Source organism: Papaver somniferum, chromosome 7 (assembly GCF_003573695.1).
Source record: "Papaver somniferum cultivar HN1 chromosome 7, ASM357369v1, whole genome shotgun sequence".
Classification (NCBI taxonomy): Eukaryota; Viridiplantae; Streptophyta; class Magnoliopsida; order Ranunculales; family Papaveraceae; genus Papaver; species Papaver somniferum.
The window spans coordinates 197751834-197823922 of NC_039364.1; the positions used below are offsets into that span (position 1 = coordinate 197751834).

The 72089-nt window shown below is 39.2% G+C and overlaps 4 protein-coding genes across 5 annotated transcripts; 2 read left to right on the plus strand and 2 right to left on the minus strand.

Moving 5' to 3' along the window:
• Window positions 1-9744: 9744 nt before the first annotated feature.
• Window positions 9745-11075, plus strand: LOC113295780. Its single transcript, XM_026544103.1, has 3 exons — window positions 9745-10357; window positions 10457-10509; window positions 10551-11075. Exons 1-3 carry the CDS (start codon window positions 9745-9747, stop codon window positions 11073-11075), a joined length of 1191 nt encoding a protein of 396 aa, XP_026399888.1.
• Window positions 11076-40131: 29056 nt separating this feature from the next.
• On the plus strand, window positions 40132-46401 carry LOC113299345 (hsp70-Hsp90 organizing protein 1-like). Its single transcript, XM_026548363.1, has 8 exons — window positions 40132-40222; window positions 41305-41444; window positions 42328-42453; window positions 42958-43113; window positions 44104-44205; window positions 45130-45300; window positions 45385-45464; window positions 46046-46401. The coding sequence occupies exons 4-8, from the start codon at window positions 42964-42966 to the stop codon at window positions 46089-46091; spliced, it is 549 nt and encodes a 182-aa protein (XP_026404148.1). The 5' UTR covers window positions 40132-40222; window positions 41305-41444; window positions 42328-42453; window positions 42958-42963; the 3' UTR covers window positions 46092-46401.
• A 75-nt stretch (window positions 46402-46476) lies between these two features.
• LOC113299344 (universal stress protein A-like protein) lies at window positions 46477-47724 on the minus strand. Of its 2 annotated transcripts, XM_026548362.1 has the most exons (4): window positions 47424-47690; window positions 47230-47336; window positions 47009-47127; window positions 46477-46907 (listed from the first exon to the last, which is right to left on the minus strand). In XM_026548362.1, exons 1-4 carry the CDS (start codon window positions 47641-47643, stop codon window positions 46823-46825), a joined length of 531 nt encoding a protein of 176 aa, XP_026404147.1. In that variant the 5' UTR covers window positions 47644-47690; the 3' UTR covers window positions 46477-46822. The 2 variants fall into 2 exon arrangements, with proteins under 2 accessions (XP_026404147.1, XP_026404146.1); XM_026548361.1 differs by having other exon boundaries at window positions 47230-47724.
• A 423-nt stretch (window positions 47725-48147) lies between these two features.
• Window positions 48148-56996, minus strand: LOC113299346 (AUGMIN subunit 3-like). The gene is made up of 18 exons (XM_026548364.1): window positions 56653-56996; window positions 55951-55987; window positions 55576-55679; window positions 54733-54928; window positions 53752-53818; window positions 52882-52985; window positions 52681-52765; window positions 52113-52167; window positions 51539-51670; window positions 51200-51269; window positions 50669-50726; window positions 50527-50582; window positions 50076-50228; window positions 49722-49833; window positions 49489-49630; window positions 48924-48999; window positions 48680-48775; window positions 48148-48575 (listed from the first exon to the last, which is right to left on the minus strand). Exons 1-18 carry the CDS (start codon window positions 56829-56831, stop codon window positions 48447-48449), a joined length of 1851 nt encoding a protein of 616 aa, XP_026404149.1. The 5' UTR covers window positions 56832-56996; the 3' UTR covers window positions 48148-48446.
• Window positions 56997-72089: the final 15093 nt, after the last annotated feature.

The window sequence follows — 72089 nt, forward strand, 5'->3', positions numbered from 1 at the left end:
ACGAAAGTCATATTGTTTCAATCACTTTGAAAATCACTTGGACGAGAAATAGTGTAACAACTATATAACGTCCTCTAAGAATGTTTCAATGGTTGGAATGAGAGTTTAGGTCTATATAACCAATGATGGATATATGCATTGTGTGGAAACACATATGTGTATAAGTCTTATTCCTTAATTTGAAGTTTGCGAACTTTGTTGATTGAGAGAAACCGGAGGAATTGGCTTTGCCAAGTCCACGAACTCAGTTTGCGAACTCAGTCCGCGAACTGACGGAAGTTCTCTTGCCGAGAATTTCTGCTGGGATTTTCCAAAAACTCGTTTGCGTGTTTAGTCCGCGAACCTAGTCCGCAAACTGACGGAAGTCTCCTTGCCGAGATTTTCTGCTGAGTTTGGAAAACTCTGTCGGTTGTCTTAAGTCCGCGAACTTGTTTGCGTACTTGAGTGGGTTATGGTATAAAGGTGTGCTCTGAATATGAAACTTAAATTACTAAGGAATGCAGTATGCAAACCGTGGCTATAAAGTTCATGAGACGATTCAATCGAATCGAATCATCTTTGTTTCAATTGTGTCTTGTGTAGGTACATAAGATCTCGTAGCAATTGAACAACTCTCTAACTAGTTCATTTGAGTCAATTGAACTAGTTATGGTGAAGAAGAACAAGGTTAATATGAAATGCTCATATGGTTGACCTTTTGGGTTACTATGTTGAACCAACATACACGTACACGTTTGGGCACGGTTTTCACAAACCCAGTAAACGTATATCTCAAGTGTGTGTGACAAGCTAAGTTTTCGATCTAACAGTTGAGAAATATTAGCTTGAATCTAAATCAGGTTTTCATATAATGGTGAATATTGATTGCTTTGTAACTAAGGCAAAACCCTGATTTGAAGACTATATATAGGAGACATCTAACATTGGGCAAAACTAATCCTCACACGTCTTTGTGATAGTATTGCGCTCGCTAGAGTAGATTCTCCTCTAACCTTTGGTTTTCTTCTCTGAAACCAGGTTAACGACTTAAAGACTTCATTGGGATTGTGAAGCCAGACCGATACTACTTTTATTGTAGTTATGTGATCTGATCTTGCATCTTCTATCGTACGAGTACAATCTTTGATTGGCTTGAGATCGTGAGAGTTCTCCGATAGGCAAGATAAAGAAGTCACAAACATCTTCGTCTCACTGTTTGTGATTCCTCGACGTCCTCTTGTGTATTCAAGTAAGACTGTTGAGAGGTGATTGATTAATCTAGGCTATTCTTCGGGAATATAAGACCGGATTGTCAATTCGTTCCTGTTCACCTTTATTTCATATCTTAAGACAGAACAAAAACCTAGGGTTTTTCTGTGGGAGACAAGTTTATCCTTTGATAGACTTTTCTGTGTGAGACAGATTTGTTTATTATCAAGTCTGCGATTTTGGGTTGCAGCAACTCTTGGTTGTGGGTGAGATCATCTAAGGGAATCAAGTGCGCAGTATCCTGCTGGGATCAGAGGCGTAGGAGTACAACTGTACCTTGAATTTGTGGGAGACTGATTGGGGTTCAACTATAGTCCAGTCCGAAGTTAGCTTGGAGTAGGCTAGTGTCTGTAGCGGCTTAATACAGTGTGTATTCAATCTGGACTAGGTCCCGGGGTTTTTCTGCATTTGCGGTTTCCTTGTTAACAAAATTTATGGTGTCTGTGTTATTTCATTTTCTGCATTATATTGTTTATCTGTATAATTGAAATAATACAGGTTGTGCGTTAAAGTTTAATCGATTAGAGATCCTACCTTGTGGTTGTTGATTTCATTGATTAACACTTGGACATTGGTCTTTGCTACCGTCCAAGTTATTCCTTGTATTTGATAAAGACTCGCTATTGTTTTTAGCTTGAGTAAAAATCAAAGTTAGCTTGGAGTAGGCTAGTGTCTGTAGCGGCTTAATACAGTGTGTATTCAATCTGGACTAGGTCCCGGGGTTTTTCTGCATTTGCGGTTTCCTCGTTAACAAAATTTCTGGTGTCTGTGTTATTTCATTTTCTGCATTATATTGTTTATCTGTATAATTGAAATAATACAGGTTGTGCGTTAAAGTTTAATCGATTAGAGATCCTACCTTGTGGTTGTTGATTTCATTGATTAACACTTGGACATTGGTCTTTGCTACCATCCAAGTTATTCCTTGTATTTGATAAAGACTCGCTATTATTTTTAGCTTGAGTAAAAATCAAATCAAGAGAGAGATATTAACTCCTTAAAATACTTTTATCTAGATTGAGTCTGACTGTCTAGTTGATTCTCTAGCAAAGTATTTCGGAGTTAGTCCATACAGATTGCTAAGCGAAATATTGGGTGGTGTTGTTAGACCCCCGCTTTTTCAGCTCTAACAGCTAGTAAGATGAAACAAACAAATAGAAAGCGCAATGAATTTAACCCTGGATTTGCAAATTTAGTTCAAAGGAAAGCGAACAAAAAAATCGTCGAAGAAGAAGAGATCAACGCCGCTGAAACCGAAGAAATGACGCGATTAAGAAAGTAAGGGCCTACTTAAACCCACTCAAGTACTTAAATTTCATGTTTGCATGTCAAATTAGGTCAGAAAAATTGAATCTTTGAATTTGCAGTTATTTAGCCGGCAAGGTGTTTGTTTCACGACCTTGTCGACTTTTCATAGGTAGGTTTAGTCGGAAAGCTCTTAGGTTGAAGAACTTGTCGGCTGTTTAGTATCTGTAACTGCTACTTTCAGGGTCGGCAAGGTATTCAACCTATTACACTGTCGGCGTCGGGTTTTTTTAGCCGGGTCGGTTATAAAATTTTACCTTGGCGGCTGTGTTTCAATTTTTTTTGTGTCTCATGATGCCTTGAATTTTGAAGTCGGAATGGTATTTGGATAAAACCATGCCGGTTTTTTGTTAGCCGACAATGTATGGGTAATGGATCTTTCCGACTGATTATGTGGAAAATCCTTGTATCTATTGTGTTCATATTTGTTATAAGCCGGCAGGTTATGTGAATAATACCCCGTTGGCTAATGTTTAGCCGACATACATTTTTTAGTCGACCCTTCCAACTGTTGGTCCGCCGGATTTGTTACATATGTCGACCCTGCCGACTGTTGATTTTTTTTTTTAATTTTTTCTTGTTTAGATCGCTTAAGGGAAAGAAGAAAAATGTTACTCCTCCTTTAAGACCTCCTCGCGTAGGCTCCAAACTCTTGACTTTAACACATCGAGGGGCATTCGATGAGCCAGAAACGTTCAAGATCCGTGGACGAAATGATTCTCAACCACCACCGGAACCAAGTGATTCGGATGAAACTCCAGATGAAGACCAATCAATTCCATCTGGTAGAAGAGGTGATGATGATGATGCTGATGAAAGCACTCCGGATGCTAGAGGAGGTAACAATGATGATGATGATGGTGATCAGGACATGCTACCTGTTGGAGGAGGTATTAATGATGATGGTAATGGAGATAAATATAAGCATATCGAAGATGAAATTGTTGAAGAGGCAGTGGAAGAAGAAGAAGAAGAAGGATATGGAGATGGAGAACAAACTCAAGCTATTGTTCAAAAAACCGAAGCTTCAACTTCAACTGAAACCGAAAAGAAGAAGAGGGTTATCACTAAAACAGATGATTCCCACATGCCTCACCGTCACTTGATGGTTAGACTGAAAGCAGGTGAGCCTCCAAAGGGGACCCCAAAAGATGGTGGAAATATTCTTTTTGGATACAAAGACTCATGGGCATGTACGATCCATAATACTATCGTAAGTAATCCCAATCCGTCTTTGTTTTTTATTTAAGTGTGTATCTATCTTAAATTTGCATCAAGTGTTTGTATTTCTTTTCATTTTGTTTTTTTGGTATTTAGGATCACAAGCATGCCATCTGTCTCATGAGGCCCCAATCTTCATGTTCAGTGACTAAGAATTGGGATCTTGAGGATGAATGTGAGGAGGTGAAAGTGATTGTCAAGAACTCCGTGTTATGGCCTGCGGTGGAGAGTTCGAATATTGAGCATGATAGAGTTATCGTATCTGTATTCTGTGAGAGGTTCTACAGAGAGACCGATACAATGTTATTCTCATTCGGTGAGATGGCGATAACTCCCGATGATGCTCATCAAATTCTAGGCCTCGAGGTTGAGGGGAAAACAATCAATGATGGCTTCGATAGTAAGATTTCTTGGGAGACGATTTACAAATTGAGCAAGAAATTGTTCGGTTGGGATCAGACTGAGACGGAGTCTATGCTTGTGAAAAAGGATGGTCGTCTAAGCAAGAAGTTTAATCTGAAGCACTTGAGGGACACATTATGTGACACCAAGAAAATCTTTGGTAAGGAAGGAAGGGTGAACTCGGTGCGAATCAATGCTACCGCGTCATCTTATTTGTTATACGTCCTGGGCAAATGTATCTTCCCCGACAGTTCCGGAAGCTTGGTCGACGCCATTATATGCAACTATTGGATCCCTTAGATAAGATGCATGAGTATTCTTGGGGTACTGCGGTGGTCGCCTTCTTGAACAATGTGTTGACAAAGGGTTCTAGGGCACTCACTGCGCAAGTAGACGGAAATATATGTCTCTTCCAGGTAATTTTATTGTCTAAATCATTTATATTTGCAAAATTCTCGTAAGATAAGATTCTTACTAAATTTTGTGTTTACATAGGTTTGGATATATGAGAACTTCCCTACTTTGGTGAAAGCCAACTCCTACATCAAAGTGGATGACAATGTTGCGCTTGATAATCTAATAGGGCAAAGATATAGTTTTAAGGGTGGTCAGGATAAGGAAATGCCGCAACAGCTTATCAAAATCCAAATCGCCATCGACAAATTGACTGCGGATCAGGTAATATTTGATCCGTATCGAGATGCTAGAAATCAAGGTTTAATCCAAAGGAGAGATGATGTTGCATTGTACTACGGTCCCTCGTTGTGCACCCATGGATATTCAATGTACGATCCACATCGGGTAATGCGACAATTGAGTTACGTCCAAGAAGAACCTCATTTCGATGCTGAGATGTTCTTTAATGTGTTAAGGGATGACTGCACCACGTCCCAAAAAACTATTAACGTCGCTTACGCTCCACCGCCAGTTAAAGATCATTGGAACGATAGACGTGTCCGTAAAGTCGATACGAGTCTTTTGGACGAGGTGACCGAAGGTCGTGAAGCTAATAAGAAATACATGACGTGGTACTCGGGTTGGGCTCGTCCTACTGTGATTAGGGAAATGACTGCTGAAGAATTGGCTAATAAGAGGAAGACGGCATCGAAAGACCCAACAACAAGTCTTAAGTTCTTTGTAAGTATTTTAGAGTTGCTCTTACTGTTTTAAGATTACATTATCAAATCATTCTATTAATTGTTTGTTGTTTAATTGAAAATAGAAGGAGCATTTGAAGAGCCTTGTGAGGGTGATGTGTTGCGCGAGATAAAGAGGAGAGCCTTTGTCGATTGAAGAGCAAAGCAAGCACATTGACTATGCTAGCAATGTTGACAATGAGGATTCCTATGAATTGTTCAAGCAAGCTGATGTTGAAGTAAAGAGTGAAGAAAAAGCCAGAAGGGAAGCACAAGCCAAGATGAATGCTGACAAAAACAGGGCTCGTAGTGGTCATGGTGGTGAAGGTAGTAGTAGTGGTAGTGCTCCTAAACGGGGTCGTGGTCGTGGTGGTGAATGAATGCATTCCTAGTTTATTTCTTTATGTTGTGGTAGACAAATGTTAAGGTTAACTGTTGGACAAATGTTTTTTTAAGGTTTATGGGACATGTTTTCGTATTTTGGACAAAAAGTGTTGGATTTCTAGTTGTTGAATGAATGGTTCGTTTAGCTACATAAAGTTTCAATTCTTATGCCGGCATGCTTTTTTTAAGTTACAATGCAGATTACACTAGGGCCGACAAGGTTTTGAACTGTGAGACTGCCGGCCCTGACAGCATAAATTATTTGCATACCAGGGTCGGTTAGGTAATCAGATCAATACCTAGCCGGCTGTTATACAACCGGCAGGGTATTATGTTATCGACCCTGCCGGCTATGTGTTGCAGAAAATACCTTCTCCTGATGCCTAAAATCATCAGAAGGTCGGCAAGATTATAAATTAAGATCTTGCCGACAATATCATAGCCGGCACGCTGGTGACGAAATACCATTCCGATGGTTAAACAGAAGAAAATCAACTCCTGATGCCTAAAATAATCATAAGGTCGGCATGGTTGTAAAATATGACCTTGACGACTATATCATAGCCGGCATGCTAATGACCAAATATCTATCCAGCGGTTACACAGAAGAAAATGAATTCCTGATGCCTAAAATCAGCATAAGGTCGGCATGGTAACAAAATTTCGACCCTGCCGGCCAGACTTAGTCAGCATACTGGGGAAACAAAAACCTGGCCGGCGAATTCAAAATTCAAATTTTTGCGAGTACAATTGCTTTGATTGACTTGTACTTATGCACTATAACGGCCAAATTTGGGCACCATTCTATAAATACACTACTTCTCTCTACAAAACAACACACAACTATTTGCATATACTCTCAAAAGCTCATATCATTATACACTCCATCTAACTCACCCAATAGCTCTCTACATACAACAATGGATTCATTTGATTCAAATGAATCTTTGGCAATCACCAAAGCGTGATACGCGGAAACTCGAGTTAGACATCAGTCCTTCGTAAGGGTGGATGTCGTAACCTTTTGGGCTAGGGTACACAACAAATTTATGCAAGAGTTTGGGAATCCTAATGGAAGAAGTGTTCAACAAGTGCATGATAGGCACTTAGTCATTGAAAATGCGACACTCGCTTTTTTAGCTCTCCAACCCCGGATTTTCAACGCTACCAACTTCAACTTGTCTATTGAACAATTTGTAAGTGTTTTTGTGGTTTATTTTACGTGATCCATGTTGTTTGATCTTCCTACTAAACACCACTAACAAAGTAAGTTTGTGTTTTGTTTTTGTAGCATGAAGTTGTCAAAGCGCGCTACTTGGAGGAAAAGGGGGAAGCATTCACATTCATGCAAGCTATCAATTCATGGTCTCCAAAATCCCGGAGTACGCCCCAGACTTCATGCAGGCCGGAGATGAATGGGATTCCTCCAACGAAGATTTATGGTTTTAGTGTAGGTTTTGTGGGTAGATCTCTATGTAAACCCTCACGAGACTATAACTCGTCCACTAGGGTCGCCTAGGGGTTCAAAGGCTTGATGCACATGCTAAGTGCATTCATTTTTCCGTTGACAAGGAGTTAGGTTTTATGTTTCAATCGGTGTAGTAACCAAAATTGCATGAATAAAGTGAATTACATCTTCTCATATTCTGTTTTCTGTTGGGTATAACTACAGGCCGGCAATGTTAGAAATCATTAGCATGCCGACTATAGGTCAGCCGACAGTGTTTTAAATTATGTGCATGCTGACTATATGATAGCCGGCATGGTAGGAAATATTTACATGCTGACCGTAAGATTGCTGGCCCAAGATAGTCGGCATATTCTTCATTCAAAAACCCTTCCGGCCTAACAATGGTCGGCGTGTTATTCATCCGCGGACCATGCCGGCTAGACTTAGTCGGCATCCTATTCAAACGTGGACCAAGCCGGCGGATCTTAGTCGGCACCTTATTCAAACTTGGACCTTGCCGACCTTTCATATTTTCAAAACTAAATATTTTGATCGAAATCGAACTCATAAGACATATAAAAGGTTTAATCTACTGAATTCTCATTTTCAAAATTTTAATCTAAACCCAATTAATTAATCTAATCATAATTTTTAGTGTTAATTAAACAAGGGCATATTAGCCATTTAGAAAATACAAGGTTAAGGGGTGGCTTCTTTTCCTTCAAAATGTCTTGGGTTTTGTCTCATTAGGTATACGCCAATTAATTTGGTTATACCCCAATCAATCCAGGTATAAAAACTCCAGCAATTCATGTTAATGGAGAACGAGAAAAAAGAAAAGAAATATTATAAACTCTAGAAAAAAAGTAACATAGGATATAAAAATAGACCCCCTTTTATGTGAACAAGGGTTTCCTTTTTATAGCCATTTTCCTTCTCCAACTTCAAAAACTAGGTTAAGTCTTATCAAAGTTCATCTCCAAGTGGTCCACCAAGCTCATGTGTGAAAAAAACCACTGGATAATATGCCTAAAATCGGTCGACGGAGTTAGCTGGAAAGTCGCCGGCAAAGTAAAGACAAAACACCTCAGGTGACCGGAAAAGTCCACTACCAGTTTACGTCAGAGTTAACGTTACTATTAGTCAAGGAGTCAAAGTCAAAGTAGGAAAGAGGTGAGTCAGTACTGAGTTGGTCAAGTCCCAAGCCATTTTGAAATGCCAAACCTTATGTTGTACCATGATGGCGCTACACAGTCTCAGGTTGCACCATCATGGTGCTTCTTGCTTCTTTGTAATTTGCAATCACAATCATTCAACCCTAACAGGGGCGTATCTTTTTGAAGGCACACTTAGACACGTGCCCATACAAGATTTACCTAAAAAAATCTTTACCTATTCATGTTTTGTCAGATTTTTTTTAGATTTTTTTTTTTATTGTAATAAATTCATTTAGATTTTCTTCAAGGAAAATATGTAACAAAATAGATAGAGAACATCTTCTAGCTAACAAGATATTCGTAATCAACGCATATATGATATTTTTAGCTATAAAATAGGTAAAAACTAAGACTTTCCTAGGTTGCGGTTTGCAAGTTTATGTATTTTAGGCTTTTACTCTTTTCGACACCAAGCAATCAACTTATCATCAAATAACAATCGAAAGGTATTTCAAAAGAATTAAAAGAAGTGAGACGCCGTCAACACCAAGCAATCCAATGACAACAAGTGAGACATCATGAAATGAAAACATATCAAGAGATAAAGAATTCTCACAATCTCCCATTCCTATTCCTAATACATTTGATGTTGTAAGTGAAAACATCCTATATTTATTTATATGTTTGAATTTTCGATTAGTAAATTTGAAGCAACAATTTTATTTTGAAATTATACTTTTTTCCTTATGAGATAGTTAGATCGCAATTTTTTTAAAATTTTTTGTTGGGATGAACTCCAAGCGATTTTGATCTGAATTTAAAACATAATAAGCATATTGATTTGGAAAATTTACCAGCAGACCCGGGGCTTGGAATTGCGATGTCTGATTATAACACTAATGACCATGATGAGATTCGAAGAGCTTTTCTACTACGAGGTCCGTGCCAGCCTCGAGGTCATAATTTCCCTCAACATTATATTAAGCCAAAGTTAAGAAGGTTTAAGTCATCATGGTGTGATGAACATCCCAATTGGTTGGAGTATAGTATCGAAAAAGACGCAGCTTTTTGTTTATGTTGCTACTTATTCAGGCCAAAAAATGAGAGTCCTTTTGTTGGCGAAGGCTTTAGATATTGGAAGAATAAAAAAGCATTACATGATCATGTTGGTGGCATTAATAGTCCCCATAACAAAGCTAGACAGAGTTGTGAAGATCTCTTCGATCTAAATCAGCCCATTACAATAATTTTTCATAAATACAAAGATCAGACAAAGAATCAGTACCAAAAGCGGTTGGAGGCATATATTAATTGTGCTAGATTTCTTTTACGGCAAGGGCTTTCGTTTCGTGGACATGATGAATCTGAGGAATCTAAAAATCGAGGAAATTTTATCGAACTTTTGAAATAGTTAGGGGACAACAATAAGGAAATAAAAGCGATGATATTGGATAATGCTCCTGAGAATGAGAAAATGATAGCGCATGACATTCAAAAGGATATAGCAAGTGCAATTTCTTTTGGAATTATTTCCTCAATTACAAAAGAAATTGGTGATGGATTATTTTCCCTTCTCGTAGATGAATCACGCGACATATCTTCGAAAGAGCAAATGGCCATCGTATTGCGCTACGTAAAAGATGGTTGTGTAATTGAGCGTTTTGTGGGTATCAAGCATGTATCATATACAACAGGTCTTTCACTAAATCTACAATCGATGATTTTTTTTTCCAGACATGGATTAAGCATTTCCAAGGTGCGAGGTCAAGGTTACGATGGGGAAAGCAATATGCAGGGTGAGTACAATGGTTTGAAAACACTTGTCTTGAATGAAAACAGTAGTGCATACTCTGTTTATTGTTTTTCTCATCAACTTCAGCTAGCAGTTAGGGCCGTGTCAAAGAAACATACTTATGTTGAGGACTTATTTCTACTAGTCACTAATATAGTGACTGTCGTTGAAGGGTCAACGAAACGTCAAGATTTGATTCTGGAAAAACAAGCCACTTTAGTTTATGAGGCAATTGATAGAGGTGAACTCTCTACATGGCAAGGTTTAAATCAATAAACCAACCTTAAACGAGACGGCGACACTTGTTGGAGTTCCCACCAGAATACTCTAATCAGTATGACTAATATGTTTTCGGTTGTAGTTGATGTCCTGGATACATTGGCACATCATTCAGACAAAAAATTTGAAGCAAGAGTTCTCCGAGATTCAATTCACACATACAATTTTGTTTTTAGCTTACACTTGATGAAAAATATAATGGGTATCACGGCAGATTTGTCGCAAGCTTTGTAGAGGAAAGATCAAGATATTGTGAATGCCATGAAACTGTTTACCATATGCAAGCAACGATTGCAAAAGATGGATGGGAATCTTTATTACCACAAGTTTCTTCTTTTTGCGAGAAACACGAAATTGAAGTTCTTAACATGGAAGACATGTTTTGTTTTCCAAGAAAATCAAAACGCTTAGCTCCACATATCACTAATTTGCATCATTATCGTGTCGAGTTCTTCTATGAAGTAATAAACATGCAACTCCTGGAGTTAAATTACCGTTTTTCAGAAACGACTACCGAGTTATTTCTTTGTGTGGCATCCTTGAGCCCTATCGACTCATTTTCTGCTTTCGATAAGCAAAAGCTTGTCTGCCTTGCTCAATTATATCCGAGTGACTTCTCTGCTGTTGAACTGGGGATTCTTGAAGATCAACTTGAAACCTATATAGTGGTCATGAGATCAAGTGGTGATTTTTGGGGTTGAAAAGTATTGATGATCTTGCTAAAAGAATGGTTGAGAAAAAATAAAGATCAAGTGTACCCATTGGTTTATTTGCTTTTGACGTTAGCGTTGCTCTTACCAGTTGCTACAACTACCATAAAAAGAGTATTTTTCCGGTATGAAAATTATGAAGACTCGGCTACGCAATCGAATGGCAGATGAGTGGATGAATGATAATTTGCTTTGTTATATTGAAAAAAATGTTTTTGATGCTATTGATAACAAGGTTATCATACGACGGTTCCATAAAATGAAAAATCGTCGTGGACAGTTACCAAATGTGTTAATTTAATAAAGATATTATTAATAAAAGAAAAATAAAATGCATTTCAGCTCACAACACCTTCCTCCAACCGTAACTAGCAACTAAAGATTCAAACCAACATCTCCTCTCTTCACTTCTAACCTGAACAACAACAACCCAAACATTCACAAATCCATTCCATAACTCAACTATCCATCTGCAACCGCATCTTCTAACTTCTCGACATGGTAACCTCCATCAGCTCATTACTTTCTTCTACCAACAACAAAAACTTGCAGAAACCCCTCAAATCATATCATTCTCCAGAACCAACACCACCATTTATATCTCCGCTTGTAACTACAATTCCCAGAACTGTTGACTGCACTCATTCGGTCCCTTTCTCTTGACAGCATCATCAGCACAGACAACTTCAAGCCTCAGTTCAATCTTCATCTCCACAACATAGGTCACCAATTTCTCATTTCAGAACCCACATCACAATAATCACAACCATCAAGACCTTGTTCTTCATTTGAATCAACCAACGACTTCATCCATTGCCAATTCAATCTCAAGAACATCACTAATTTTCATACCACATGTACTAGGAAAAAATTCAAGTTCCATACACGACCCATCAATTAACTGAACTCAAAACTTTTGTTACAGCGAAAAAGGATTTAAACTACCGATGGATTCAGATACAAAGCCTAATTCATTCTCAGTTGAATCCATTAACACCTAATGAGTGCATATGCCTCTCTTTATGTATTTATATGTCTATATCTATGTGCTTCGCCTGGCTGAGCTCAGAAAATGTACATATATGAACAATTGTATATATATGTGTGTGTGTGTGTGTGTTTGTACTATTTATAAAATACACGGGAGGCCGCAAATCAATACAAGGAGGCATGCAGCGCAGATTAATGCCAGGAGGCATGCAGGGAAGTTTCATGCAAACTTAATACCTGGAGGCATGCAAGGGAAGTAAATACCATTTATGTTTACCTCATAATGAGGGTAAAAACCTAATTCTCAAAGGTATAAATAGAGGGAAATGTAATCCGTGAGGAATGGGAAAAAATGAAAACCCTAGAGGGGAAGCAATTGTAATAGAATCAATAAAATAACTTTCTTTAGGGAGATTCATCCGTAGATGTAGGCACAATGCCGAACCACGTAAAATCCTTTGTCTTTGTTTGTTTCTCTAATTCGTTCTCAACCAAATTTTACCCTAATCTTCAATAATCATCATCATATCATCGTGGTTGTGCCTAAAAGTAATTTTAGGCACAAACAATATGTATATATATAATTATCAGAACAATGTTGGTGCATCCTACAATACTCCCAGATATTCAATAATTTTATAATGAAATCTCAAACTCCTAGATGAATTAATCACTAGTATAAAGCCGGATAAGTATTTGTTTAATGCTATGTTCCTCAGTTGAACTCCTAATATTGACCTGACATCCATGTTCATTCTCAGCTGAATAACATGGATTCACTGAAGTGTCTAATTAAGTTATGCACGAGGGTACCTGATCAAGAACATCGCAGCTATGTTAACAAGACTAGGTGGTTCCCATGCTAGACACAATAATAACAAAATTCAACGATTGTGTGTTAACACATAAAATTTGCTTATTTTATTCAATTTTGTGTAAACACACAAAATTTGCTTATTTCATCCAATTTTTGCGGTGCCCATGACTACAACGACACATGTAAGCCTACCTACACCTCTATATCGAAAACATATATAGTTTATATATGGTCCTAAATCTATAAAAGATTTAGACTAAGAACTTAACTAATAACTATAAGTATTCTAAGGCAATACCATAACCTCTCTATAAAACATATGCATCTATATAAGTACTAGAGCTTTCCCCGTCCGAACTCTGAATATACTATGTATATGCAATACAAATACTGTATATCTCAGTATCTATGTATGTATACAATTATCAGAATAATGTTGGTGCATGCTGCAAGACTCCCATATATATTTTATAATTTTACACAATAAATCTCAAAGCTCTTGATCAATGGATTGCGCACTAATACAGAGCGACTTTTTCCTCAAAATGACATTGATGCTCGGTACGACTCCTCCCAGATGTCCTCTGGTTTTACGAAATATTAAGAACATACTCTTGTGCCACCTGCTTCCTTGACCTTGTTCTTGAATAACAACGCTCCTTGATAGATGTCCACTAGTATAGAGCAATATTGAACCTTTTCTAAGATGCAATTATTCCACGATAGAATTCCCTAGACTCGTTCATATATCAATATTTAGACTCGGAAATCTTGAACTTGCTTCAAGTCGCGGAAATTCTACGGCTGAATTCCTTGAACCTGTTATGTATATCAACGCCCAAATTCTAATCATCCTAGTTTTAATGGTATATTGCCTTAACTCTCATCTAGGTATTTTCACGACAGACGAATCACTGCCTCAACACTTTATTTCAGTGCTTTCAACACTTTTTTTTTGTTGGGAAAAAGAACACTTATCAACTGTAGTTCATCTTTTGGAAATGAACTATTTTTCGTGACATTTCATTTTCTAGCTAGAATGTACTATTAGTGCAATTTATTTTCTGTAGTGAACCCTCCTTAATCACAATTCATTTTATAGGATATACTCTTTTCTAGGGTGTTTAATGCGGGTGGTTGGGTCGTCTGCACGCGCCAGCTAATTGCCTGCCACCCCTGTCATATCCGCGTCAGTTGGACCAACCCTTGTCGTTGATCTTGGATCCCTCTCGAGATGGAATAAAGTGAACTGTTGGGTGTTATTCAGTGCTTCGTAGTAACCCTTTCCTTCAATACTCCTCGATTCTCAGCCCTCAGATCCATCAGATGATGGTCTTATACTGATGAAACGTGTTGCTTGGATATCCACGCATGGCATCATATCTCGATGCTCCAGGTTGTGTGTCCTCCACGTGTGCCTATGCAGACACGTGGCGAGTGATGAATTATGTGCATACAATTCGCCCCTTTTCTTCTGACTAAGGCGTCAGTTGAAGTTAGAGGAAAATCGTCCTCACATATTCTTCATCTCTGTATAATAACTTCCCCTAGATTTTAGGGCACGTTTCCCACTCCTGGTAATAACTTCTCCTTGGATTATGGGCACGTTTCTCACTCCTGGTAATAACTTCTTCTTGGATAGGGACGTTTTTTACCTTCTTTAATGTTATAAATAGGAGACAGAATGCTAAAAATTTGAAATAAATTTCATTCCTTCATTCTCTTGTCAGTTCATAATTCTTTTTCCTCTGAACCTTCTCATTCTTCTCTTCTTGATTTCTAGTCATTAACTTCTGCTGGTGATATTGTGAGTAAGATCTTCCTAGGATTCTTCGAAGTTTGACAGTTGTTGTTGTTCATTGTCTTCCTATCGCACGCTTCAGCTCATAAGGCTTTTGATACATGTATGAGATTATTTTTTCTTAGATCGCGATTGTTTGTTCATCTTCTGCTACTGTGTTCTTAGTTTTGTGATGAAGAACAAATATACAAAGTATATATACTTGCCCCTGTTCTTTATCAAAAAACTTAAGGATTCGTACTCGAAGATTTAAGCTTGTCCACGATGTTCCCAATTAAGTTAGGGTTTTTCGTTTTTGATGAATTTAGGATTTTCAGTTGATATTTTTGACGGTAGAAGTTTTGACAAATTTCACGTTTTATGATCTTCATTTGCTTCTCTGCTTGTATCTTTATCTTGTTTTTATGCTTCTTCGTAGATATGGCTGATCGTCAGCAGGATCCCTATCAAACACCGCCACCGAGCCCTTATAGGTCTGCCCCACATAGAAGTCCTGATATATCTCCGCCGAAGGGTGCTTCGTCTAGGCCTTCACAGTTAGACCCTCGTGCTCAGAGGACCTCATCTACTGCTGGTCCAAGAGCTTCATCTGTCAAGAAAGGGGATCAGACGAAGGGTCCTCAGGGTTATAGGTGTGCCGTTAATCGCCCTGCTGCTTCTCAACGTGTTGTGCCAGCAAATACGCAGACCCCTTCGCCTCATCGTACTGATCCGCTGAACGCCCATCCTCTTCGTTCTATTGCTCCACCTACGATGCCCCTACAGAAACCTACAGCTCCACCTTCTACCATTCCTGTAAGAAGAAAATCTACTAAGGGTCCCGCACTGAAGGTTGATCTATCAAAGAATCATCCTACCAAAAGGAAAGCTTCAGATATGAGTCCCCCGAAGAGACCTTCGTCGGATCCTGCTGACGATTCGGACACTGCCCCACTTATACGAAGCGTCACAATTGGTAAAAAGAAGGTTACTTTCAAGCACGTAGATCTTGCAGCGTTCAAGGCGAAACATGAACTCGAAGCTTTTAATGTTAGGTTTTACGCTCTCAATGATGATCTCACTTATGATCTAATTTCGAATTATCAATACGATGAGTTCCATCTGTTAACAACGGTGGGAGCCTTCGAAGCTGGCCTCATGTTGCCTTTATCCAAGTCGGGAGATTCTTTCTACTTTGACGTCTTGGCTCATCGTGAGGGCTCCACCCCTCACACCCATTGACGCTCGGTGGTGCAGCTGACTGGAAACTATCTTCGTGCACTTAAGGAGTGTTATCTTCGGCGCAAAGGAGAAATGATGATGACCTGCTACACTCCTGATCCTGCTGAGAGAGACTGGTATACTCCTGAGAATTTCAATAATTCCTTCGGGGATTATGTTAATGGTAGGAACCGTAAACCATGGAGCGTTGTCCTTCGAACCATTGCTGCTCCTCGTGGTGAGATTCGGCTCTTGAGTGAAGTAAGTGATTCAAAGCTGAAGTATGTTCCTGGTACCGAAGGGAATCCCCACATGAAGATTTTTCGTGATCGTGCGGGGATAAAGCGTGATCATGACTATGAGTGGCATGCCACCGTTATCGAGATTGTTGGTCCTTGGGCTTATGGCTGGGTGCCCGGTCCGCATGGATGGCGTCCCACTACTGACAGTCAAGCTCGTGAGAGTGCCCCGGCTCGTTATGGTAATTTCTGCCCTTGGCAGTTGAATTTTGAAGGCATGAATTTTGACTATGCCTACGATGCCGCTGATATGGATGAAGAAGAAAGTTCTGATGCCACTCTTCCTTCAAAGAGTAACGCTGCTGCCAAGGTATGGCTTCTTGTTACACCGTATACTTACCCTTTTTCTTCTTTGTTTGGATTTTTGATCAAAATAAGGAGGAAATAGCCGTCGTAATGATTCCATGTTATCTTTCTAAGTGACCAAGAAAAAGAAAATTGGGCCTCTTCAATCTTCCACTGCTGCGACTGATGAAACAGAGGTTCCTGAGGAGGTTAACAACCCCGTGAACGAAGAGTTCATCGTGGAAGACGAAGATCTGACTGATGACGAGGAACGTATTGATACTTCTCCTCCTAATCACGAGGATGGCCGGAATATTGATGATGATGTTGCTGAGGAGAATATTGCCCTTGGTGATGGTGAAAATGTGGAAAAAGAGCCTGCCCCTGGAGGTAGTGGAGTTGTAGAGACAGAAGCTTCCCCTGGTGGAGGCGTCGGATTGACTTCTTCTACGGAACCAATGGACGAAAACGTTGTTCCTCCCCTATCTATTCCTGTCGCATGTCAAGAGTTCTCCTTTGGCAAGATCTATTCCGTGGGTGAGCCGATTGATATGGACGCTGCTTTGGGGCTTGCTTTAGAGTTTTCTATACTTTTCCCAAACGATGATTGGGATGTTCTTGGTGAGACCGTTGGTAAAAAAAATGTTGAGGTGGAAGAGAGTGTTGATGGCGAGGATGCATATGCCCTTGCTAACAAGAAAACAGAGGCTGGGAGAAATCCCGAAGCTAAGAAGGACTCTGATGCTGGGAAGAATGTCGTTGCTACTGAGACTTCCGTTGGGGTTACTTCCGAGGATTTTCCATAATCCTTAATGCATGATGGTGATGATGCCATCCTTGACTGGTTGAAGAAAAAGAACCTGATGTTCGTGCCCAATCCTGCTCCAATAATCCCTGGTGAGAATAATTCCGATGCTTTTACTCGCCAGATGATGCAACGATCTTCTGAAGGGAGAGTTGCGGAAGTGTGGGACAAGGACTTGAGGGCCACTTCCGCTAGCCTTCTAGTTGATCCCCCGTCTGCCGTTGCTGATATGATGGCCATAGCTGATGGATATCAGTATGGTTTTACTCAGCAGCGAATGCTTGAGGTAAGCCATCGTAATTCCTCATAGATTGCATGTTGTTCTGTCGTGATCACTTATAATCATCATATACTTATTTGGAACGTAGGTGATGAGAAGTGAACATTGTAACCATACTCTGTATCAGTTTTTCAAGGCGAAATCCCTCAAGTTGGATGCCAAGCTTCGTCATAAGGAGGAAGAATTGTCCGCCGCCGAGGCTGTTATCTCTGCTAGAGATAAAGAGATACTTGAAGTAAAGAACCAGTTGAATGGGAAAAAACAGCTTGGAGTCGAAGAGGAAAAGCTTCGTGTTGAACTTGCCATGGGTCGTAGTGAGTTGGAGAAGGCCCGTAACGATGCTTCGTCCTCTAAGTGTTTGTATTCTTATTCAACTTTCCCCTTCATGTCCCTTTCGTCTTCTTAGCACGCTGTCTGAGTCTCCCCGCTCTATCTTCAGCGGGTGATGTCAGAGAGTTAAAATGGCTTCAAAGTGAGAGGGCTCGCCAAGCCTCTCGAATTCGGGAACTAGTGACGAAGATTAAGGGTGAAGCTGAGAAGTGGGATGCCCGAGCTGATGAACATAACGAGCTGGTTGCACGACATCGAGAAAGGCGGGAACATATGGTTGATATGCAGAATAATTATAACTCTGACCGCCGTTTATTTAATGGTGCTTTGTTGTGGACTCGGGAAAGTCTTCGTGAGGCCCATGAGAAAATTTCTCGCTTGGAAGCTAAGGCAGCCGTCTTGGAAGAAGAGTTGCATCAAGCTCGATCCTCCCACGATCCTGAAGTCCGGGACTATATACAACGACTTTTTCGTGAGAGGGATGATGCCAGAGCTGAGGATTTTGCCCTTAGAAATGCTTTGGCCGCTTCCCGGGCCGATGTTGCTCGTTTAGTCGAGTCTGAAAGAAGTCTGGAAATGAATATGTACAAGCTTAGTAAAGGGATAGAAGAGATAAACAGTGAAGTCAACCACCTTCGTCACTTGGACTCCATGAAGCAGGTAGAGTTAGATGAGTGTCAATTTGCTCTCACGACCCTTCGATTGGATTATAAGAAGATATCAGATGAGTATGATTTCTTTGACGAAGCCCGAGACGCTGTAGTTAACGAATATGAAATAGCTTCGGCCAATGTCGAAGGTATACATTTATTTGGTCGTGTGTGGTTCTGTAGTTCCAGCCTTATAACCTTTGGTGTTATCTTTTTTCTCTACAGAGATCGAGGGACAACTTCTCGCTGCAAATGAAAAACTTGAAAAAGCTCAATCTTCCTTAGTGCAGCAGGAGAGCCAGACTACGTATTACAAGGGTCTAGCAGGGTCTCGGGATGCAGCGGCTAAGGAGGCCGCTAAAGAAGTCAACCGACTGTCATCTCTATTGTCGCAGGCTAAGCTGAAGAACACCGTTACTGGTTATAAGGCTCGCTTTCAGCTGACCGAAGAGATTAACAAGACTATTGCACGGATTGAGCATGACCTCCGGACAGAACATGACATCGTCAAGAATTACCCTCGTTGTCGTATGCCTGAGCCATTAACTCACTCTTCGGGTCCTTCTTTGGGTGGAAGCGTACCTTGGTCGCAGAAACAAAACCCCGTAGGTCATGTTGAAATATCAAAAGGAAAATAGATTCCCTTATTTGTCACAGAAAGTTGATCTTTGTTGATTACTCGGCTTCGGGCCATTTTTTTATATGTCTTGTATTTCTTGTGTACATTTCCCGATCTTGTAATCAACTTTTATGGAATAGATCATCGTTTGCTTGAGTATGTACAGTTTAAATTTTACCTGCATTGTTAGTTCAGTTTGTTCTTTTCAGATAGAGGTAACTATAATAAGAAGTGAACTAATCAAATGACAAAAAGTGTTTGATAACGATGTCGAAGGTATGTACCTTCGTGATCGTCTTTGGATCTGTCACCCCGCTGGCTAATCCTTGGCCAGAGGATTTCCATACGGTGGGGGTCGGGGCAGCGTCCTCGGATATGTGGTGCATTATAGGAATATTTACATGCACCCATTTCGCTGAACCACTGCCTTGTAAGTGGTTGGGTATCTCTTTCTGTTGGATGCCTTCCCCATGGTCCTACACTTATAGACACTGATAGGGGAGTCCGAAGAGATTATATATGACTACTTTCCCCAATAGTTTTTGCAAAAGTTCGTTCGTTTGATTGATAGGTTGAGGTCTGCTACGCCTCGTTCAGAGATAGAAACACGTCGAGCGGATACGATGTCTTCTTCTTCTTATAGTACTCTTCACGCAGGTGCAGAACTGCGCTGCCTTACGGATAGTATGGCTTGAGGTATTTAGCATTCCATGAGTGTTTGAGGACTTCTCCTTTTAGATTACGCAAGTAGTAGGATCCATTCCAGGCAATGTTGTGTATTATAAATGGTACTCCCCGTGATGGTGCTAACTTGCCCCACTTTTTCTCTCGCTGGTATTGTGGTATGGTTCTCAGCACATACTGTCCTTCTAAAAAGTTCCTAAGCCTAACCTTCTTGTTGTATTCTCTGGCTAACCTTCGTTGGTAGTTTTTCATCCTTTGAAGTGTTGTCTTTCTTCTTTCTTCTAGATCATCGAACCTTTCCAGTATCATATTTGTGGTGAGTTTCTTCTCCCAGGCTTCGGTTTTCGTAGTTGGCATGATTATTTCTGTCGGGATGACCGCTTCGGCTCTGTACGTAAGGAGGAAAGGTGATTCACCTGTGGCAGATCTTCGTGTTGTTCGGTATGCCCATAGAACGTTGTGTAATTGTTCGCACCATCGTCCTTTATGTTCGTCCAATTGCTTTTTGAGAATAAGACCAAGGGTCTTGTTTGTAGCCTCGGCCTGGCCGTTACTCTGGGGGTAGATGGGGGTTGATTTGTTCTTCCTGATTTTGAAAGTGTCAAAGAGCATATCTATGTTTTTCCCCTGTAATTGCTTGCCATTGTCCGAGACAATTTCTGCGGGAATGTCGAACCTGCAAATGATGTTCTGAAAGATGAATGTGAACACATCCACGTCTCGGATTCTAGATAAGTCTTTGGTCTCTACCCACTTGCTGAAGTAGTATGTGGCTACGATCAAGAATCGCCTTTTCCCTGATCCTTTGATAAAGGGGCCAACGATGTCTACACCCCACTTTGAAAATGGCCAGGGACTATCCACCGAATTCAACTTTGTGGCAGGAGCGTGAATTTTCTTAGCAAACCGCTGGCATTCTTCGCATCTCCTGGACATCCTGGCTGCGTCTCGGATCATCTGGGGCCAATAGTATCCCTGCATTTTTGCTTTATTCGCCAGTGATCTCATTCCGCTGTGGTTACTTGCGTCCCCGTAGTGGATGTCCTTCAAAATACGATGCCCCTTCTCTCTGGATAGACATCGTAGCAGTGGTCCAAGAAAGAACTTCTTGTACAATATCCCATCACGAAGATCGTATCTCCCTTCCTTTGATTGTATTTTCCTAGCTTGCTTCAATTCTGTTGGCAACGTTCCTTCTTCAAGATAACGGTGAATCTCGGCTCTCCAGTATTCTTCATTGTTGAAGTCCTCGTCTTCGTTTACCCTTGTCATGATGTTGTCTTCGATGAAGTCTTCAGCAATGTCTTCCCCCACATCATCGTCACCAATGTCCTCCCCTACATCGTCTTCACGATTCGTAGCAAAGGACTGTTGTGGGGTGATCGAAGGTTCATACACCCATGATATTTTTATGGCTTTAACACTCCCATCTTTCAGCATGGATGATATGTATGCCAAGGCGTCGGCGTGCCTAAGATCTTTTCTGCATAGGTGTCGGAATTTGATGCTTAGTATCTGTGAGGCTAAGGTTTGGACCAAAGCCATGTATGCAGACAGGGTGTTATCGTAGACATTGTACTTTAGACCTATCTGTCGTATGACTAGTTGCGAATCACTTTTCAGTCGCACATCGGTTATTTCCATTTCTATTATTAAACGCAGAGCATGCACTACAACTTCATATTCTACGATGTTGTTGGTGTGCCCCTTAAATTCCAACCTCAGCGCATGCACAATCCTCTCCCTATGGGGGTAGTGATTATGATGTCGATACCTGCTCCTTTTCTATTCCTTGATCCGTCTACGAAGACCTCCCATCGCCTTTGGCTTGAGGGTTCAAGGATGTCGATTGGGTCTTTGCCTTCGTCTGCTTCTGGCATGCCCCTTACTTCCTCGTCGTTATCCAAGGGTAAATCTGTAAGGAAATCTGCCAGGACTTGTGACTTTTGGAGTGTTGGATTTCATGGATAATGTTGAACTGGTCCAGGTGAGTGTTCCACTTGGCTATCCTTCCCACTTTCCCAACGCTCTTGAGAACAACTTCCAACGGTGCTTTGCACAGAACGCGAATATAGTGAGTCAAAAAATAAGTCCTCAACTTTGGGTGGCCCATACTAGCGCCAATATGAGCTGCTCGATCTTCGTATAATTTCTTTCTGCCGTATTGAGTGTCTTGCCGACATAGTAGATTGGTTGTTCTATCTTCGTGTTAGTTTTGACCAACACTGCGCTGACCGCATCCTCTGTGGTTGCTATGTAAAGGGCCAAGACCTCATCGGGACCGGGTTTTTGTAGGATTGGAATTGTTGCGAGATATTCTAAGATCTTTTGGAAAACTTCTTTGCATTTTGTGGTCCATTCAAACTTGCTTCCCTTTTTGAGGATGTTGAAGAAATGCTTGCATTTGTCAGATGACCTGGCGATGAACCTGCCCAAAGCTGCTAGGGATCCGTTAACCTTTTGAACTTCTTTCAGGTTCTTCGGAGATGGCATCTCCAGGATAGCTTGTATCTTGGCTGGATCGACTTCGATGCCCCTCTTCGTTACTAAATATCCGAGGAACTTGCCTGATGTAACGCCGAATGTACATTTTTCCGGGTTTACTTTCATGTTGTGTTTCCTCATCGCTTCGAAAATGTCCCTCAAGTCCTTATGGTGGTTTTTGCGCAGCTTACTTTTGACAAGCATGTCATCGACATAAACTTCTAAGGTGTTCCCGATCCAAGGCTTGAAGATAGCATCAACCATCCTCTGGTATGTTGCCCCTGCATTTCTAAGTCCGAAGGGCATCCTTGTGTAACAATAGAGGCCGTGCGGGGTGTAGAATGTCGTGTGTTGTTGATCTTCTTCAGCAAGGGCTACTTGGTTGTAGCCAGAATATCCATCCATGAATGATAGTTCTTCGTATCCTTCGACAGCTTCCACCAATTGATCGCTGCTTGGGAGCGGGTAGTTATCCTTCGGACATGCTTTATTGAGGTTGGTGAAGTCGATACATATCCTTACTCCCCCATTCTTCTTTGGTAATATGACCATGTTCGATATCCATGTAGGGTATTTGACCTCCTTGATGAATCCTGCCTCTAACAATTTGCGGAGCTCTTTCTCAATTGCTTGGTGATACTCCGGTGCTACCTTTCGTACTTTCTGTCTGAAGGGGGCGTGCCTGGATTTATACGAATCTCGTGCTGAATTATCTTCGGATCAATCCCTGGCATATCCCCTACTTCCATACGAATACATCCGCGTATTCCATGAGTAGTTTGATTAGAGCAGTCTCTCTTTCTTCATCAATTAGAGTCCCTATCTTGATCATCTTCGGTTTTTCTTCAGTCCCTATGCTGATCTCTTTCATGGGTTCTACAGGTGTGAATATAGGCTTTGGTTCCCCTAGGAGAGGGACATTCTTTAATTGCTATTTGGTAGGCTCTTCACCTTCCTTAGATGTCGAAGTACTTGCCTCAGTGTTTAGAACGATACTCTCCTTCGTCAGGCTCCTTCCAGAAATTTCTTCGAGATAAAGATCAATTGCCTTCTCTTTCACGGCCTCTTTGTTTCGGGACTTCGAGATTTCCGCTTCTCATCTTGTTCGTTGTTGAGCTGGTTTTGCATAGCTTGGCATTCCCGAGCGGTGACCTGATATCCCTTTATTTCCATTACCCCTTCGGATGTTGGAAATCTAAGATACTGATGATAGGTCACTGCTACTCCTTTGAGCTTGTGCACCCATCTTCGGCCAATGATGGCGTTATAAGGGGAAGGAGCGTCTACTACACTGAATAGAGTATCTACTTTCATTGGTCCTGCATCCACTTGCAAAAAATGTCCCCCAACGGCTTTGTAGGTGCCCCATTGAATCCGTAGATGGTATAATACGAAGACATCAGTTGTTCATCGTTAAGCTCCATTCGCTTGAATATATCGTAGAATAAAACGTTAACTGAACTGCCTCCATCAATGAGGATCTTTTTGATATTGCACCCTGCTACTGGTAAGGTAAGGACCAAAGGGTCGTTGTGATCTTCCATATCTTCATCGACGTCTTCTACGTCGAAGGTGATAGGCGCGTTCATCCATTGCTCGTGTTCGTCCACTTCTACCCCATCGATTTTATATTATTCACAGTAGTCTTCGAATTGTTTCCTAAATCTTTTGCCTATCTGTGATGTTAGCGAGGGTCCCGTAGCTTCGGAACATGAGATGGTGTTGAGTGTTCGGTTACCCTCTGGCAATTGAACTTGCTTGCTTCGCTTAGTCCTATCTTCGTTATCTGCCTTCTGTATGTACTGCTTGAGGTCACCTTCGTCAATCAACTTTTGGATCATTATCTTGAGATTCTTGCACTTCTCGGTCTGGTGGTCGTTGAAACGGTGATATTCACATTAATCTCTTGATTTTTCGGACCTAGGGGTTGTTTTCCTTTAGACCATAGCCACTCAAGGTTTTCTCTGCCTTTGATATCCCTCAGAATGCGTGTGTAGCTTGTGTTTAGCTTCGTGAAGACTTGATCTTCGAATTTCCGATCGTCACGTCGACGGTCATCGCTTCGTCCTCTTTTATCATCATTAGGACGGTCAGCCGAACCGCCTCTCTTTGATATGCTGGTTTGTTCTACAGAATTAGTTCGATGAGATCTTTGAGCTTGGGCCCTAGGATTTTCCCGTTGGATCTCCTCCAGCCTGGCATGCTTTTCAATGATTACTTGAAGGTCTTTTTCTGTCTTGGGGACACTTCCGTGGATCTCTATAAATAACGGGCTTATTCTATCCAGTCCCCACTTGTAACAGTTGATGTTGACCACTGGATCTACATTTCCTATGGCTTAGCAAATCCTATGCCATCTGTCGGTATACTCCCTGATTGTCTCTTTGTAAGCGGTTGCTAGCGAGAAGAGCTTGTCTATTCCTGCGTTGACAGCCTTGTTGTACATGTAAGTCTCTAAGAATTTCTCAGTGAGCTGGCCATAAGAGTTGATGGAGTTGGGCGGTAGGTTGTCGAACCAAGATAGTGCTGATCCCTTTATACTTGAAGGAAAATACCTGCAGAGGACTGCATCGTCCTGCTCCCATCGGGCTAAGATATGATTGTAATAACGAAGATGCGTTGTCGGATCGCTGGATCCGTCGTAACATTCGAATGCTGGAACATGGCATTTTTGGGGGATCATCGCTTTGGCCAGTCGTGGGGTCAGTGGTGTGGTGTTTGCTTCCCTCATCACCTCTTATAGTCTTCCCCCTCCTTGCCTAGTCTTTAGTTGCTTGATCTCTGCCATCATTTCAGCACGAAGGTTCTCCATGGCACGATGGTGATCATTCGCTGTCGAAATAGTCCGAGTCTTCTGGGACATAATTTGGATCACTGGATCTGTTTCCTCTAGTTGGTTTTTGGTTTAATGGTTCGGTATTTGCTGCATTTGTCACGACCATTCTTCGGTCATGATTCGGCTCAGGTGCTTTAGAGTTGGCTTCGTGCAAGGCTTCGTTGTGTTGGTGAGTTTCTCCCAAGCTTTGGGAGATCTTATCCCTGAGTTCTTGGTTTTCTCGGGCCAGCAATGCCACTGCTTCTGCGTACACCCTTTGGTTCTTCTTTATCTCCTCAAGCTCTGCCATCAACAGAGGGGAATGGTTTGATCCTTGGTTTGGGGTGCCAAGTCGTCCCTGCCCCCCAAGGGCCATGGTATGATCTTCATCAACCGTTTAGATTAGGGGGATGGGAGGTTTGGTGTTCACTATCTGTAACTCCACTTGCGGGGGTAAGGGTCGGTTTCTTGTCAGCAATGGCTGGGTTGTTGGCAGAGTTTGATTCTGCTCATTTGTTGGCGGCATCCCGAAGGGTGGCTGTGGTATTGATGATTCTGCAACTCCTTCCCGTTGCTCAAGGACGCGGGCAGCTGCTGCGGATTTTACTGCCTCGGATTTAGCTGCATCTGCTCTTACTACCGCTGCTCTTGCTGCATCAGATTTTGCTGTTTCAGCTCTTGCTGCATCGGCTTTTGCTGCTGCTGCTTTGAGAGCCGTTGCTGCTACATCATTGGTATTTGACGAGGAGGTGATTTTCATAGTGTCTGGATTTTGGTTTGTCGTTTTCGCTTTTTCACCCTTTTGCTTGTTGCGTGTCATGACTGGTGTTGTCCTGGGTGTTTCTTTGGACGATGCCTTAGCCTTTCCTGCATCCTTCGTGCTTTCCATTTTTGCTTTCCTTGCCTGCACAGGTAAAACATCATCGAAAATCCGATAACCATGTGGATCCTGTTAGTACAGCTAGTCAAGCGTGTAGGCCCAAAAGCGTAACTTGATTGAAAATTTCCAAGAGATAGAGAACTAAAAATTGAGATCTGGAGAGATCCAAACACTTTGAAAACACGGATCAACTCATGGATCCGAGACACCGAAGGTAAAAAGAGAGAATCCAGTTATTATTCCCCTCTTCAGAGGTATTGGACTTCTTAAATGGTTTTACATGCGATCATTCGACGGTTTTATTTAATTGATCAAAGTTAAAGGGACTATGAAAACTTATAAATCCGATGAAAGCACAGATCCGTAGCGGGATCCTCTTGGAGGAAAATCTTTTCAAATCAAACGGGTTAAATATAAAGAAAGCACTTATGAATGAGCCCGAAGGAAATCCCTTCAAACGCTTTAAGGTTTCAAAGAGAATCTTTTCAAAATGAAGGTTAGAACCGAAGATCATAAATCCGAAACTAACAGATCTAAAGCGTAGTTTGAAAAGTACTTAGCATAAAATTTAAAAGAATAGATCCTGGCGGTTTGGTTTAAAATGGTTCAAAATCTAAGTCAGATCTGAGGGAAAATCAGATCTGATGGCCTTTTGTTATAGGAAATAATGTTTTTGAGAAGAAATATAACTAAGCGATGGAGACATATTTAAGACACTATTTCACATGGAATAGCGCTGAGAGTCCAAGAGGGTAAAATCACAGGAAAGATAAATCTTTTACCGGGACAGAGTCCCTGTTTCTAGCGCCATATTGTGAACACATAAATTACGAAGGCATCCACGTGTTCACAAACAATATTCGCGTGAGCCGATAAAACAATACGTAGAATAATATAAATATAAAATGACACGGATCACGTTGACTCATCGACTCATAGCCTTTGGACTCGTCTTTGTCTAGTCGTGAGGGATCGATTCAATTATTCTACACAGTTCCGAAGCATATATCACAAGACATAATAATGATAACAAAAAGTAAGTGCTGAAATGTAAATGAGACAATGATTTACGTGGTTCAACACTAAGGCCTACGTCCATGGGGTTGAGGGTTTCACTATGTATGGAGATATTACAAAGATAGTCGAATGACTTTTAGGTGAATAACGATGCCATGGGGAATAGAAACCATACTTACTCTTCCTATTTCTCTTTCCTAAATTCTTCTCTAGTTTTTCTCTCAATTGGTCGACCCCTTCTCTCTTGATGGAGAGGGGTATTTATAATAGTGGTACATGGGATCCACCGTCAGAGGCCGTTGGAATCTTATCTTCTTATTCTTTGTGCAGATCCCGCTGGTATCCTCGTTCTAAACCGATGCCCCCAACGGTTTATACTTGGTGACGATGAGTCGCCTCTTCCCCCTCCATAGGTTGGTTGACACGTTGTTTATGGGTGAAAACCGTTTCTGCTGATTTTGGTAATTTCGGGGAGTGGGTGAGAAACAAATCTAAACCCTAAACAAATGTAATGCACGGGATTACTTTAGATTCAAGAGATCAATCTATACAAATCTGTCCTAAACCAAGAAATGGTCATTCCGGATTTGCTTCGGTCACAAAGAGGAGGAGAAGGGCTGGTTTAGGGAGGGAAGTGAAGAGAGTTTTGAGACCAAAGCAGTTCTGGAAGAGTAGTACTTGACTTGTATCAGAAGATGAAAGCTTTGAGGAAGCTAGCAAGAGTTGCTTTTCTGAGTGTTGTATTTCTCCCTGACCAAAAACTTGTGTCTTGGTGGAAAAAGGTAAAACCTATTTATACAAGCCTAAGTGAAACGTACTCTGGCCCCGTGATGAGTGCCAAATATTGTATATATTTGTACCTTTTTATTGGCATTTAACTCATCATTTGTGCACTAACGCTCCATTTTATCCCATATTCTGTGTTTTCGTTGTTTTCAAGAATAAATATTTTTCTTAATTAATTTTGCATTTTTAGGTACTAAATAAAGCCTGGTTAACTCACGGAGTGAAAAGAGCAAAGAAACAGCGAAGACTCCCGCTGAAAGGCAGCGAAGAATGATGTTTGCAAGAGCCGGATCAACTAGAAGTGGGCTTGAAGAGGAAGAATTGTCCTTAAAGAAGATATGGGCTTGGCATACCCAAGGCCCAAAACCCTTACCCAAATCCATTTCCAATATCCATACCCATTTCCATGAGAGCCGTCAGATTGGATCCATCACATCATCCAACGTTCGCCTCATCACCGATCATCAAATCTTGAAGCTCCTGTCAAACATCATAGTACCTAACTCCAATCTAAGCCGTCATAATTGTTGTATCACGCATCCAATGGTCGCTGCAAGATTGTTCCATCTTAGCCGTAAGATTCAATCCAGATGTGATCATCCAACGTATCATCTTCGCTGGACATCGAATTTGCTACAACCGCTCAACACTACAACACCTAACACCTATACCCGCAAAACAAACGCACCCTTCTCCAATTCTATCGACTCCATCTTCTCCCTCACTGTCTGCAGAGAAAACTCTGCCATCACCTGCAACTCCTTCACCACCATATCCTGCCACCACCAGACCCCGATGTTCACTGCCACCATCTCTCATCCCTCGAGTTCCACCACCACAACCACCCGACAAAAACCCATCTCCCTAGTTTCCCTCTCTCTCATTCCTAGCATCATTCCTGGATGCTATGAATTAGGCAGTGAGAAGCTAGGGTTAACTAGGAGCGCAGAGAAGACCAAGAAGGCATGGGTTCGTAGCAGAAGAGGAAAGGAAGGACGAGCAAGAGAGCAGAGGAGACAAATTCAGAGAATCAGTGAGTGAATTCTCGATTTTCAAAATTAGGGTTCTTTCAAAATTAGGGTTTAGAAATTAGGGATTTCATGTAAAACTATAAATAGAAGATGACGTAGACTGTTATGAGTGTGCTTGGGTTAGCCGAGTTACCACCAATTAGTGGTTCTATGTAGTTTAATTTCTGTTTGAACTTCAATTTCAATGCCATTTTAATTCTCTGTTTGATTTTCAATTTCTGTTTTAATGTTCTAATTCCTCTTGCTAGGGTTGAGATGAAGTCCTAATTTGCTATTTGTTGTTCATGTTTTTGACAATAACCTTGTTATGCTTAATTGTTTAGGATAAAATTTAGTTTTAGGACTTCAACACTTAACTTTCAAAGTGTATGTAATGCATCCATTGTAGTTAAAATTATTCTGTGTTGTAGAACTGCAACTCATGTTTAACAGCATATATGAACCTTTTGATTAGTTGTGCCTTGAAAATACAGTTAATACTTAGAAGAATTACCTTAGTTGTGATTGAATCATCCATCTCAAATTGACCTTAGATATGCAGAGGATTGAAATCCCTCTTATTATCAGTTATAAGGACAAGGTTAGTGTTAGGAGCAGAACAAGTAGTGTAAGTTAGTGGTGGAATCAAAGGCCCTAGTACTCTTCTTATCATTTACTCAATCTCCATGTTTACATTTGTTGTTGTTTCCATTTTATCTCATTATTTCCCCCTTGCTACTGCTCACTCCTCACCGATCAGTGGTGTTCATAACACCACAAAATCATCTTTTATCACTGTTTCATCATCACTGCCCCTTAGGAAGACCAGTTAACAAGCAAGCTTAGAAAAAATTAGCAAATATCCCTCCAAGTCCCTGTGGAACTGACATGTGCTTGCCCTGTGTTGCTTTAGACACTGTGCACTTGCAGTTAGATAAATATAGTGTTGTTTCCAGCCCTATCAAGTTTTTGGCGCCGCTGCCGGGGACTCGGTAGCGGCATATTTGCTATTTTTTGGGCTTGTCATAGCTGTTCACTGAGCTACTGTCTTACCTTCTATTTGCCCTGTGGTGCAGCTGCTGTTGCTGAAGCTGTTGCCCCTGCTGTTGTTGTTGTTGCCTTGCTGGAGCTGCTGGGCTGCTGTTGCTGAAGTTGTTCCTGTTTCTCTGCTGCTGAACTGAACTGCTGCTAGTGCTGCTTATGTTTCTGGAGATGTGTTGTGTTTTTGCTGTTGTTGTTGCTGTGCTGTGGTGCTGCTGCTGCTGGTGTTGCTGCTGGAGCCTGTTACTGTTGCTAAGTTGCTGTGGTGTTGTTGTCTGCTGCTGCTGTGGCTAGACCAAAACACAGCTGGGCTACACAAGCTAAGGAAAAGAACAAGGCCCAACTTGGCTGTGCAACTAGAACAACAGAGCAGCTGGGCTGTGCTAAAAAGAGTAAGCCTAAACCCAATAATTGTGTGGGCTTGCTTTAAAAACTGAAATTCTGGGCCTTGTGAATTGATTCTGAAACTCTTGAACCCAAGTGCACTTTGTTTCTGAACTCTGGGCTTGAACCCAACTCAGAATTTGTAAAACGTTTTTAAGCCCAAGTGGGCCTCGTATTTTGGCTAACTGAGAGCCCATAAATCAAATACCCAGCTGGGCCTCGTGCATTTCTGGGCTTGGTTCACTGAACTCGTTAGTTGGGCCGTGTACTCAAATCTCTAGGCCGTTCGCTGGGCTTGTCCCACAGAAATTTTGAACCATTTAGATGGGCCTCATCCCATTAAAACCAAAAGGAGTTTTCAAAACCCATAAAAACCAAATGTTTCCCATCAAAAACCAAATGTTTTTCATTCCCATCAAAACCAAAATTTTCCCATAAAAAACCAAAATTTTCTCCCAACTCAAAACCAAATTCTTGCTCCACCAATGTGGGCTTGCTCCCAATTTTAAAACCAAAGTTTTTCTCCCAATATTAAAAACCAAATTTTTCTTTTTATCTCCCAATTAAAACCAAAAGTTTTCTCTCATTCAAAAACCAAAAATTTTCTCCCTCTTTTTAACCAAAAATCCCAAATAGGCTTTACCTTTAAAGCCTAAAAAAAACCAAAATTTTGAAACCCATAACTGAAAAGTGTGGGCCTTATTTCTCTTTTTGAATTGTGTGATTGTTTGATAAACATAACATGTCTGGATTTTGGTCTGCCACTGGGAATAAATCTATTAGAGAAGCTTACGGGCAAGATTCACCTTATGAGCCTCCCACAGACCATGATGTCAATAGTTATAGGGATTATTATTATGGACCTTCTGTAGGTCATGAACCTCAATATGCAAACCCTAATGACTATTCACACATGTATCATCCACCATTGAGTGAAAATGAACATCTAGACAATATCCAACTCACACATTCGTCACTTGTGAATCAGTTAGAGGCTCGGATCACTTCTTTAGAAATGCAAACACATGAGAAATCTGTAGCATCTCTAGTTCACATAGACGACCTGAAATCTATGCATGTACCTTATATGGTGGTTTAGACCACCCAGATAAATATTAATATATTTTGCATGATTATAGGCAATTTAGAGAATCCCATGAAAATCCAAATTATGAAATGCCCACAAATTGTGAGGCTGGTAGTCATTGGGACCATAATCAATCCTTTGAGGGTTGCGATCAATCTTTTATAAACCCTAATGACCATGCACACATGTACCATTCACCACAATTTGAACATGAAGAATTTTGTACTCCCATGAATTTAGACCCCACCACAGAAGCTTTCAGACTCAGTGAGCAAAACTTTGCTAGATCTACATCATGAATTCAGGCATATTTAGATCAGATTTTGCTTCACCTACAAAAGGAGGAAATTCATGAGGAAATGTATGTTGTCCCTAATGAAGTGTCTAGTCCCATTCATGTAAATGATGTGGAATATGAACCTAATTTAGAGGAACATGAATCCACAAATGACACCACCACTGTTAATGAGGACCAATATGCATGTTACCATGATGATGATTATGAAGATTATGATGATAATGATGTTATGTTAGAAGAACATGAAAATATTGTGGAACCTTTTGGTTCAATAACATATGGCTTCTCGCCCTCGACCTTCATGAATGTTGTTTCTTCTAATACTCATAGCAAATCATATGATTTTGATATTGATATGGTACTCGTACAATTGTTCTTCGAAGATGAGCATGACATAGGAATAGTTGAATCTTCTGTAGACACTAATGTTAATATGCATGAAAACAAATTTGATGTGTCTGATTCCTTGCCTAAGTCACAAAATGTTATTTCTTCCGATGTTGATTTGAGTACTACGGACAATCATGATACCGATTTAGGTCTTGATGTTTTGTTCGATGAATGTGAGCATGATTTACCAATTTCTGATTTAGGGGAAGTATGTGTTGGTACTATTGATCTTATCCATGAAAATAACTTAGAAGTACCAACTTTATTACCTAAATCGCATATTGAGATTATTCCACCCAACCTAGATTTGGTTTGTAACAAAACTTTTAAACCAACTTTTCTGAAAATTCCCAACCTAGGATTGGAACTGTGTGCCTCCCAAGTCCTTTTGGACTATTTTGCATCAAAATACAACATTTTTAAAGAGCCACAGTTGGAATTAATTTCTCTGACCATCCCGCGAAAAGTCCATTTTGAGTTAGACCTTGTGAATCCTGAACCCCTAAAATTAAAAGATTTTGTGCTTAAAAGTAAACCTGTTGAAAAATATAGGTTTAGGGGTGATTCATTTGGTTTTTCACTCTCACTCGCATTTCAGTCCAACTATAGTTGTTTGAAACTGTCTATGTTTCAACACTTTGTCTTTTGGGTTGATCCTCAACTCTTTAGACTGTATGTATATAATGATTTGTTTGTATATAATCTGGTAGGTAATGTTTAGTGGAATCATATGTTTCTTGTATATATTGTGCTAACCCAATGTGAATTCATTTGAGTTACTGTTGGGTTTTGCTTTGAATAATGGAGTTCAGAACTTGCTTTCGCCAATATCCGGTAATCTCTTTCCTTTTTCTACACTTACCATCGTTCTCATGGTATGTGTTATAATCATGTTTATCTTTTGAAACATTGAGGACAATGTTTAGTTTAGGTTTGGGGGTGAAAAGTAGATACTTTTATAACATGCTATAATTGAAAACAAAACTCTTTCTTTTTGAAAAAAAAAAACGAAAAAAAAAATGAAAAGAAAAATGAAAAAATGAAAATAAAAAATTAGAAAATTGAAATAAACATAAAAATGGAGCTCATTTACCTTGAAATGTTGAATCTTGTGCATGTATGTAAACATAAGGATTCTTAGTCTAGATATTTAGGCACCCTGATTCTAGCACAATTCACATAGTGATAAGAAACTTGCACGCACACGATCTACCAATACATGTATAGCCTCAACCTTGAGGTGTTCTATCGGAAATCACGATTGCCAATCACTTTAGAATACTGAACGAAACTTGACTAGCTTGTTCTTTGGTTGGTTGGGATAGAAGGTGGAGGTTACATTAAGAAAGACAACCATCGAATTTAACTGGGTGCATCAAAAAGGGCTACCTCTTGCAAAGTGTCATGTAATTTTTTGTTTCTTTTTGCTTATGTATCAAAAGAGTTACCATGTTGTAAATATTTTTTTCAAAAAAAAAAATAAAAAAAAATCAAGTATTTATCAATTCCATCCTCTCTTGTTCCAAAAATAAAAGAGAGTAGTCAATGTAAATAAGAGTCATTTTTTGTGTTTTTGTGTTATAAGCAAGGAAGGGTGTATGCCATTGATGTACAACGCGAGTAACTGTGAAATACCTCCAACTCATTCACAATTCTCGTAAATTCCGGACAGCTAGCTAGATTTCGACCTCGGTTCTTAGCCTGAGAAACTATCTCTTGGTGATTAGTAGTCATAACATCCGATCTTTCTTTACACATGTGTAGATACACTTTACACTCTTATCACATGTCTTTATTTGTTATCAGTGCTAGGATTGTGCCTTTGATAGCTAGATTGACATCTCCATTTTGCTGTGAGCTTCTACTGTCTTGCACATGTCACATTTCATGAAATCTGAGCTTATATTTTGTCCTAGAACTTTGTAGGTACGTTCTAAGCAAACCTTCACGAGACTTCAACTCGTCCACTAGGGACACTTAGTGGTTTAAAAGGCTTATTGCATTCGCTAAATGCAATCGAGAGACCAGCGACAGTGGTATAGGTAGGATTTCCTTAGTTTTGTTTTACTTGAGGACAGGTAAAATTCAGGTTTGGGGGTATTTGATGAGTGCCAAATATTGTATATATTTGCACCTTTTTATTGGCATTTAACTCATCATTTGTGTACTAACGCTCCATTTTATCCCATATTCTGTGTTTTCGTTGTTTTCAAGAATGAATATTTTTCTTAATTAATTTTGCATTTTTAGGTACTAAATAAAGCCTGGTTAACTCACGGAGCGAAAAGAGCAAAGAAACGGCAAAGACTCCCGCTGAAAGGCAGCGAAGAATGATGTTTGCAAGAGCCGGATCAACTAGAAGTGGGCTTGAAGAGGAAGAATTATCCTTAAAGAAGATATGGGATTGGCATACCCAAGGCCCAAAACCCTTATCCAAATCCATTTCCAATATCCATACCCATTTCCATGAGAGCCGTCAGATTGGATCCATCACATCATCCAACGTTCGCCTCATCACCGAGCATCAAATCTTGAAGCTCCTGTCAAACATCATAGTACCTAACTCCAATCTAAGCCGTCATAATTGTTGTATCACGCATCCAATGGTCGCTGCAAGCTTGTTCCATCTTAGCCGTTCGATTCAATGATGTGATCATCCAACGTATCATCTTCGATGGACATCGAATTTGTTATAACCGCTCAACACTACAACACCTATACCCGCAAAACAAACGCACCCTTCTCCAATTCTATCGACTCCATCTTCTCCCTCACCGTCTGCAGAGAAAACTCTGCCATCACCTGCAACTCCTTCACCACCATATCCTGCCACCACCAGACCCCGATGTTCACTTCCACCATCTCTCATCCCTCGAGTTCCACCACCACAACCACCCGACAAAAACCCATCTCCCTAGTTTCCCTCTCTCTCATTCCTAACATCATTCCTGGATGCTATGAATTAGGCAGTGAGAAGCTATGGTTAACTAGGAGTGCAGAGAAGACCAAGAAGGCATGGGTTCGTAGCAGAAGAGGAAAGGAAGGACGAGCAAGAGAGCAGAGGAGACAAATTCAGAGAATCAGTGAGTGAATTCTCGATTTTCAAAATTAGGGTTCTTTCAAAATTAGGGTTTAGAAATTAGTGATTTCATGTAAAACTATGAATAAAAGATGATGTAGACTGTTATGAGTGTGCTTGGGTTAGCCGACTTACCACCAATTAGTGGTTCTATGTAGTTTAATTTCTGTTTGAACTTCAATTTCAATGCCATTTTAATTCTCTGTTTGATTTTCAATTTCTGTTTTAATGTTCTAATTCCTCTTGCTAGGGTTGAGATGAAGTGCTAATTTGCTATTTGTTGTTCATGTTTTTGACAATAACCTCGTTATGCTTAATTGTTTAGGATGAAATTTATTCTTAGGACTTCAACACTTAACTTTCACAGTGTATGTAATGCATCCATTGTAGTTAGAATTATTCCGTGTTGTAGAACTGCAACTCATGTTTAACAACATATATGAACCTTTTGATTAGTTGTGCCTTGAAAAGACAGTTAATACTTAGGAGAATTACCTTAGTTGTGATTGAATCATCCATCTCAAATTGACCTTAGATATGCAGAGGATTGACATCCCTCTTATTATCAGTTATAAGGACAAGGTTGGTGTTAAGAGCAGAACAAGTAGTGTAAGTTAGTGGTGGAATCAAAGGCCCTAGTACTCTTCTCATCATTTACTCAATCTCCCTGTTTATATTTGCTGTTGTTTCCATTTGATCTCATTATTTCCCCCTTGCTACTGCTCACTCCTCACCGATCAGTGGTGTTCATAACACCACAAAATCATCTTTTCTCACTGTTTCATCATCACTGCCCCTTAGGAAGACCAGTTAACAAGCAAGATTAGAAAAAATTAGCAAATATCCCTCCAAGTCCCCGTGGAACTGACCCGTGCTTTCCATGTGTTGCTTTAGACACTGTGCACTTGCAGTTAGATAAATATAGTGTTGTTTCCAGCCCTATCACCCCGTAAGAAAAGAAACGGATGAGTTAAATGGGAAGATGTGGTAACGCCTGGTATTGATGGAATTTGACGGAATTGATGTTCCATAATGAAAGAGAGTTTCACCATTACTTCCTGCATTTACTAACCGTTTTATTCTTATTACACTTTCTTGAAACAGGCATGTATGCCGCACGCTGTAGACCGCCAAACAAAAACCCTAATGAGCATCCCCAGTTTGTGACATACGTTTTGATGTCTCGAGTGTTTTCGTGGAAAACATGTAGCATGTCGCTGGTGTTTGATAAGTTGAGCTTGAGAGACTTGCCGGCTCAGTGGCGACCTTTGACGGTCGAGATTTTGTATAAGAGGAATCGTGGCCTTTGATGTAGGCGCGGCATGCCAAAGTGAAAGAGTTGCACGACATGTGCCAATGGCATGTGTGGCATGCCTTGGTCCTGGGTAGCACGTCGGGTGCAAGTGGAAGTGCCAAAGTGCAAGTGTTGCTCGGCATGGGCCAATGGCAGGTGCGGTGTGCCTTGGCCCTGGGTTGCATGTCGGGTGCAAGTGGTAATGCCAAAGTGCAAGTGTTGCACGGCATGTGCCAATGGCATGTGTGGTATGCCTTGTCCCTAGGTTGCACGGCTTGGCATGCCAAGTTGCAAGGGTTGCATGGCATGTGCCAATGGCATGTGTGGCGGCTTTGGCCTAGGCATGCCAAGTTGCAAGGGTTACATGGCATGTGCCAATGGCGCGTGTGGCGGCTTTGGCCCTAGGTTTGGCGTGCCAAGTTGCAAGGGTTGCATGGCATGTGCCAATGGCGTGTATGGCGGCTTTGGCCCTAGGTTGCACGGCTTGGCATGCCAGGTTGCAAGGGTTGCACGACATGTGTCAATGGCGCGTGTGGCGACTTAGGCCCTAGGTTGCACGGCTTGGCATGACAGGTTGCAAGGGTTGCACGTCATGTGCCAATGGCGCGTGTGGCGGCTTTGGCCCTAGGTTCCACGGCTTGTCATGCTAGGTTGCAAGGGTTGCACGGCATGTGTCAATGGCGCGTGTGGCAGCTTTGGCCCTAGGTTGCACGACTTGGCATGCCAAGTTGCAAGGGTTGCACGACATGTGCCAATGGCGCGTGTGGCGGCTTTGGCCCTAGGTTGCACGGCTTGGCATGGTTGCCATATTTTGCACAATGATTGCATGGTACATGCAATTGCTATGTTTTGTGTGATGAGTGCACGGTGCGTGCATTTGGCATGTTTGTCATGCTTTTGCGCAATGATTGCACGGTACGTGCCATTGCTATGTTTTGCGCGATGTTTGCACGGTACGTGCATTTGGCATGTTGCATCACATGTGTGAGTGGCATGATTGCCATGCTTTTGCGCAGTGATTGCACGGTGCGTGCATTTGGCATGTTTGCCATGCTTTTTGCGTAATGGTTGCGCGGTATGTGTGAACTTAGGGTTTCGCGCATCGAAACCCTAATTTAGTATTTGAAAAAGGGTACCCTGGTAATTTTGACATAAGCGCGTTAAATGCTCTAATAAATGTGCTAGTGTCACCGGTGACGTCATGCTATACGTGAGGTTTTACGGTTTTACCGCTTGTTCAAAAACCACCATCAACACACATATGCTAATCTAGGGTGTTTAATGCGGGTGGCTGGGTCGTCGGCACGCGCCAGCTAATTGCCTGCCACCCCTGTCACATCCGCGTCAGTTGGACCAACCCTTGTCGTTGATCTTGGATCCCTCTCGAGATGGAATAAAGTGAACTCTTGGGTGTTCTTCAGTGCTTCGCAGTAACCCTTTCCTTCAATACTCCTCGATTCTCAGCCCTCAGATCCATCAGATGATGGTCTTATACTGATGAAACGTGTTGCTTGGGTATCCACGGATGACATCATATCTCGATGCTCCAGGCTGTGTGTCCTCCACGTGTGTCTCTCCAGACATGTGGCGAGTGATGAATTATGTGCATACAAATATATGGGGTGTTTATATTTTTTTCTCTTGGCAAATACGGTATCAACCTAGAGAAATATAAGAGATGCAAGTATACAAGCTATAAAGTAAAGAAAATTTACCGCAATTAGAACTTTTTGGCCAATAAATTCTCAGATATCCCTGGAAACAAGTCTATTACCCTTGGTGTTTATGTGTTATTTTTACCGATTTGTAATTTTTGAGATTGACATGTAAAAACAACTCTTAAGCATTTCGCTGACGTGAAATCGTAATGAGAATACAAACCCATAAAACTTTTAGGCTTACTTTGCGTTCAAGTGTTTTACTTACAGGAAAAATAATTTATTATGACCAACATCCGATCATTACATTGAAATAAACAAAAAATATTAAAAAAAATATGACAAATGATATTTATTTGCATTGGAGAATGCAAATCCTCAATCTCTATAAATGCAAATTTGAAAAATCCATGTTAATTCACATTCTATTACGGTAGACATAAACATCAACTCTCATATTTTTAATTATTTTTTTTCATTTTCATTCTATGAATTGTAAAAAATTGGATCATTTATCAGTTAATACGTGTCCCCTCTTTCTTGGTCTAATGTATCTTCGATTTTCGTGTAGCCATTGGATTTGGATTTTCTAATCCATCAAAACGTGGGTAAACAAAGTACGAACGTTTTAGCCATGTATCGAACCATTTAGAGCCATCCTGCCAGTGACGTGTTGAGTTTTAACTACCTCCGATTACTGGTGCGTCAACAACATATACGAACACTTTTTTCTCTAACTGTTTCGTACACTGACATTTCTTGGCGCGTCTTCGTTTTCTGATATTTTTCTTAAATACAGAAAATGAAAAAGAAATACATATTATAATTTCCTTTATAAATCTCTTTTTCACTCTTCTAAGTTCCCCTTCTCACACACACCAACCTCTCTTCTCCTGGAAACCCTAAAAATGGAGAGCAATCAAAGTTCGTTCTCTTTCTCTGAAAAACCCTAGCTAGTTTCTCTAGTTCTGACTTAATCTTCTTCTGGTTTTTACATTTCCGTTTTCTGATTTTGCAGCTTCACTAGAACCAGAACATGTCGATTGCCGCCCAAATAAAGATGAGATCGATTTCATGTATTCTCCAAGTTTGTATTCTTCTTCTTCAAAATCCTTGAATTCTCCATGCATTTTTTTTTTTTTTTAAATTTAAATTTAAATTTTGAGTTTGGCTCTTTTTGCAGGCCCTAGATCAGCGCATTTTGATCTTCTGAATTCTGCTTACACAGGGAACCTAGATCGTTTCAGGAGTAAGCTCCAATATAGTTAGATTTTTTTATGATTTTTTTTGGTCATTTTTAAATACAGTAGGTTTTTGCAGATATTTGTATGTAATTTTTTATTTTTTTTTGTGATTTTCAGTGCTTGCTTCAAGTTACGATAAAAGAGGTAATGGGTTAATGATCCAACGGCTTGTGGATGAAGATGGAACAGGATCTCTTGCTTATGCTGCTGCTGGAGGAAGAGTTGATGTTTGTAGATACTTGCTTGAAGTGTTGAATCTCTATGTTGATGTGAAAGATAATCATGGTAATATCTTTTTTTTTAATGATTTACTTCTTACTTTTGATTTTGATTTCATTCGGTTTCCTGGTTGTCAACAAGATGCGGTGGCTCTTGCTGAAATTGTTTACAAATTTAAGCACTTTCAAGTCCTTGTTGTAGTTGTTCTGCTTGTTTTTGGGGCTGACGATTTCACCTTGAACTATTGTGCACTTTTTGATTTGGATTAACAATAAATGTCACAGAACCAGCAAAATTTCAGGATTGGCACCCTAAAAAATGAACTATTGTTAATTTTCTCCTAAAAAATGTCACAGAACTAGCAAAAATTTCCATATTATGCCTGAACAGACATAGTCTAGGCCCTAGGGGACTGAAAAGGAACTTGTATTAATTGTTTGATCAGTTAGGTTTGGTATTTTTCCCAACTATCCTCGTGAAACATAAAGAAAAACCTCTTTAGCTGAAATAAAGTTTTATCTTATTGTTCTTTTTGCTTTTCAGGTCTAACTCCCTTATGTTATGGAGCTGTTAAAGGACATCTTGACATCTTGACACTGTAGAGTATCTTCTCGAGCAGGGTGCCAATCCTGATGAATCAAATGATCCAAACAGTACAACTAATACTCCTTTGCATTATGCTGTATTGGGAGGTACCTTCCATATCTTTAACCTAAGAACAGAACTTGTACTTTTCTTTTAATAGATCTACCCGTTTTCTTTATACGTAATATGTCTGTTGTGTGGGAGCACTTGTTTATATTTTGATTATTTTCCTCTTAATTTTTAGTAAGTGAAAGCAATTTGGCTCTTTATATTTTAAACTCGCTGGTAGTTTACTTATCCAGACACAGTGGCATTAAATGTTGATACTGTTAGTGGGATTTCTTATCTACTATAGGCATAGCACTCAGCAAAGATTAGATTAGTGGGCAAGGAAAGCCCATCCATCCAAACTTTCCCTGCTGCCCATATCCTAGTAATTTGATTAGATTTAGTTTATTAGTAGTTGTTAACCTTATTTTATATAACATTCTTTCTTATTTTATGCAACCTATATGTATCCCGCAGAACCATCGACCAAGGCGTCCTTTCTTGCATCTTTGCCTTAGCTAATTCTATGGTTTCTAGAGTTTCCTCAGTTTTTTTTTTTAAGAACATGTAATACTTGAACTGTCTTTCCTACTGTCAACCCCAAGAAAATCATCTTTGTGGATGGCCTCTTTTGACTGATTTATGGCCGGTAGGAAAATCCGATTCTTATCTTCGCCTTTTTAAGCAAAATCTTGTGTTAGGACTGTGCTACATCCTACCTAGACCGAGCCTAGGTGCCGCCTTTTACAACACGGTTCCTAATATTGTTTTGTGAATATATCCCAGTTTGATAATAATATTTTTTTTTTGATATTTTGTGATAGATGTGCGTTAATTTATCCAAATCGTTGGAATTTAGCTTTCCTTGCATATAATCCCTTGTTGTGAGACTTTATTATGCATTCTATGAGCTTGCTTGATTAAGGCTTACATGAACTTTCTCATGAACTTTTTATCCTCCATAAGTTCTTTTGTTAGATTCTTTTTTATGTTGTTTGGAGTGTTCTGGAGCATTGGAAGGTTGAGGCTTATGGCTTACCTTTTACCACATAGAGGCAAACAGTTCAATGCGAGTCTGTTGAGAATCTCTTTTAGGATAAAGATGTAGCCTATCTCTTCTCATATGCCGTTTTATCTGCAGGGAACCGAAAGATACAGACATTGTTACTTTCAAAAGGTATTCGCATTAATGTTGCGACTAGATCTGGCACAGCCCTATCATATGCTGCTGCTCTTGACCAGCTTGATGCTGTTAAAGTTTTGTTGGATCACCATGCAGATGTAAGTTGACTTCTCCTCAACTAATTAAACAGCTATTATTTTAATAAAAAGGAAGATGTACTTTTCTTCCGTTTCAGGAACTTTATGCAACTCTTTAACTTTTGTAAAAAAATACTGGATTATCTCTACTTGAAAGCAGTTAAAGTATCGTGCAGTGCACGAATAATTTTAATCTACTATTGGTTTTCCAACTTGATGGGATTGTACACTAAACCTATGTTCCTCCCTGTATGTAGCCTAATGTAAAGTTGATGGGTTTGGTTACACCGCTAGCATCTTTATCCTGCAGTAATCATGGATCTCTTACTGCAGGTACAAAAAGTTCTCAACCTTCTGGTGGCACAATGTTTTATTATCTTCTCAGAGGGTTGCTTAAGAAATGTTTTGCTCAGTAATAACAATGTACTTAGTTTGTGCTATTTTCTTTTCTCGGTATATAGGTCGTTCTCTAGGTCCAAAGTTAAATCAACATATGAGGACCGTTACACAAGTTGGTGCTGCAAACAATCCTAGAGTCGAGTACCCTAAGTGCCTCAAACCCTGCTTAATCAACTCCAAGTTATATTAAAATGCTTCATATGGATACAGCGCCAATAATTTATCATTCTAACTTGTTACGAATTACGATGTCAAAAGATATTAACTTGCTGGTCATAAGTGCACATAACTTAGATAGGCGTAATATAACTGTGTCTGGTTCACTAAAATTGAAATCCTGAAAGAAAAAAAAAACACATAATGATGTGAATGAGCCACATGCTAGTGTAATTCTCATCTCAGAATCTTCTCGAAGATGTATCCATTTCTTCCTAAACTTTTATGTAATTTTTCTGCATATCTTGATAACTAATAAAGTCTTACCTTTCTTTTCGCATCTATCTAGGCTGGTGCTGATCCAAATGGCAAAATACGTGGAATTGTCCCTCTGGCGCTTGCAGTAACTTATGGGCTAACACAATTTATCGTGCGCTTACTAGAGGCTGGTGCTGATCCAAATGTCACAGATAATGTATGGATACCTAATACTTGGCCTCTAAATTCACTGCCCTCAAGTTCACACTTCTTTACACTTTTATTCCATATAGATTACTTTGTGGCCCCCATGACGACCCCCCATTGTGCGTTCAGCTAACCCCTACAGCCACTCTAAGGATGTTTATTCGATAGTGTAAATTGGGGTTGCACACCACCCCTAGGATTCGATGCTCTAAGAGGCCAACACCCTGGTTTACAAGAACAGGTGAAAGATAATGTAATGTGTATGAGACTACTAAAATGCACTTTTTCGTGCATTAGACCTTGTCATACTGGGAGTTATTTGATCTACTTCTGTCAAAAATATTACCATCATAGTCTTAGTGTGCTACACTTCCTTTACAATGAAAAGGTTTGCCAAGATGCCCTACTTGCATGAAAACCTAAATGAGAATATAAATAGCAAGCTTGTTGAGTGTGACTGGTTTTCTATGATCCAGCTTATGGAATCAACCTTCTCTTTTATTTTGAATCACAGGAAGGGATGACTGCAGTAGAACATGCTGCCAAAGAGGGTAAACGTGAAATTGTTGAGATTTTATTTCCTGTGACTTCTTGCATTCCAACATATCCGAATTGGACCATTGGTGGACTTATGGAGCATGTGCATTCTGAGGCCGCCAAAAAGAAGAAGGTACAGAATCCATATCTTACGCGATTGATGAATTGACTTCTATCTGTAGTTATGTAACAACTTAACGTTGGGACCCCTTATTTATTGAGGAAAATACACATAGTACTTCTGTCTGTTTGCATCTACAGTTATCCTTCACGGCATCGCCTTTTTCCTCCATATACATCAACCTTTATTGGTTGCCCACCAGTCTATTGTCCTACTACACCCCCCTTTTGGGATAATAAATTTCTCGACCACTGGTATATATATGCCATTTCCATTATTTGGCTCTTTCTTTTCCATTTACAAGTTCTACAGTATCCATCAAGCTCCAAATCAGTTTATCCACTTCCTAGACCTGCTTAATGCAATACAAAGTCATAATATTACGGATATACCAACCTATATAGCTGATTCTAATATCACTGGTGCTAAGTAGGGCCACATGGCTCCGCTCAACATCAAGCTCCAAATCAGTTTATCGATATCAGTCGCTGCAGGTGCCTGGCAATTATTACCTGTGTAGCAAGCACTTGTGTTAGGAACTAGAGGTACATTCGCAACATTATAAACCCTTAAAACTGCACGCTATGGGATAGCCACAATCCACATAGATAAGTGTAGGCATAAGTTTTATCAAGAATCCTAGGCCATTGTATCTTTTACAAACTTAAGTAGTAAGGATCGGAGAGTTTATAAGAACTAGGGGAGAATTAAAGGCTTAAGTGTTCATCTGCACTTCTTGGCTTTAAATCTTTTAGGAAAAAATCAGCAGTTCAAAATGAATATAAGAACACTGAAGGAAGTGAAGGGATGGAGGCATAATAAAGTAAAATACGCACATCGAAGGATAACATGTGTCATGTTATTATAAAATCAGTGGTATAACTATCAATTCGCATCTCCTCTTCTTTGTTTCCATCTCTGCCATTTTGCATTTTAAATGGCTTGTACTTCCAGTTTGTTTCTGAATTTATTAACAATACGAAAATCCGAATTTTTGAACAGAAGGAACCTGAAGGTTTTGAGAAGTTTCTTCAAGGAAAAAGGAACGGTGCAAAAGCATTTCAGGATGAGCAGTATGTTTGGGCGGCATATTGGTACTCACAGGTATTTTTCTCTAACTATGCAAGCAAATGATCCCTCAATAACATAACTGTAATTGAATGACACTTTAGAGGTGATATGTAAGAGTAAACTCAGTTTAGTCATTGGTGGGTTATTTTATATAGTCTGTTAGTGTTGTTTCTGAAGGTGAATATTTTCTCTTCACGCTTTACATGTATATTTCTGATTGCACACAATTAATAAGCAAACTGGTAAATGAATGCAGTGTCTGTTATCAGCTTGTTTGGTATAATATGCAGGTTCAGTTCAACATAGTTATTTGGTGTTTTTCTTTTCTTCCAACTCAACTATGAGCGTTTGTAGTTGCATCTTAAAAGATAATAAGATGCACAGTTTTTCAGACAGGGCAAGCAAATTGCTATAACCTTCACTTAGCCACACGAGAAACTAAGGTGCATATCACATTTCCATTATATAGTAGAGTCAGTGTATGCTTTCGGGGCAGACTTATAGCTGAAAGCCACCAGAATTAATGATCTTTAAAAAGTTGACTAGTAGTTATGACGATTATCAATCATATTGGTGGCTTATCACTTGCAATACTGGATTGCAAGTGAAGTTTGTTTAACCTTATTGGTATAATGATCTTGGATACTCTCTATAAATTAGGGGCTTCATTAAGGGGCGCAGAATACTTTAGTTATATTCGTCAACTGACTAAATCCAATTCTGGTTATGGAGGCAAAAAATATTAAAAGATGAACAAGAGGCCTCGTGAAATCTTTTCGGAAAGCCAATTTTTACCTATGTCATATTTTGTTTTGAAAGTCCTTATTTCGTATTGTCTGAACTACTTGTTTATTAGTTTACTTTTTCATTCTATATCCTTTTTCTTTTTGGGTTTCCTCTTGGGTGTTGTGAGTTGTGACTGCTTTAACAAATAAATTTTGATTATAAAAAATGTAGGCGTTGGAAGTTGCCCCAACAGATGCAACTCTAATATCCAATAGGAGTGCATGCTATGCATGTTTGCAACAGGGATCTGAAGCATTAATGGATGCAACTGAATGCATATCTTTAAGGCCTGATTGGCCAAAGGCACACTACAGGGCAGGAGTAGCACTGAGCGTTTTGAAGGTCTGTCTTCTTCCTCTGCTTTGTTTTTTCGTTGTTTCCTAGACGAATCACATTTTAATTTATTTGTTGCATTTCTTATCACAGAGGTATGGCGAAGCAGCAGATGCCTTTTTTAAGGGTTTGACTCTGGATCCTAGAAACAAAGAGCTTGCAGATGCATTCAGGTTTAATTTTATCTGCATTAATTAAGAATTCTATTTCCATGAGTCATAGTAACTAATTGTGTCGCTTGGATTCACATTCAAATGTGGCAGCCAGTTTGGTTGCCCAAGGGTCCCTTATGTGTTCTAGATATCAGTATGGATAATTTGCCTACTAGAAACGTCTTATTCCTTTTTCTATAGAAATTTGTCTAGAATAACCGCATTTTCAAGAATTGTGATTCATAGAATAGAATCATTAGACTTGAGATCACATGTTTAAAAGGCTCAAATTAAACCCCTTTGAATCGCGTGTGACCCATATGAAACGTTAGTTGTCAATGTTGCACGTGGTTTCACAACCTTTGTGATCCATAAACTGTCAAGTGGTGGAAGAAGTGTCATTTCTAATTTGCCAAATCTGTATGCATCTTCTGCCTCAACCGTATTTTGATTTTAGTTACCCCATTAATTTCTCTTTTAAATCTGAAGCCGATTATTAAATCTGAAGAATCCATCATGTTTAGTGACAAGCAACTGTCCTAATTTTCATGTTTTCCGCTCTGCCATACTTTCTATTTACTTCTTCCTGCGTGTGCTTACAGGGATGCCAATGAAGCTAGATTGAAGTGCATCGTCCCACAACCATAAGAAGAAGAAGGAGATGGCAATGATAGTAGACTGGCAATATGATCTCGACTAGAAAACATTTCTGTGACCAACTTTTGTACAGGCTCCTACTGAAAGGGGTTTTGCCAACATTTGTTGCTATTTGCGCAAACCAAACACTTAATTCCCACTAAACTTCACAGTAATTAGTACTTTCCTATTCCAGTTGAAATTTTTGTTGATGAAGGGAACTCTTTCAACTTCTTATCCCCTAGTAGGTGTAAATAAGAATTTCAGTTACTATCCTAGTTACTATCTTACTTCCAATTTGAGACACTGATATGTTAAAGCCTTATCTTAACGTAGTATAATGCAGTAGCCAGATTTTCTAATGACTGATACAGTGAATTGCTTACACGTTCCGAAATGCTTAAAATTTCAAGATGTTAAATGGATAAGAACAATCACATATTTGCTTATCATAAGCACATCTCCTATGTTCGCTGTCACGAATTCGATGTAGAGTCGTGCACTAGCACACATTTGAGTAGTTTCAACTAACAGTGGGAAAGCAAACATGTAATTATCGGATGTCATCAACTGACCGTCGCACTTTTTTGAAGAGAAAGTGAGCATGTTTTATGCCATCAATGGATAACAGGGGCACAGTGATGTTGGATAAAACCGATAAGTACAAGTACAAAAACAAGCTTCCGGTACAAAAGAAACAACACTTTGTCACAAGCAAAGGAGAATTTCCAAACTTCATCCTTCTAAGATGATTTAGGCTTTTTCACAATTAGAACCGGACACTTGACATTCTGTGCACAATGAGTACTCACACTCCCAAGAAAAGCCCTGTCAAAAACAAAGCCAATTTAACCAATAAGCAAACCTCACTAGTGTATGATGCGCACTAATAAAAACCATAAACCGTAAGGAAACAAATGATACCTCACCTTTTGATCACACCATAACCATGGGTTCCCATGACTAGTAAATCAGCACCAATCTTCTCAACTGCATCACAGATTACTTCTCTAGCATCACCACTCTCAATCATTGTCTCCACTTTAACCTACGCGATAGATCATCTTTTTCAGGTCATACACCCTGCCACACAAAAATTAAAACTCCCCCGTTTTACCCTTTATAACCAAATTTACATTAAAAGACGTACATTTTGAAGGTCTTTGCAAACTCTTTTAGCCTTTTCAATCACACAATCAGCAACCTCTTTACTATATTTCTCCATTGACATAATAACATCAGATGAAAACAAATTTCCTACAAAATGAATCAAGAAATTACTGAAAATATTACTAATGTGTGAAATGTACGGGAAAAAAAAAAGAATCTTGTTGGGTTTATCACCTGGTCCATCTAAAGTAGAGTAAACTGCACGCTGTGGTTTTGCATAAAGAAGAATGATAGTGTCATTGGAAGAATTTTGCGAAACAACATTCTTGATTGCCCATGTTAATGCATATATACTTTCTTCTCCTTCATCAATTGCAACAACTATCTTCCGCTCTTGTACTGCTCCTATGTCAGCCATGATCGTACCTAAACAGAGAGCTTCTTGATTTGGCATGGAGTTGGAATATTTTTTTTTTCAAGTTTATGGTTGTTACCGGAAGTTGATTCCTTATTATAGGAGGTGGTATGTGGTTTTTTACTCTGTTGGCGCTTCTAGTTTTGGTAGATGGGAAGGGATAGGAGAGAATTTTGGGACAGCGGGTGAGAAAATCAACAACAACCCCCAGTTTCTTGATTATAATAATGAAGAAATTTGAACCTAGATTTTCGTAGCGACTGTTCCAACACTGTAATACAGTGACGACCCAATGCAACGTGGCTTATGGTCAGAGTACTTGACAGGAGACATGGTGCCACCTCACAGTTTTCTAATGGGAAGGAGAATGATAAGCTGCTCACGCCAGAATTGGGGGTAAAAGGTTCAACAACCCTTGGCAAAATCTAAGGGTTATATATACCACAGTAGAGAAATTACAAACTTACTGTGTAAACTGTGATCATTGTTGCTTTGAAACGTGGGGTATAACACAGACTCTCAAACAAAGCAAAGAGAAACACCGAACTGGTAACTGGTTCTCTTTCTTTATCTTTTTTAATTGCCATATTTCCATTATAAAATAAACTGGAACTACAGATGTCCAGACTTTCAGAGGTATATAATACAGAGAAACCACATTGTTATCAGTGATAGACAACACGTGATGTAAAGTGCAAACCATGGGGACTCTAGAAAGTTTCTCCCACATGTACAATGCACCATCTTCACACTTTTCTTACCACACAAGGCCAGCAGTAGTCACATAAGCACAGCCCAATACGTGTTGCAACTACGACTTTCTGGTGGTGGTGTCTTTCGCTTTAGACTTGGAGAGATTTCACTCTGGCTGTGAGTTCTCTAACTTGGTTCCTCAGGCGATCTGGATTGCAGAAAAAGTCGACAAATACCTGCCTCTCTCTCCCTACCTCGTGTGGGTGATGCTTCACAATCTGTGAAAAAAAAGATGATAGAAAATTGTCAAACGAGACGGAACAAATTTACTGTGGCCATACTGTACTGTACATTAAGTGAGTACACTGGAAATCGAGCTTACCTCAGCCTTCTCACGATGTTCACGTGTCACTTCTTCAACTGCAGCTGAGAGCTGAGCATTCACCTTTTCCATCTCCACAAGCTCTTTCATCAATGGCTGGTGAATAATACCAAATTAGGTTCATATCATTAGTTCACAAAACAAACATAACAATCAAAAGATCAAATGTCGTTAGTTCACAAAACGAACAACACATAACAATCAAAAGATCAAACTCGTAAAACAGTAAAGTCGATGAATATACCCAAGGTGTAAGTATTGGTTGAGCAGTTGTGGATGACGCAAATAGCAATTTCTGAAGACTTTGGATAAGAGTACACCTAATACAAAATAAAATGAAGTCACTTAAGCATAGACTTTGGATAAGAGTACACCTAATACAAAATACAATAATAGTTACTTAAGCATTAAACGCGACACGCAGAGTGACTAAAGATCTGAAGTTGAAATCCATGCTGCGAGGATATACCAATTATAACCTTAAAGAAAAGGCCAACATGCATAACTTTCAAGACTTAAAATGTCTCTAAGGACTGATAGGCCACCAGAGATGGACACAAAATCTTAGCCTAATTAGTGCACGATATGTCTGACAACTAGATGATGAGAAATATAAATTCAGATTTTGTGGCCCAAAACTATCTTAAGCCTGTATCTTAAGGGACGAAAATAGGCCCCTTATTATTTCTCTGTTCAATGAACTCAAGTAATGCCCAGTAGTAATACATAATCTTCATAGATGAACACTTCAATAATTTGCAACTTAACAAAGAAAAGGACACTTGTAAAAATAAACTGAGATTACTCACAGGTCGTTGATACATCTATTTCTGTCCTCTGGAAGGGAATTTTCAAGGTCAGATTGAAGACTCAGGAGATCAGATCGGAGGCTGGAAATCTGCTGTACAATGCCAGGTGCAGAGACATACGTGGGTAATATACCTTGAGCATCTAAACAAGTGAAAGTGGGAGTGTAGGCTATTAGCTGAGTACTTGTCAAAACCAACTCGCAAGTAATCCAAGAGAGAGATTAATATCTTACTTGAGTGAATGCTTAAAAGATCTCTAACACCATGCAGAAACGTGTCGCGGTCATCGACTGCTCCTTGTTCATGAACTTCCGATGCAGCTTGAATCAGTGAAAGGCAACGCCCCTACCAACAATTATGAATGTAGCCATATAAATCAGGTTATGCAGAGGTTCAAATTCTTTATCTGATACAAACAGCAAAAGCAAAAAAAAGTAGAACATGCAGTTTGATGCGAAGAATAAAAACTGTTGATAAGCAATGGCTCCCTAAGGCACTACAGACGGGAAGCTGGGTATAATTAAGTTTCAACGAGATCAGAGGAACTATATCCTCATTTAGAGAATAGATCAAGGTAGTTTGCATACCACACGTCCATCAGTTGCTGAATGGTATCCTTGAAGCTCTGATTCAATAACTTTAAGCAGTGAAAATGCCCCAAGCATAGTCTTCTGCTCCAACTGGCAAGCTAACTTCAAAAACTTGTGTCTAGCAAGCTGGTTGAGAAGATGATTAATGTACTGCACAACAGAAGGCAAGGCGTAATTCTCAGCAAATGCAAAAGTGTAACATCAGATTGCCGCTCATGAGCAGGCCCATTGGCAGAAAAAAATTGGTTCAAGATCATGTTGCAGCAAGATTCTCAATATTTGTTGGTGCAGGTTAATCAAGATGCAGGGTAACCATTGTCAGGGCGAGACTGGATATATGAGTTCCTCAGACAAGGTTCATAAGTTTTTAATCTCCTTTGGTTTGCATATTAGATCATTGCATTAGAATAAAGTAAATTACAACACCATCTCCATGAAAAGAACTCACCACTTTTTGTTGACCAAGATAATGCTCCTGGCGCATCACCTTTAAATCGTAATCTCCTACACGTTCCATATTTAACCACAAGGTAATCAAGGAGAGTGTTTATTTTATTAGATCAATTAAGTACGAGTCCTATATTCCATACCTTGCAATATGTATGTGTCTTGGAGTTGAGCAAGCTCCCAACACAAATCTGGAATTGTCTGCAATGAAAATTCAAGAGTGGAAGAAGTGAAATGGAAAAGCTTTCAAAGAGCAACAACTAGATAAAAATATTCGTACAGAATTTTTATGCTGCCCACATAAAAATGCCCAAGGGAGGCTTCTGGTGAAGATTATCTATCCAATATCTAGATTAACACCCAAAACTACAGCATTCAAGAAGAGCTAACCCATGAAGAATTTGGGTGACGTGTGAGATTTGCATTTTTAGTTTTTAACAGTTCAGTTGAAACAAAAAATATACGGGATTAGAAGTTATATAAAAATTAGACGAAATGATCTGCATGCTGAGATCATCTTCAACCTCAGAACTCTGGGAAGATCTCGCATTGAGACTGTTTGACTGAGAACATCGGATTTGTATGGACTCTTCAAAAACTTAGAAAACTCTACATAGCAGGTTGAGTTATGACTTATGTATCGTATTTGGATTTTGATAATGCAAAGTGCAAACCTCAGATAATAACTTGTCCTCTTTACGGTACAGATTCGAGAGCTCCCCTGTCAGTTCAGAATGCTTTCTCCTGTATACGAAAATAAAAGTCAAACTTCGAGTCTTAGACCCTAGATATAAAGATAAGATAACTTAGATAAGATATAGCAAGAGAACACTGTACTAGACACCTAAAGGTAAAAAGGTCCTGTTCCACTGCTAAAAAAATATCGTGCGTAAGTTTGGAAAGTGCACTTGCAAGAGATAAGATACAGAAAACATACAAGGAATAAGCATCAAGAAAAGGGAAAATTTGATCAGGATAGAGGACACAGGACATAGAGACATGAGACATCATACCGGAGAGAATGCAGATCAAGATGAATATGAGCCTCATCTGATGCCACCTGAGATTTGAGTGCCACCAGAATTGCTTGCTGCTTAGCATTTTCAACTTGCGCTTCTACCCACTGTCTCTCACTTGTCCCAAAACTGCATACAGTGGAACGTTCATCAGCAGTATTACAGCAAAAAATCATGATTGAAATGCCAGCCAGATTACTTTTGTTTAAAATGAGACTTGCATGCACGAGGTAATGATTTTTTAAATCTATGAAGACAGTTAAAATGCAAAAACAAGAAATTTTCCTATTGACTTCATCACTGAAAATTATCTTTATTTCAGCATATTAACCGAGAGTAACTAAACATACAGAGAAACATTCATATGGAAACAAGTTAAACACAAAGCACAGATCCACTGTTCAACTTGTGATGATTATTTGTGTAACAATAAAGAGCACTAACCAATTGGGCATATGTATTAAACAAATGATCATTTTCAGTGAATAAATAACTACAATAGAGAGGTGGAAGACATGGAATGAAAATAAAACTCTTGGACCCAGTGATCCACATGAGCAGAGATACATACATGGACCGCAGTCTCTGTAATTCAGCTACACGTTGATGATGAGATTTCTCAGAATCTGTAACATTTTACGATATTGGTTAAACATATGTCAAAATTCAGGAGCATTTTCATATCATCACAAAGGAAACTGTTGTAAAATCTAATTGGCAAGATAAATGTTTGGAATCTTCAATCTGCTTTTGGAGGCATTATGTGTGTTGAGTAAAGTGCATTCCAGAAAAAATACGTAAAAGTAAAACCAAAACAAGGACAGGATGGCAAATACACATGTTTTCTCTGTACTTTTATTGACAATTTGAAGTCCGAGTAAAGCAATTTCGTGATCTATTTAGTTTCCCTTCTAGCTTACAGTTCAAAATATTTAGGCAAGGTAAGCAACCTCGAGGTCTTCTTTGCAATCCAATAGATGAAACCAAAGGCACTTAGGAAAGAATGACATGCAGTATTTTATATCTCATGAATATTTAATTAGCTACTCGTCCGAATTGTTTGCAGAAGATATATTTCCCCAAGGTAAGATATGGAAAGGTTTTGATATAATGCATATGAAGTACTTAGAGAAGGATACCTCGTACTAAGCAATTTGAGTTGTCCTCAAGTGTAACCCATGAAGATTTGGCTTTACCCTCCTCAGCAACTAATCGAAATGGGCCCTATTTGAAGCATGTCATAACAACATCAGCTTGATACCTTACATATGTTTGTTTCAATGATTCTAAATATACTCATTGGAAAGACAAAGAAAAAGAGGTCTTTTCATGATTAATACCTTTTCAAACTGTTTCACATACCACTGGTTTAGCTCCTTCGTACAAGCCGTATCTCCCATTAAGTATGAGTGGAAGTCGGAGTAAGCTAAGTAAATTCCGTCCTCTGCGAATAAAGATAGTTCTCATCAATATCAGAAAGAAAAATAAGGGCGAACTGCGCAACAGTACGTGAAGTGGCCACAAAGATTTGATGAGTACTTTCAGGACAAATGAACTTATAGAAACTGTCCAATTTCAGAATATCCCAGCCCAGTACAAACACAAACATAAGAGCCCAAGACATATTCCCTGGGTTGCACCAATACTTCTTGGGGCTCCCCGTATCGTGTGTCCCCGTATGGACACAACCACACATACTCGGACACACCTAAAATACTTCTATCTTACTATAAACTAGGAAACAGCTGAAAACTAAAGGTCACCTACCTCTAAGGAAGATTATAGTCGAAAACATGCATGTGCTAGCAGAAATACACTTGTGCAATTGTAAACAAGTGCAAAACAAATACAGTTGTGTGGTTTTCTCGTTTACATTTCTATATATTTCTTAAAAATTGACGGTACTTCAACATATACCGCTGTGTCCCCGTATTATAGTTTTTCAGAATTGCCGTATTGGACACGCGGACACGCCGCTGTGTCGGACACCCGTGGCGGTATTGGTGCAACCCAGCATATTCCACTGGATTCGGGCCAAGTAGCTAGCTAACTTTCAGCAAATGCCTTAACAGGACACATGGAAGTGGGATGTAATGGGAACTTCATGAAATCAGCATTACAAAGAAGGCAGCCAATCATATCCAAGCAACAATGCACGATTTTTACTATTCATAAGCTTAAAAAGTTTATTAGAAATAAGAAAAAATTACCATCGCCAGAATGATAGTGAGCCAACTCCTGTGTAGTGGAAGCAATTCTTCCAAGAACTGCATTCATCTACGCACATAGAAACAAGTCAGCCAACATCCAGAGACTGCAAAAACACAATTACCTTCAGAATATTTCATGAGACTATGCATGTACCTAGAGCGAACGAACTAACACAGATTCACACATTATCTTCCATGGAGGACAGAGTAGAGGTAAAAAGAGAAGATTTACTGAAGAAAATGCCAACAGAAACATCAGCAGCACTCAATGCTTACAGTCCTTTACACAAGCCAATTATTTATGAAACGTTTTTCGATTCCCCCCAAAGTTTAAAAGGGAAACCTAAAACAGAAAGTCCGCGAGGACAGGATATAAAGGAAGCACTCATATATTTGTCTATTGACTCTTTTCATCAACACCAAGTAACAGCAAAGTTGCTTAAATACACTGAATTATTTGCAGGCATGGCCACTTGTAAAACACATCCGCAAGATTTTCAGCTAAGTAAAGCTAAACTTTGCTACGTTAGGAGATGACCCGTCGTCTAACACATAATAGAGAGTGCATATATTATGTCTTGGAGGAACCCTTGTATAGTAATATCATTAGATGGTCTAATTGACTAGTTCACATGAGTCGACTACAAAAAGTACTTGTTTGAAATGCTCGTTGGAATTGATCCGCTACGGGATTGACTAACATCATCAGGAATTTAATGGCCAAAAGCCGACATAAAGCATAACCACACGTAAAACCTAGTAGGAATACTACTGCACCTTTTCAACTTACCTAGTTCACAAAAACGGCAACCCAAACCCACTTATATACTTCCAAAACCCTCTTATATGCAATTCAAGTAATTTAATTAATGGCCAACTAATTTGTAGTATACTGTAGCGGCATCAGTTTGAATAGCTTTAAATATGTGACTAGAACCTATAATGAGGTATTAAATAGGCAACAGAAATATACTGGGGTACCTCCAAATTCCTGGCAGAAAGCTTATCATCAATAGCAGTAAGTTGTCCACTGACTACGGATGTTGCTCCCATCCTTGCCCTCCTACTTTGAATCAAAGTAGAAGCTTGTCCTGCAAGCAAATCAAACTGAGATTGGAGATGCCTAAGTTGTTTTTGCAGTTCTAATGCTTCAGATTTGTATGCTTGAGTTGCATCCCTGGAAAGGATAAGCAATTCATTAATAATGCTACCATAATATTGTGTTATCCCAGCCTTTACAAGGAAAAGAAATTAAATGCAGTTTATCTAACGTACCACGTAGGATATAGCAAGTTACAGAATGCAGGTAGAAGTTTAATGTGAAGGGTCAGCATTATCAAAGAGAACACATTAGTCTCAACCACGAGTAGGATTGTGGGAAGACAAAAGCTACCCCAGAAACATTGCACAAGCCAAGCATCTCCAGGTGAAGAAACAACAGTGGTAACAACAGGCACTCATAAAATTATAGGTAGGGACTAAAATGTTTCAATCCCTATACAGTTCAAATGGGAGTCGCACCACATTCACGGGGAAAGAATAAAAGAGATAGTAGGTGTGTTCCAAAAGAAATTTGGTTTCCAAATTGACAAATAACTACACTAGCAATTTAACAGAATAAACACAGCTTTAACATAACAAGATCACACGTGATGCCTAATTTTTTAATTCCCATCATTCTACAATGAAGGGCAGGACAGCTGGCCGGAGATCTCAAGTTCTTAATATGGTAGAGACAAGGCAAGCATGTATTATATAGCAGGAGCAAGAAACTGTCCAGCACAGTGGGATTTATGAAATTCAGTACTAGATAAGGATTCTCACCGGATGTCTTTCAATCCTTCCTCAGCCCCAAAAACAGCTTCTTGGTTATCTCTCCTACTTGAAAATGCTGAAATGCTATCATATGCAAAGTCCAAGTCCTCCCCCTGGCGAATAGATAATCAGCTAATGTGTGCAGTAATGTGTTAGAAATTGTAAAAACGAAAAAGACAGTCTTTATGAAATTAATAGTTAACAGTCATGCTTTGCAGGTAGCTTTCACTCAGGGAAGGAAAAATGTAGCCAGCTCTGGTTTATTTAGCGTAAAATTGGAGGGGGGGAAGCAAAACGTGGGAAAATGATATACAGAGGCGTCTAAAACGATCCATTCTGTAGCAATTTCTATAATAGCAGGAGAGATTAAGTAATGCAATATACCTCCAATAGTTTCCCTTCTTGCAGAAACTGCTCATACCTGCAATACAAATATCCAGTAACTATTTTGACAAGAAGATTAAAAAAAATAAAAATAAACCATAACTGGATCAAGGAAATAACAAACCAACCAAGTCATAAAAACCATTACAAATTCATGATAATTCTTATAAGTTCTACTTATGACGCAAACAACGAGATGCCAACCATCAGTTTCAGCTGTCACAAAATTGGACTGCTAGAGATACCGTCTCACTGAAAAACACTTCAGACTAAAAAATGATCCTTCCGGCTTCAGCACGGTTACCAGTAAAAAAAAAACGTAACTGTTAGGAATATGATTCTTCTTTGCTAAACCCCATTTGAGATACTGTTAGGAATATGCTTCGTTTCAAATACAGACTAGAGACACAGCAAATCCTCCTACTTTGTAATTTGTAACCCTGAATCTACAATCAACACTGCCAATAACTAAAACTTCCAAACATAGTCCACCTCAAAATTCATCAAAATGCCCTAAAATATGACTCAGAAGACATCACAGATATTGCTCATCTGAACCTAAATTTACAACTAAACCAGCCGAAAAAGAAACTCCAAACGGCAATAATTCAACTGGAAATTCACCAATAATCCCTAAAAATGATAATAAAAGTAATCTAAGACATAATGTATATCAAATAATCTTCAAACAAAGGTACTTACATGGAGAGATCAGAAGTAGAAAGTACATTAGTAGGACGAAGACTGGAACAGATCCAATCAAGAAGAGGACGGACTTCTTCGTATTGAAATGGCCATTCAAAACTATCTGGATCTAATTTATCATGTCCCTCGTAACCTAATTCACCTAATACATTACACAGTTTTCCTCCATAACTCATTCTTTTCTTAAAACTTCGAAGAATAATGAGAGGGATTCTGTTACCAGAGGGGGACGAATATTTGAAAAATGAAAACCCTAATTTTGAATTTTGATTTAAGAAATAAATGAAGAGAGGAGAAAAGGCGGGTATTTCTGTTCCAAGGTTGTGTATACCATGGAGTACAGTTTTAAGAACCATTAATTGGGGATAAAAAAAGTAATTGGGGATATAAGAAAAGGACAAAAACTGGTTCCAGATATCAATTCGGAGTCACTCCTAATCTAAGTATTTTACGTATTACCTAATCTACCCTTCACTAATCAGGATTAGTGTTTAATAATAATTAGTAAAATTTTAAGATTTTAGATAAATGATTAGTGTGTGTTTTATTTGAATTTGGGTGAGTGAGGTGAGAGTAGAAGGAGGGAAAAATATTTTTGAGTGGAAATTTTTTTGTGAAAATGGAAGATGATTGTGATGAGAGAATTGCAGCTGCTGAATCTTTAGCTCTACTACAACAAGGAGCTAACGACAACAACTCTCAATTGCAACTCTTTGTTAAGCCAACACCCTTGAATGATGATTTTGACGAGTATGGAGAGTTTTTCGAAAAAGCTACACAAGAAAGTAAACTTGCACAACATGCAAGCATCCCCAATACACAGGTAAAGCTGCTAGGAGGTTGAAAAATCGATTTTTTCTTTAAACCCGCCATTTTTTCAACTGTAAAACCTCGGTGCCGGCATGGTCGTAGTATGAATACTATGCCGGCAGACGCGTTACCGGCATGGTATTCATACTACGACCATGCCGGTAAAGCGATATCCCCCAATTTGAATATTGATCCGGCATAGTATTCTACCAAAAAACTATTCCAGTACGCAGTTAACTTTTTTACCTACCAAGGAATATACTACGGAATATTAAACCGGCATGGGTTCATTGATAGGTTACCATGCCGGAACTGCATGAAAAACATACAGGAAACATTTCCATGTAAACCTAAAAAACGACATGGAAAATTAATAACCATCAACGCCGGAACCAGTTACCGGCGTGGTACCATCAATTTCGAGAATGCCGGCAGTGGAACCGGCGTTGTTGAGTTTCAAATTTACAATGCCGGTACCTACAAAAAAACATACAGGAATAAATGTTTTTCAGAGCTAAATACCGGCATTACATATCAATTAATTGGAATGTCGGTATCGTGTACCAGCTTGGGACAATAAATTACAACAGTGCCGACACCTTGTTTTCCGGCGTTGCTATCTAATGAATAATGTATGCCAGAATATTTTTCAAATTTGGTCTTCAGTTTTGGCTAAGTTCGACAATGCCGGAACATTGGTCGAGCATGCCGGTACGTGTTTCCGGCATAGTGTTTTAATTTCGTTTGGAACTAATTTTCGTTCGATCTTTAGGTGGTGACATATATTGATCCAACAAATGCAAAGCCGATTTATCAGGATATGTCGGAATACTATAAAATACCTCTGGTATGTGACCAAAGAATACTTTACTAATGGATTGCTAGTAATGAACCTTCTAATGAATGTGAAATTGATCTTATGTAGGGAATAATAAATCGAAATGAAGCAATCGCTTGGGCTAAAGAGACGGCTCTTAAGAACATGTGTGTGTTGGTGAGGAATACCGAACGTTCAAAGAGGCGTTTTGAGATGGCTTGCGAGAGAAGTGGGAAATACAAGGAGAAAAATAGCCACAAAAGAAAGGATTATGTATATCCAAAGAAGACTAATAGGGTATACAAGACTCGTACGAGGAAGAATGATTGCCTGTTTAAGCTTGTTTTCCGTTTAAATGACATGAACAATTGGGATTGTGAGGTTTTGTGTGGCTGTCATAACCACCGGGATCCGAAAGATTTTGTTGGTCACTCCCTAGTTGCGAAGCTGAAACCTCATGAGTTCGAGGATGTAAAGAGATTGACCAAAGCACTTATCAAACCGAGACAAATTCTCAGAGGCTTCAAGGAAAAGGATGATTCCAACGTGTCTTCTCTACGTACAATTTATAGCGCACAAGCAACTATTAGAAGGGTGGAATGGGAAGGGAGGTCCGTTATGCAAGAATTTGAGAAGATGGCTTGGGATTACAACTACACGCGTATCATTAAAAGAGGGCCGGACGAGAATCCTATCCAAATATTCATTTCGCATCCTTTGCTTTCACAATTGGCAAATACATGTTGTGGTGTTCTTATGATGGATTGTACCTACAAGACAAACAAATACAATATGTCGTTGTTCAACATCGTGGGGCAAACCTCGGACAAGGTAACATTCGCATTGGCTTGGTGTTTAATGGAAAAAAAGAGGGACTATAATTATATTGGGCATTACGACAATTGAAATTATTCTTTCGGGAAAATCAACTTCCGAGGGTGATCGTAACCGATCAAGATGATGCATTAATGAAAGCAATATCCGACGTCTTCCCGGACGCACAAAATTTCCTATGTACATATCATATACGTCAAAAATATCATAAAAACTTGCCATGCCTTGTTTGAACCCACTAAGACGGATATTAAGAAGATAATGATTGTTCAACTAGAGGAAGATGTTCGAAAGAACAAACTATCCCCCGAAGAAGAAGAAGATGAGAGAGGCAAGATAAAGGAGCGAGTGGACAAAGAACATGCGGAAAATCATAAAAAGTGGTTGGAATTTCTAAGAGATTGGGAGAAAGTTTATTGGTCTCTTACCGAGGTTATGTACGAAAAGATATTGGAGAAGTTTATTGCCGATTGGAACGAAGTTTATTCGACTGTCGTCTGGTATTGTCGGACTCAATGGTTGGATAAGTTCAAGGAAAAATTTGTGCGTGCATGGACAAACCGGTATAGACACTTCAAGACTGAAGCAACTAGTGCAGCGGAGTCCGCTCATGGGAGATTTAAAAATCTCATCCAGTCCGGTCAAGGCAATGTGGTTACGGTCACCGAGGCAATTGAGCAATACTTTAAGGCTGATATCAATAGGATCAAGGTGGCTTTTGAGAAAATCTCAATGGAAAGGATGACTCAATTTCTTCGTTATCGTAAGTTGCTCCAAGGAATAGAATTCAACGTCTCTCATTGGGCAATAAAACATATGATGAGACAAATGGAATATGAGAAAAATTACGGAAAACCGGGTGATGTGTGTATTTGTCCCGACATGTCCTCATTGGGGCTTCCGTGTCGTCATATGCTTGTGAAGTATGAAGAAGTGATACCTATTGAGGTTATTGATCCGTTTTGGAAGCAACTATCTTTCGACCCTCCCCCTTCGGGAGATCCCGGGCAATCTCCATGGGATACGAACGAAGCAAAGGAATTCTACGAAGCTTACACACGTGGAACCTCGGTAAGCCGGCAAGTCTTGTTGAGCCAACTAATGCTAATTACTCATCCATGGATCACACAAAGCGAAGAGACAGGAAAGGGAGATCCAATAGGTAGACCCCAAACTAAAACGTCAAGGAGAAAACAAAGGGTAGAATTGAAATGAATGACTCAACGTGAAGAAGAACGCGCAGCAAGTAAGAAACGAGATCTAACCGCAAGTGAGATTTCGGAACAAAGGTTCGTGGAAGCGCAGGTTCCAAACAAAAGAGGTAGGCCGAGGAAGGAACGCTATCAAGTCAACAACAAACGAAGGATTCCGTATCCACACCAAAAGCCAACTCATCAGAGGTTCCAATGAAGAGGGGTAGGCCGCCAAAGGTATCAACATCAGGTTACAAAGAACAACAAGGTGAGCATTCCGAAGCCATACCCATAGTCGATCTAGCGAAGGTTCCAAGGAAAAGGGGTAGGCCGCCAAGGTATCAACATCAAGTGACAAAGAACAACAAGGTGAGCATTCTGAAGCCATATCCTTAGTCGATCTAGCGGAGGTTCCAAGGAAAAGGGGTGGCCACCAAAGGTATCAATATCAAGTGACAAAGAACAACAAGGTGAGCATTCCGAAGCCATAATCATAGTCGATCTAGCGGAGGTTCCAAGGAAAAGGGGTAGGCCTCCAAAGGTATCATCATCAAGTGACATAGAACAACAAGGTGACGAGGCAAAGTTGGTGACAAACCCAAGTGATATCAAAGTTGATGTAGTTTTAGTTCCAAGGCGAAGGGGTAGGCCAAGGAAGTACGGACTCCCATCACATATCGAAGACAGTGCAAGTGTAGAGATTGCAGAGGATGGTTTGGATATAATCAAGTTAGAAAAGGGTAATATGAAGATGTATAAGGATCCCAGAACAGGTAGCACAATTAGAAGTTATCATACCAAGATACAGTCTTACATAGACCAACTTCCTGAGGTTATTCGCGAGTACATTGTATATATGGATGATGTCGATGGAGATGGAAATTGTGGCTATCATGCTGTGACATAACAATTAGGAATCTTTGACACGGCGGTTAGTAGAGGTATGACACCATGCCGATATGCTAGAACGAGGATGGCCGAACAACTTGTGAACAAGAGGAGCTTTTATGAGAAATTGGTTGGTGTAGGCGACTACCTTGCTACCCGAACAATTTATAGTCCCAACCCAACAACTTGTTAGTCAGAGCGTGCAACTTCGACCATTCTAGGTCCAGAGACTCAACTTCTTCTGCAATTGATTTGCCGGTAACATTCAAGCCTAGAATGTTCTGATCATCATCAGGGATGAAGATCATCTCCCCAAAAAGGAAGTGCGTGGTATCGGTTTCACCATGATACCTTTCGACGAATCAATTGACAGTCACAGAATCAGGATTCACATAATTTTCAAGCAAAGCATATAGACCGGATTCCATTACTATTTGTTGGACCTCTTCACATTCATCGGACAATTTCCAACAATCCGCGGCTTGGTTTCGGCAAACACGCACATCCTTCTTATGATCCTACAATTAGGAGACGATACAATTAAGATATTTTACATAAATACACAACAATACATATGCATAAGATAAAAAATACTTACAGAGGTTTGATAGATAGTACGAGCCCACGAGTGCTTGTATCCAAATAGTGTTTTCGGTTCCGGAGCTTCACCCCAAATTCTACCACGTTCAAGGTCAGGTATCATGTCATTAATATGAGGAAGGTGGGAACCTTTAACTTTCACTTTTCCATTTCCCTTCTTGCCATTGCCTTGTGTTGGTTGTTGAATTGGCCCACCAACTTCGCTTTGGATTGCTAATTGACTTGGAGAAACCACATTATCTTCATCCTCACTTTCCTCTTCATCTTGCTCATCTTGATCATCGTGGTCACGGATTACAGCTCGACTACGGTCACTACCACTCTCCCAAATTATCCCTCTTGCCTCAGCCCCCAAACGCTTTTTACGACCTTCATCTTTCCCTCAAGGAGGGAGAGATTGAGGAGTATCAAGACCGTCCTTCCTTCTTCTCTTAGTGACAGCATCTTTAGTTTTTCATTTGTTAGCCTCCTTTGCTTTTGACCTATATCATAAAATCACACGAAATGAATGTGAGACAACTCACTTTCAGTTTTTCTACCGACATTGACTTACTGAAGCAAAGCACGCCGGTTGTCTGTTCCGGCATTAAACAATGACCGTCGACAATACCGGTAATCATATGTAATTCTCCTGTATGTTTTAAGTCCACTACCGGCATGCTCGAAATAAATCAATTCCATGCCGTTACCTGGTGCCGGCATTCGAATCAACCTAAAAATCTATGCCGGTTTAGGTGACAAATTCTTAAGTTTTCCTGTATGTTTTAATTCCACTACCGTCCTGCTCGAAATAAATCAATTCCATGTCGTAACCTGGTGCCGGCATTCAAATCAACCTAAAAATGTATGCCGGTACTGGTGATAAATTCATAAACTCTCATGTATGGTTTAAGTCCACTACCGGCATGCTCGAATTTTTACAAAAGAATGTCGGTACTATCAACCGGCATACAATGCAACCAAATGTCTATGCCGGTACTGGTGACAAATTCATAAACTCTCCTGTATGTTTTTAGACCACTACCGGCATACACGAATAGTTATAAATGACTGCTGGTACCAAGAATTGGCAGGGAATTCGACCCAAATTCTATGCCGGTATCGAAAATTCAGTTTCTGGTGAATCTGAGGAGTGAAACCGGCATTGCATTCATCCTAGATTGAATGCCGGAAGGTAAAACCGGCTTTGTATTCATACATATTTCAGTGCCGGTAATCACTGAAACTCAACTGTTTCAGTTAGGGTTTGTGATTCTAACCTAAACCCATTGCTATAAATCGATTAAAACACTCATAAAGTAGTTTAAAATCACTTACCTTCTCACAAAAGCCATGGTTGCGAGAGGTTGATTGTCAGAATCCGCTGCTTGTTCTTCTTCTTGCTCTTGAGCAATCTTAGCAATTCTTTGTTCCTGTTTTTGTTGAGCAATCGATTTTGAGTTCGATTGGGCATTCGTTTTCTTTCGTGGAGGCATTGTTTATGATTCGGGTAGGTTAATCGACGAAGAAATTTTTGAATCGACGATTAATCGACGAAGAACGGATGAAGAACGATGAAAAAAGATGATTTTTTTTTTTCAAAAACCTAAACCTAGGTCAGTGTCGGTACTGAGAAGAATGAGGGATATGTGTTTGGTTTTTAGATTTTAAGTTTTAGGGGAAAGGGTATAGTAGTCTTTTCATAATGTTTTTTAATTAATCAAAGGGTATTTTAGTATTTTCATACACAAAAATCACCTCTTACCACACACCATGGGTTGGGGGAAGTAATCAATATCCCCAATTCCTTTTTTTATCCCCCAATTAATTGTTCTTTTTTAATGAATGTGAGATAAAATTTCTCTAATTTAAGGATGTGAAAAAAAATCCATCTCCAACCATAAATCATATATATTAGTTGAAAACATTTTAAACCATTGATTTGAAACCTAAATATTTAACTCCTTTATTAATAACCTTTGATTTTGATGGTTAGGATATTTGCATCCTCTAAGGAAACCTCTAAAACCAGAGGATGGGGTAGAGGATGTGAGAATAACTACCTGACACATCATCCTCACATTTGTCTTTAAAGTTTCCATTGGAGAAGATTTTTTTGTTAAAACTCTGAAAATCCTATGTGGCCTAAAATATAGGAATTCTTCGTTGTCTCATTGGAGATGCTCTAAGACCCTACTGTGCTCTAGGAAGCCAACACTGTGTTTGGAACTGTACAAAACTCCAATATGCACAACACTTGGGCCGGTTCCTATGCACAATGACTGATTTTTCCATTTGCATGTCAGGTGACCCGGAAAATTAGCCACCTCTATGAAAAAAGGGTTCAGCAAATTAGCCACCACTGTGAAAAAAGGGTTCAACGATCTATTTATATTGTAAGAAGAATCAATATTGTAAGAAGAATCTGAAGTTTCAGATACTTACTTTTGATTTTTTTCCTCCAGATATGTATTTTATATCTATAATTGGTGTTATACTCCAGATAAGCAATCAAGAATTTTCGATCAACATGATAAAAGAATGGATAGTGCCAATGATAGAGCATTGATCACATGCGTTGGAAATTGCATCGATCGATGATAATTCTATCGTTAACAACTATTTTGGAACGGTTATTTCCTCCCTACTTAATTCCTATAGATACGCCCCCTACTTCATCAATTTACTCACACCTATTTTAACGTAAATTTACATTATTTACCTATTTCTTTCACCTTTTTGCTCAATTTACTTATTTTATATTTCATAATCAATAACGAATTCTGATGAAGAGATGCAAATTTATATTGATCGGTTTAATATGTGTTCTGATGTCGTGACAACTTGATGATGAGGAAGACGAAGATGGAGAACTAAACAACATTATGATGCTCATACAATCGGCAACATACAAAGAGCTCTAATGTTGAAACTTCCATACATTCTCATACATTCACAAGAAGATATCGAGGGGGGATGAGTACCACCAAAAGCTGATGCACGATTATTTTCTTCACGACTGTGTGTTCTCTTATCAAGATTTCCAATGTCGATTCCGCATTACCCGACACTTGGTGATAAAGATTATTGTTGAGATTTGTCAGGTAGAACCTCAATTTAATTATCGGTTTTATGCATTGAATATGCGAGGTCATAGACCTGAACAAAAGGTTACTTCGGCCCTAAGGATTATAAGTTATGGGAAACTTACAGATTGGAATGATGAGTACCTTTGTAAAACAATTTCTTACGAGTATCTTTCATTGTTTTGCGAAATAATAATAAATCATTTTGGTCCAACGTATTTATGAATACCAATTAAAAAAGCGGGGGTCTAACAACCACACCCAATATTTCGTTCGACAATCTGTATGGACTAACTCCAATATAATTCCAAGAGAATCAACTAGACAGTCAGACTCAGTCAAGGAAAGATATCCGAGAGTTATATCTCAATTTCTCAATACAATCTGCAATCGAATAAATAGACATCTGTGAGCCCGATTGATATGAGAAATAACTTCGACGGTACCAAAGACCAATGCCCAAGTGTCAATCAATTTATATCAACAACCAAAGGTCGGATTTACCAATTGATTGAACTACACACAACATGTGATATTTCAGTTGTATAAACAAATATAATGCGGAAAAGAAATAACACATACACTGGAAGTTTTGTTAACGAGGAAACCGCAAATGCAGAAAAACCCCGGGACCTAGTCCAGTTTTGAAACCACACTGTATTAAGCCGCTACAGACACTAGCCTACTACAAGTTAACTTCAAACTGGAATGTAGTTGAGCCCTAACCAAGTCTCATACCGATTAAGGTACAGTCGTGTTCCTTAGTCTCTGAATCCCAGCAGGACTCTACGCATTTGATTCCCTTAGCTGATCTCACCCATAACTAAGAATTACTACGACCCAAAGTCGAAGACTTATAAAAAAATCTGTCACCCACAGATAAGTATATTCTGATAGATAAATATGCCCCCCACAAAAGTAAATATGAAGTTTTGTTTCTTCTTTTGATAAATCAAGGTGAACAGGAACCAATTGATAATATGGTCTTATATTCCCGAAGAACAGCCTAGAAATATCATTCACCTCACAATGACTTAACTATATGGTAGTAGAATAATTTATTGTGGATTCAGAAAGAATGAGACGAAGAGCGTTGTGATCATTTTTTTTATATCTTACCTATCGGAGATAAATCTCGAGCAAATCTTAGGGAAGATAATACTCAATATGATAGAACAAGTAAGACCAGAACACTCAACTACAGAGAAAATAGTTGGGTCTAGCTTCAGAATCCCAATGAAGTCTTTAAGTCGTTAACATATAATGGTTTTAGGAAAAACCTAGATTAAAGGAGAATCGACTCTAGTCGCTACTAATATCACATAGAAGGTGTGGGGATTAGGTTTTCCAGTTGATAGAGTTCCCCCTTATATAGTCTTCAAATCAGGGTTTGATAGCTTAGAAACGAAGCAATCAATATTCACCGTCAGATGAAAACCTGATTTAAGATTCAAGCTAAGTTTGCTTAAAACCAAAGCAATATCTCTCCACTGTTAAATGGTCTTATCTTGTTCCACACAAATGAAATATACCTTCATTTAGATATTGGTAACCGTACCTAAACGTGTATATTGAGTTGGCTCAATAACAGTTAACCGAAGTTAGCCATATGAACACTCTTGTATTAACCACATTCATCTAACACTTCTAGATCAAATATGATGATCAATCAATTATGAAAGATAATAAAATCAATATAATTGTGTTACTCATAAAGTTGTTCAATTGTTTATATTCTCATAGAAGTATACAGGACACAATTGAAACAAAATCGGATTTGATTCATGATTGTACAAAGTACTTATTCAAGAATCAATTCATGAACATAAAGCCACGGTTTGCAAAGATTGCATTCCTTAATATATAAATATATTTTTTCATGAGTATGAAATCATAGTTAACAGATTTTAGAACTTAACCAACTAAGTTTACAAACGGGTACGCAAACTTAAGTTTCGGACTTTGGTCATGTCCGACAGTTCGCAAACGGGTATGCATATTGTTGTCCTGGACCTAACTCAGGTAGAACCGTTCACATACTGGTATGCAAACTTGGTTCCAGACTTTAACAGTTAAAATCGTTCGCATACTAGTATGCAAACTTGGTTTCTGGACCTGAACCATACCACAACAGTTTGTATACTGGATGCATATTGTGTTATATCCAGACAATATTGTTCTAAACTCCTATTTCAATCATTGAAACATCCTTAGAAGGCGATAATGGCTGTCTCACACAAAACATTAGCTTATAAGTAATTTTCAAGTGATCGAATGATCAATACGAAACATTCCGAGTCGACATCAAATGACTGTCTCACACAAATCATGTAAGATGTTTCAAGGCAATTTTCACGTGATCATCTTTTGACTTATTATTTAGTTTCCAACAAATAAATTGTTTCCAACTAAACTCGTCAAGAATAATGATGAATGTAGCTAAAGCAAAAAGCTTCCAACACATATTTCGACAAAGATATAAGCGAGTTAAACTCATCTCAAAATATCAAATGTGTATAATGTAAAAGTCTATATAGCTATATGACTTAGTCTTATTAGGAGATAGAATATAATTGACTTCTGAGTGATAGATAAATTTTAGTCTCCACATACCTTTTGGTGATGAAGTTCCTCCAAGCTCTCCTTAGTAGATCTTCGTCTTCAATCGATGAACGCCGTGAAGTCTAAATCTCAACTACACATTTTATCCTAAACCGGGACATAGCTATAACTAAACTAGAATTCAAGACTTATAGTTTGATCACCTAAACTTGACAAACAAGCTTGAGATAGCAACGCTTGCGAGTTCGACCGAGCAGTGCTCTAACAATCTCCCCCTTTGTCAATTTTAGTGACTAAACTATCGTTTTTTTTTTTTTTTTTTGCTTGATCATGAAATTTATTACTAAAAATATCAATTTACAGTTTACAAAAAAGCCAAGACATTTTCAAGGAATAAAACAGAAGAAAGCTTGAGCCCAGTATACTAAGCCCAATAACAAGAAAAAGCAAAAAAGCTCAGTAGAGCATTACAAGAAACAGAAGCAAGAAATTCAAAATCTGAAGTATACATCCATTTCATTTTCCATTCTACCAAGAATTTGGGTTTTTCATCATAGAATTACACTACTACTCTAGCTAGTGTGACTCCTCTTTTTTCCATTTTGTCAGCAGAGAAATATGTTTCTTTGTATAATCGTCTGAATGTTATAAGAGGAATACCTTGCTTTATCTTCATCCATCTATGAAATACTATCCATGGTATTTTACTGTTACTGAAAGCAACCAGAACAACCTTTGAGTCTAAACTGAAGCATACCTCTTGATATCCTTTTGTGGTAGCCCATTCCCTGCTGCAATGAGAGCCATAACTTCAGCTAAGTAGTTTGTGGCTACACCCAGTCCTCCTAGCACCAAGACAATCTCCAATACTGTTTCTGGCTATGAATCCCAAACCTGCCATCCCTGGGTTCCCTTTAGAAGCACCATCACAGCATATAAATATTTGGTTTTGACTGGGCAGCTTGAAATAACATTGTTTAGCTATGGTGTTTTGAGTTTTGATCCCTGATATATCAAAAGTGAGAAGAATCTGTAGATCATACATATTGCCATTCATTCCCCCTCTCATTCTTACTCTGCATTCATTTGTAAATTTTGCAATTTGTTGCTTGAATTTTTAGAGTTTGGACTTTCCCCTTTATATACGATTCTGTTTCTTGTATGCCATAGTTGTACCATAATATTGAATGCACAGTTGTACCAAACTTCCTTGATTACAGTGCTCTTCCTTTTAGCTACATTTAGCACATCTTCAAAGCTTGCAGGTTTTGAGCAGTGAAAAGTGTTACTTATCCAGTGCCATATATATTCACTGAAATCACATGACCAAAGTAAATTCTCCATTGTATCTTGATGATCACCACAAAAATAACATTTAGAAACAGTAGAGAAACCCTTTTTTCTGGCTGATTCTTCAGTTGCACAAGCTCCTTTTTAAAATTTCCATAGATTGGCAGATGTGTAAGGATGAATGCAAGGTTGCCATACCTGATGAGCCCAAGGTACCACAGGATGTTTTTATCTTATCACATGAGCAACATTAGATATTGTAAACTTGACAGTATTATCATGTGCTCATATTCTTTTATCTTTGCCTCCTCATATGATTGGTAATTCATTGAGATTAAAGTATTTAACATAGAATTTGGAATATGCCACTTACGATTTTGAATCAATTCCTGCATTTTCATCTCTGAATGTTGTTGAATATATTCATCATCCACATGTCTTTCTGTAGGATCAGAATCTCGCATCAATAATGCCTCAGCGAAATTATTAACAACACAACACGACAGTATCGCAGAACAACTTCAGAAACGACATAATAAACGACGTCAGCCAAATCATGAGAAAATTGTGACGGTCCTGCGAAAGTAAGGAAGTTTGTGAGATTGATATTTATAAGATTGCGATAATGTCGCATGTCATATCCGAAAATAAAGGACAGATTAGTTGTCATCCACTATGTAATTCCCTATAAATAGTCATTCAGTTGTAAAGGAAAAGGAGAGAGATATTTTCTGAGTGAGAAGCAAGTAAATAGGAGGGAGAAAATCTAGAGCAGTGGTTATTCTTGATTCCTTTATCTTTTCTTGTAAGATTGTTCAAAGATTCATCAATAAAATTAAGATTGTGAATCCAAAAATGAGTTGAATGTTAATGAAATCTTGTGAATGGTGTAGTGTAGGATTTCCTGCAACTACATAATGGCGCTAGAAACAGGGACAGATTGAAGATTGTTCTAGAAAAAATTGAAGATTAATATTAAGATTTGTGAAGATTTGGAGTAATTGGTTAAGAATTTTACATAATCTCTTGCGATTCATTAATATTGAAGAAATGGCTAGAAGAAGAAATACATCAGAACAACCAACTACTGTTAGAAGAAGCAAGAGACTTGCTGGAAGGGAGAGAAATGAAATGAGAGAATTCGACTAGAAGGAGAAATAATGGAGAAAATCAAGTTCAACCGCCAGTTCAGCAAACACCGGCACAAAATGGAACAACAGATTATGATAGAGTGAGTATACACACTTGGCGATCAAATTCAGCAAAAGAAGTAGAAGAAGAGCAGCAAACCAGGAACCATAGACAGGTAGAGAGAAATCAAGAAGCAGATGAAGGAATAATTCATGGAGATGAGGAAATTGGAGCGTTAGAAACGTTGAGACGAAGAATACATGAAGAAAGAAGAGCTGAAGCAGAAGAACATGCAAATCTAACAAGGCAAAATCACGAATTGAGGATGGAAAATATGAGACTACAAAGTAGAAGATCGAGAAGTACTACAAGATCATATTCAAGATCGACTAGAAGAGAGATGAGGCGAAACTCACCCACAGTTAATGCTGGAAATAACATTCGAGAAGAAATACCAAATCCTAATGAAGAACATCGCGAAGATAGAGAAAGTACTGATGATCGTTACGTTCCACAAAATGAAACTTTTGATGATAGGCAAAATGATAGAAATCAAGAGAATGGACAACGTCAGGGACGTAACAATCAAGTTGGCGAAGGGAATCGAGAGGAAGGAAGGAGAATTTTACATGAGAGAGAAGCTCAAAGAAATCAACAAACGATTGAAGAAGAAATTGAAAGACACTATGCTGAACAAGCACGTTTAATTCGCGAACGTGAAAGATTGAGAGCGGAAATGGAAGAGCAAGAGCCGCAGGAGGCGATTCGCAAAAATAATCACGACAATCGAGAAAGAAGGCGTACACAAAATCGGAATAACGATAATCTCAATGAAGAGTATGATAGAGTACAGAGAAGGGCTGAAAGACAACGAATGGAATTGATAAGAAATGAATAAAATCATGGAGGGGAAAATGAGAGACATCATCATATGTGAATTCAAGATAGAGATGAGGAAGAGAATCGCAGGAGAAGACGAGATGAGGATGATGAAGAAGAAATGCATAATTTCGCAAGAGAAGAAAGACATGAACGCAGAAGAAGGGAGGCGAAATTAAAGAGACCGATAGATCAAAATTCAGACGTAAATGGACAAATCTTAAAAGAATTGGAAGAAATGAGAGGAATGCTGAACAATAGAGGAGAAGTAGGTAGAAGACAATTAGATGAAGCTATAGAGGAAGCTGCGAAAACTCCATTTACAAGAGAAGTACAACTAGGAGGAATACCCCCGAAATGCAATTTGCCCGCATTAACCAGCATTTTTGATGGAACAACTTGTGCAATTCAACACATTAAAGCCTACGTGAGGTGCATGTTGCAATGGGAAAATCATGATGTCGTATTATGCAAGTATTTTGCATCCAGCTTAACAGGGGAGGCGTTAAAATGGTTCGAAGGTCTACCAAAGAATACAATAACATCCTTCAATCATTTGCATACTACATTCCTGGGGGCATATATAAGTAACAATTCTTCGCGACCTGGTATTGAAGACGTGTTTGGATTAAAACAAAGGATTGGCAAAAGTTTGAAGAACCTAACTAAAAGATGGAGGACTATGTGTAGCGAAATGGCTGGCCGTGTGGATGAGAGATATCTTATCTTATCATTTATCAATGCTATGTTTGCAACCAATCTATTGTATATCCAAATTTTCAGAGTCAAGAATACGATCACAATGACTGAATTGCGAGAACTTCAGGAAGAATATATTGTTCTAGAGGAAACGCAAAATGAAATGGAATCATACCCGGTTGCGAACACCAGTTCACAAACAGTGAATGCAAGCTTATTACCCAAACTAATAAACACAGTGGCGAGCACTTCGCAAGTACAACAAGAAAAGGTGACGGGCAATAATCAACAGAAATTGGTGGCTATGGGAAGCCGAGATCAAGAGGAGTATAAAAGATAAAGAGAAAGAAATTTCTACAATCGTGGTGGAAATAACAAGATTCAAAGACTCGATCAGCCGCAAGAAACTTATGGAGGTCAAAGACAAAACTATAATAGAGGACAAGGAGGTCACAAGGTAGTATGGGAAGAAATCAAGATGCCACTTCTAAATGCAAGTGTGGAGAAAATATGGGAAGCTATAATTTTGATGGAGAATATACCAACACCATGGAACATGGGAACAGAACCACCTCCAAACCACAGAAGTCATGAGTTCTGTTCTTATCATCATCTTCATCAGAAAGACCATAAATGTCTGCATAAAGGATCAATCAAATAAGATAA

Coding starts and splice junctions, on each gene's coding strand:
- LOC113295780 (XM_026544103.1), top strand. CDS start 9,745: ATGATATTGGATAATGCTCCTGAGAATGAGAAAATGATAGCGCATGAC. Junction 10,358..10,456: donor TGAACTCTCTACATGGCAAG/GTTTAAATCAAT, acceptor TTTCGGTTGTAG/TTGATGTCCTGGATACATTG. Junction 10,510..10,550: donor ACAAAAAATTTGAAGCAAGA/GTTCTCCGAGAT, acceptor TTTTGTTTTTAG/CTTACACTTGATGAAAAATA.
- LOC113299345 (XM_026548363.1), top strand. CDS start 42,964: ATGACTGCAGTAGAACATGCTGCCAAAGAGGGTAAACGTGAAATTGTT. Junction 43,114..44,103: donor AGGCCGCCAAAAAGAAGAAG/GTACAGAATCCA, acceptor ATTTTTGAACAG/AAGGAACCTGAAGGTTTTGA. Junction 44,206..45,129: donor CGGCATATTGGTACTCACAG/GTATTTTTCTCT, acceptor TAAAAAATGTAG/GCGTTGGAAGTTGCCCCAAC.
- LOC113299344 (XM_026548361.1), bottom strand. CDS start 47,643: ATGCCAAATCAAGAAGCTCTCTGTTTAGGTACGATCATGGCTGACATA. Junction 47,128..47,229: donor TTTGCAAAGACCTTCAAAAT/GTACGTCTTTTA, acceptor TCTATCGCGTAG/GTTAAAGTGGAGACAATGAT. Junction 46,908..47,008: donor GGTTATGGTGTGATCAAAAG/GTGAGGTATCAT, acceptor TGTTTTTGACAG/GGCTTTTCTTGGGAGTGTGA.
- LOC113299346 (XM_026548364.1), bottom strand. CDS start 56,831: ATGAGTTATGGAGGAAAACTGTGTAATGTATTAGGTGAATTAGGTTAC. Junction 55,680..55,950: donor AAGAAGGGAAACTATTGGAG/GTATATTGCATT, acceptor TCTATTCGCCAG/GGGGAGGACTTGGACTTTGC. Junction 54,929..55,575: donor GAAGGATTGAAAGACATCCG/GTGAGAATCCTT, acceptor TATCCTTTCCAG/GGATGCAACTCAAGCATACA.